The following is a 72089-nucleotide window of genomic DNA, read 5'->3' on the forward strand; positions in this document are numbered from 1 at the left end:
GGAGTTTTCCTCTCTTGTTCTCCCTCTCAAAAGGTTCGGCCAAGCCAAGGAAAGAAATGAGGAAAATATCAGCCAAAAGCAAGATAAGAACGTTGGAAAACAGCCGGTCAAACCTGGCTGCTGAGGTGCCACGTCACAATCCGGCCAAGATTTGGTTGGATTTCAGGCCGGATTGCTGGCTGGATTCGTGGCAGTGGCGAAATCCAATTTTTTTCCAAAACCCCTTCCAATCCGGCAAAGAACTTGCCGGATTTCCGGCCGGATTCTCACTGAATACTATTCACCAGAAATTTTTCCTTTCTCTTCTTTCGGGGCATTGCATGGATCATTGATATTGACATATTTTTAAATTCCTCTTAGAGTTTATAGTATGCAAATGTATTACTTCATTCCTCTTTTCAGCTGATCAGTACAAAGTTTAAGCCTTGCTGCTGAACAATTTGTATTCCTCATGAAGAAAATGTGCATATGAAAATAAAAAGAAAAACTCTGCAGCGTTTCATTTGACTGATGATTCTTTGACTTTTCAAATTATTGAATCTAATTTTTATTTGACTTTGTTCAGTTTAAATGTCGTAGTTAAATGTCTTGTCTCATTTACTCATGAATTTTTAAATGTCTTGTCTCATTTACTCATGAATTTTGGAACATTTTGAGTTCCTTTCATGGATTTACTTCATGTCAATATGCTGTTCTATATACTTATTTATCAATTTTGTATACCTTAGTGGCTATTCTTTTGTCATACAATATGCTTCAATGTGCTTTGATTAAAATTGGATCTGGGCAGCGCACGAGGTCCAAAACTATGAAATAATGAAAGCTAGCAGTTTTGACAAGTAACGCATGCAACATTAATCACATTTTTTTGTCATGTGATAAAGCCTCGAGTGAACTGAATTTCTAGCCTTAAAATGTTTTATGTTTCAGATTACATTAGCTGGAAACATTCATGCTTATTCATTACTAATTGACTAATTAAAATGATGCACAACATAATTGGTTGATACAAATGGTTGTTAAGGTTCAATTGGTCATTAAGGTTATAAGGTAAAATATGCTACATATTGCATGTCTCGAGATTACTGTAATTTGTTCGAATCCTTTTAAGTGAATTCTTGAAAAAATAAAAGAAAAAAAGGTTCATTGTCATCCATTAATGGTCTCTGGTTTTAATTTGTCTTTGCACAAAAAGAGAGATGCAAAACAATAAGAAAGAGAGATGATCATGATCTATGTACAACACCCAAAACTTGTTGCAAAGAGTGCAAGAAGTTTGAGAAAACATGTTCAATTTTGAAAGATTATTAAAAGAAACGGCACCTATCAGGACAACAATTTTGACTATGATTACTAGAAGCATATTTTTTCACCATAATACGAATAATTTTCAATTTCTTGATATTTTTTATTATGTAGAAATGTGATGATTGTTCTTTTCAAATTATTGACACCACCATTGTATATATTCATAATAGGTTTCAGGGAGGCTTTTACTTGTTTAAAGTTATTTCATTCTTAACTACGTACAGATAGCATGAGCATATTTTTAAAAGTTGGTAATATCACCATGATTCTTATATTTATATGTACTTATATATTTCAAATGAATGCATCATTTATTTATAGTATCAAGAATTTGCAAAGATCTTAAGCCCATTATTGACTATCTGGATAAAATTACAAACCAAATAAGTAAATGAATAAAAGTGGTATCCAAATCGCCTAAAATCAAATGTCCCACGCTTACTTAACAGCAATCATGTATTAAGTATATAAGCATTTTACACTAAATTACTTGCTTTTATTTGATCCTTGATTAACACAGATCTAGGGCATCCTTACGCATCGCGCGAGGCTGAAAAAACCTAGTGTATATAGAGAGTCAGAAAAAAAAGTTGGATTCTTTTATTTCTTTATAGACATAATAAACGTCTATTAGTAATATCCTCTGGTATGCAATGGCCAATTTTGTAATCAAGAAAATAATGGGGGGGCCTAAACCTAGAAGGTTATCAGTGGTACAACGATAGCATCAATTATCTAAGTTAGACTTTCGTCTGTCCTTTGTGGTAACACAGATTCTGGGAAGAGTGTATTCAATAGATTGGAATTGTATAATCATGAAAATATATGGTTGATTATAAAATTAGTAGTTTTTAAGCATAAATACAAAAGATAGAAAGCATTAAACAAAAAGGTTTCGATCTTATGACCTAAGCCACAATTTTTAAAAGTAAAACTGAATAATTGTAGTCAACTTTTTTGTTATAAATGAAACTAATTGCAAGTTTAAATTTTGTGGTTTAACTTCAGTATGATATACGTAAATGATTTTAAAAGACAGAATATGCTCCGTGTGAAATTTATATTTTTTCTTGTTTTGTGATATGGTTTTCAAATGGTAAAATCCATTAATTGTTTTGGTAAAAATTTTCTATTAACAAAACTACTATTGTAAAAATTATCCGAACAATGCTAACAGGCGTAATTGGAGGAAGTTTGAGTCGTGCTTAATAGTACTGTCCTAAGAAACTACTTTAGAAAGTTGAAATGTTTTCTCAAGATTAAACAAACCTTCTTCTTTTTAAGAAGGAATAGAACCAGCAAATATTGTACCAGCAGAGAGGAGAAAAGAAAATGGTGAGAAAGAGGAGAAGAGAGCTACCAGGAAAATTCAACTGGTGCTGTGAGTGAGAGTGTACCTTCCAAATAAGGAGCATCTGGTATTTATAGGTGTCAGAAAAGAGTTACGTTGGAGAAAGAGATAAGATATAATTCTGTAACAAAATAAAATGTGTGCTAATTTTGTGATTGTGAATGTTGGAGTGACTGATTTTATGCAACAATTCTATTCATAGACTGTTAAGATATAAAAGATAAAATCTTATCTGGAGATGAAGAGATAAAACTTTATCCTGGTAAACGTAAAAATAAATTTTACTTCAAGAAAAAAGATAAAATCTTCTGAAATACTGCATTATTTACAATAAAATCTTCTGAAATACTGCATTATTTACAACAATCTCCTTCCTATTTCAAAAGATTTTGGATAGAAGTTAAAATATGCTGGATTTATTTGGGTGTAATGTAATTAGTTTGGTTCATAGTCTAGTTAGGTGCCTTTTGGACTATGAACCAAATTTAGATTGACAAAACATGACTTACAAAATTATTGATGAAATATGAATTTCTATGAACCAATAACTCTTGATGTATAATAGAGATTTTATCAATCATATTGTAACCCACAATTTGCTGTTCAATGCGATGTTGTGCTTTTAGGTCGTGCGCCTGCCTAATTATTCATGAGAATTTTAAAGATTTGGCCAATAAATCTTATAAGAGCGGCTCCACTCCACTCTCATATAGGTGAATTCATCAAAGTGCATACTGTTTCAAATATGCCTCCATAATGGGATATGAATTCATTAAGAGTTTTAAATTCAACCTTACAATTACTAGTAGTCAAAACACTTATCTCGGGAGGGACTTAAATTTGAAGTGCTTTTTAGTCATTTCGACTTGTTATTACCTATATGGACCTATTTCATGGGATTGTTGGATCCTTAATCCAACATTGGATTTATATGTAAATAATTATGTGTTGCAAACTATCAATTAAGGTTAAACCCAATTAAAGTGATCAAATATAGTTTGGGCTTAATGTATCTAATAGGGTGTGAGCCTTTAATGTGTAGAGACTTAAGGGATCCTATTTCTATGATGGGCTGAAATCGGGTTCCAAAGGGTAACAAGAATATTACCTATAAATAAGGTTATGGTCCCCAGGTCACACGCATCATTCTATTTGTCGTATTTTCTAGTACCACAAAATATAGCTCTTCCCTGATATCCCATCGTCAGGAAAAATACCAGAGAGATACTAAAGGACTCTCTCAAGGATCGGCGAATACGTGTTGACCTGGAAGGCCACCCCAATACTCTTGGAAATTCATATATCAGTTTGACGAAATGAATCCAGGTACGCTTCCGCAATTTTTCTTGTTAATTTATTTCTTAATAATCGCCATATAGATTTTGGGTTTAATAGGTGATGGCTTTCACCAACGGTTAATATAAATTACCACCCTAACAAGTGGTATCAGAGCCTATATGGTTGATTATTAGGAAATAATTTGGATTTAGTAATTTTTTTTAAAGAACAATTATGTATGATATTTGTGAAGTATTGGCCTGCCTTGATTGTTTAACTTGTTCATATCGGCTATTAAACGAGAAAACTCGTGGTTAATGGCCAATTGTATTCGATTTTGACTATTAAACAATTGCATTCAATTTTGATTATGAATCTGTGGACCCGCTACATGATGCATAAGTCATGACGTGGTTTTGTAAATTATGTTCTCTAACTAGATGCAAAAGTCATGATAGGCCACACGGTACATGTTTTCTATAGTCATCGTTTTGGGTTTTCATGTTTCGGCTTCTGTTTTGGTTTCTCACATGGCAGACATGGGGTTTCTTTTAATTTCTCTATTTTTTAAGGATCAAAATTGATAAGAAAGAATGCATGAATCAATTCTGTGAAACTCTCCATTGGATAGCATAATGTTTGTGGGATCCGCATGCTTTTGATGATGTAAGCTAATTTGTTTTCTGGCTTCGGGAAGTCCTTTGTCCTTTTCTCCATTTTATGGACAGAAATTGAAACTGAGAATATTTTCTTGTCAATTTGATTAATACTTGAATTATTTGACCTATTTTCTTAGGTAATAGAGCTAATGTACATATATTTACGTTAAGAAAATTAGGGTTTCTTTAATTTGAATAAACCCTAATAAAGTTAAATAAGACATTCAAGCCTATAAAGTCCATATGTTTGGCCCACTAAATATATAGTTTTATAAGACATTATGGACATCAAGAAAATTTTGGGTTTGAATAATAAATTGGGTCAAATTATGGGTATGGACCTTTGGTCCAATAAGTCTTGATCCAATTGATCAGATGGTATCAGAACCATATCGAAGTTATTGATTGTTTTGAAAAATATCTTGTCTTAAATTTCTAATGTATGCATTCATGTTAAATATCTCATTTATAAATTTATCTTATCATTGGTAAGACCTAGAAGTCTTGTAAGTCGGTTGGTAAGTCCAGAATAGGATGTTCCACGTTTAGACTCCGTTGTTCCTGCTAAGAAAAAATTAAATAAGATATTTATCATGGCCGCATTAATTAGACAATTAAAGATAGAATCTAGTTCAAAACAACCAAGTATAGTTCAAAGTCATGAATATCATATGCCCGTAAACAATTCAGATTGGACTATTCCTGAAGAAAAAATAGAACATATTTACAGAATAGGACCCTTAGATTTCAAAACAGCTTTATCAGTTAAAACACATGAAGAAACAATTTCTATTCAAGAGGAATATCAATCCATTCCATTATTAAATCATAATACAATTCAAAAATATCTTAGTAAAGGATATAGATATATTCATATAGGCTTAATTCAAGTTGCGGTTAAACCCTTATTTCATTTAGGAGTAGATGCACCTATATATCTAGCTTTAAGAGATACTAGACTCAAAAGATATAAAACATCACTTTTGTCTATGATTCAAACAAATGTATGCAATGGACCCATTTATTTTAATTGTGCTCCAAATTTTTCAGTCGATTTAACAGATCCACATGTTTTAAATTCAGTCATATTAGATATTCATTTACAAGGTGATGAATTTGAAAAACATACAAAAAATTTTGCTGTAATTTATAAAATGTATTATAGACCTTTGTCTTCACAGTTAAATCCAAAATTTATTATGACTCCAACTTTAAAAGAAGAAACAACACTATTACAAGTAGATGCTGACAGACCGACTACCTACACTCCAAAACGATTGAAATGGAATGAAATTACTATACCAAGTGAATTTATAGTTCAAAATCCACAAGCACCAAGAAGTATAGAACAAACAAATCCAGAAGATATAATAGAAGAACCTGATGGAAAGGTTTTATTAAGATTTTCTTCATTTAGGGAAAGACCTTCAACTTCAAGTCATTCATGGATACCAGCTAGAAGATCTAGTTATGAATCAATTGATACAAATTTTCCTGTAGAAGGTACTTCAACATTCAAATTTAAAACTCCTGTTCCAGAAGTAATTAATCAAAATCAATCAGATTATTCTCCAACACATTCCCAGATGAAAGGAGAAATAAATGTAATAAGTAAGAAATATAAGATAAATCATAAGTACTTACAAGAAGATTTTGATGATGAAGAAAATATAGAAAAAAGAATTTGATTTTCTCAATTATCCTCTAAATGTAAAGAAAAATTAATATTAGAATGGAAAAATGAATTAGAAACAAGAAAGTTTGATTTTCCTTTCTTTATTTGGTTATCATTCTATATTTCAAAAATAGGAATAGAAGATGTATATAATACTCCTCAAATAAATGTTCAAACTAATTTATATAAAAAATGGAAATTAAAAGACAATCAAGTAATAACGTCAATTCATCCTCCATTACAAGAAGTTAAAATTAATATAGGACAAGGAGATATAATTGCATCCCCTTTCAAAAAAGGTAGAGAAGCAGAATCAAGCACTAATAGTACTGTAAATTTAGATGACATTAAGAAATTATATCAACAAAATAATTATACGAATCAAATTCTTCATACTATATCACAACATATGGAAGTAATAAGTACAAAGATAGATAGTATTCAGAAACCAGTAACAAAATTTCCTAATGATATTTCAGCACCTCATTTTCAACCTAGAAGTTTAACTAGAGAAAGAGAACAAGAATTAATTCAAAGTGTCAATACTCAAAGAATAAATAATACCGATAATATATTAAATAGAATATTTCAAACATTGCAAAGTTTAACAACAGAGGCCCAAACTCAGACTTCTAGAGTAAGTACATTAGATAGTGTAAAAAATAAAGAAATATCATCAGAAGAATCAAGTGAATCAGAAAGCGATGAAGATGTAATTTCACCAATAGAAGATCAATTTAAAGAAGAAGGAAATAATCAAATAAATAAAATAAGAAGAAGAAAACCTTTTAGGAGTAATAAAAAAGATTGGCAAATGGTAAGTACTAGAAATTATTATCCAAGACCAAGTCCTCCAGATATTCAATATGAGGAAAGATCAAAATTTCACACTATTAAATATGATGGCGATTCAATTTTTGAATGGAATATAGATGGAAGAGCCGAATATGAAGTATTAAACACTTTACAAGAAATGGGAATGGCTAGACTAGCTTATAAGCTTAAAAATATTCAAGAAAGAAATGTAGCAACCTTGTTAGTATCAGGATTCATAGGACAATTAAAAAATTGGTGGGATAATGCTTTAACACTTCAAGATAAATTATCAATATTAGACCATACTCAAGAAATTGAAGATGATCAAGGCAACATTCAAGTTCAATCAGATGCTGCAGAATTTCTAATTGTAACAATAGTAATGTATTTTGTAGGAAATCCAAAAGAAGAATAAAATGCTAATAAAACATTTATAACAAATTTAAGATGTCCAACTTTGTCAGATTTTAGATGGTATAAAGATATGTTTTTAACCAATGTATTAAGAAGACCAGATTGCAATGCTTCATTTTGGAAAGAAAGATTTATTACAGGATTACCAAGTTTATTTTCACAAAGAATAATGGATAATTTACAAAAAGAAATGGGAACAGATGTTATTTCATTTGAAAATATTACTTTTGGCCAATTATTTGCTTTTGTGAAAAAAGAAGGATTAATATTATGTTCAGAGTTAAAACTTCAAATCAAGTATGGGTCAAAAACAAAAGAAGTAGGATCATTTTGTGAAGCATTTGGTATAAAAAGAATAAAATCACCATCAGCATATAAAAAGAAAAATAAGAAGGATAAAAACTATATAAAATATAAAAGATCTAACAAAGATGAAAAATATGAGAAAAAGAAAAAATTTTATAAAAAGAAAATTGTTTGTTACAAATGTGGAAAAGTAGGACATAAAGCGAATAAATGCAAATTAAAAGAAAAATTAAATGAAATCTGTGCAGAAGATGAAGAAATAAAGAATAAATTAATAATAAGTCTATTAATAAATGAAAAAGAACAAAGTACAGAAGATGATTATTACAATGATGAAAATAGTTCAGAAAGTGGAGAAGATTGTAATTGTAATCCAAAATATATAAATGTAATCACAAAAAAGGAAGATAAAGAATTTTTATTAGATATGATAGAAAAAATTGAAGACCCTTTAGCTAAGAAAGAATATTTAGAGAGATTAAAAAGTTTAATTATACAAGAAGAAAAGATGCCAAAAATAATAGAACCCTTTAGCATTTCAAAATTACTAGATAAATATCCTAATATAAACAATATGAAAAAAGAAACTACTAAGGATCTTCAAACAGAGATTAATAATTTAAAAAGTCAAGTAAAACAATTACAAAAATAAATTATAGAATTAAAAACTAAAGATCTAGAAATAGAAGCTAAAATGACATTAATAGAGAATCAACCTTCTACTTCAAAAACATTAACCTCAGAAGAAATAATTATTTCAGAGAAACCAGTAGATGAGAGACAATATTTAAATACAATAGACAGAATAACATTTCAAAAATGGTATGCCTTAGTCACAATAACAGTAGAAGATTTCAAAGAAACTTATGTAGCTTTATTTGATAGTGGGGCAGATTCAAGTTGTATTAAAGAAGGAATTATTCCTACTAAGTATTGCGAAAGAACAAATGAAACTTTAATGGCAGCAAATGGAGAAAATCTAGATGTAAAATATAAATTTACAAAAGGATCAATATGTAATAATAACTATTGTATTAGACATAATTTTATAATTGTAAAAAATATAAGTAATGATATAATCTTAGGAACACCTTTTTTGATTCAAATATATCCATTCTCAGTAGGGCATGAAGGAATTTCTACTAATATTATGGGAAAAACTATTACTTTTAAATTTTTAACTCCAATAAAACAAAGAGAATTACAAATGTTACAATCATCCTCTATTTATAAAACAATAAATACTATTACTAAAGTAAAACAACATATAAATTATATAAAGGAAGAAAAATCTTATTTAAAAATTGAAGAACAATTAAAAGAAATAAAAATGCAAAAAATAATTTTAGAATTAGAAGAGTTAATTAAAAAAGAAGTTTGCGCAGACATTCCGAATGCCTTTTGGGATAGAAAACAACACATGATAAAATTACCATATGAAAAAGATTTTAATGAGAAAAATATTCCAACTAAAGCAAGACCTATACAAATGAATAGCGAATTATTAGAATTTTGTAAAAAAGAAATACAAGCATTAATAGATAAAGGATTAATAACACCCTCAAAATCACCTTGGATTATTAATCCTTTTAATATATTAGAACCTTTAAATTAGATTTATTGTAGAAAATCAATTTAGAAGATTATTAATATTTGAGAATGTGTTGGTGAATACTCTGATTTATTTTGATTTACAACTTCTGGAATAGGAGTTTTATATTTAAAATTTGAGGTACTTTCCATAGGGAAATTAATTTCAGATGACTCATAATTTGAACGTCTAGCTGGTAGCCATGAATAAGATGATTCTGGTCTTTCTCTTAATGATATAAATCTTATTAAGGTACTTCCATCTTCTTTTTCTATAATTTCTTCTGCAGTAGTCTGTTCTATATTTCTTGCTATTTGTGGATTTTTAATTTCAAATTCACTAGGTATAGTTATTTCAAATTCATTTCCTTGTAGATGAATGTCTAATATAACTGAGTTTAAAATATATGGGTCAGTTAAATCTATTGAAAAATTTGGAGCACAGTTAAAATATATGGGTCCGTTACATACATTTGTTTGAATCATAGAAAGTAAGGAAGTTTTATATCGTTTGAGTCTAGTATCTCTTAATGCTAAGTATATTGGAGCATCAACTCCTAAATGGAATAAGGGTTTTACAGCAATTTGTATTAATCCAATATGAATATAGCGATATCCTTTACTATTTAAAAAGTTTGATACCACTTCTAACCCAGGTGTGTTCATGAATATTGAAGCATAGAGTTGGAGCTTGCAATAAACATAAATTATGAGGACTTACAATGAATATTTGAGAGTTGCAATGAGTTCTACGGAAGCTTGCACAATTTCTTGAATCCTTGACTTTTATTAAGACTTTTGATACAAGAGTGATTGAGATATGTTGGAAAAGAGGCTTGAAACTAAGAATGGTATTTGAGAGTGTTTACAAAGGCTTTCAAATTTCTGAATGGCTAATTCACCGATGCCTATCTTCTAAAATCTAGTTCTATTTATAGAGGCTCGGGTTCCTTTGAATCTTCATTTCATCTGAATTTGAATTTCATCTTCTTTTGTTGAATGGCCGACATCTTTTATAAAAGTCGTTTGGATTTTGTCCACCGATGGGATCTTCAAAAGGATCAAAAGTTGAATCTGATGATCCTGCTGACTCATCAATTTTGTCTGTTTCTTCTCTTTTGACTGGCTTTTGCAAATAATTCAGATACTCTTTAAGCATCTCGGGATTCTGCATCATTTGCTTTATTAAAAAGTTACTGGCTATTTCTTCGGATGCCATTTCCGTCATCTTTTCTTTTTCTTTTTCTTTCTTTGGAGTTGGTGGAGTAGGTGTAGTGGTTGGAATACTTGTCTGCTGTCTTGTCTCCTTTTGAGTAGTGGTAGTTGTTGCAGTCCATTTTAATTTGTCTCCGGTAGTCAGAAATCTTATCACATTGGTTTGATCTCCATATTCTTGATTGAATCCGGTCCACCATTTTATTTTGAATTCTCTGACTAGTGACATTGGAAGAGGCTTTTCCAATTCTTGATGAATCTTGAAACTCCAACAAAATATCCATGGTATTTTGAATTCCATGTGAAATAAAATTGGTCTTGTATATTCTTCCCCCTTTGCTCTTTTTAGATAGGTTTGAAATCCCATAAGCACATTTGGAGGTAATATCTCTGGCTGTGGTCCAAACCATTTCCACCAGTGATTGAACCAAATTGGAAATTCTTTGCTACAATGTTCTTTGAAGGTGAAAAACCAAGAATGATTGAATGGTCTAAAAAGGAAAGCACGATACCATGTCATTTTGTAATCCTGATATGTAAATCCATCTGGAATAAAGTTTACTGAAAAGGATTTTTTGGAATAAAGAGAAGTCCATTCATTAGGAGAACAAACTTTCTTTATAATACACTTTGAATGACTAATAATATTTGGATTCTTTTTATCTGGAATAGGGTAAATCTCTACAGATTGAGTATCTGTAAGGATTAATTCATAATAATCTAAATTTTTTGAAGGATCATCTGGTTGCCAATGGCATTTGGGAGGAAAGATCCTTTGAGTAATTTGCTGAAGAGTAGAGTATATGGGTATTTCTTGGAATCTGGTTAAAGTAATATGTTGAGTAAATGGTTTTGTAAAATAAGTATTTCCTGGGGATTTGTCTGAGGATTTTGCTATTTGTTGAATTGGTCTTATTTGAGAAGCAATTGGAGTGGCAGCTTGACTATAAGTCAATGCTGGAAAATCTGATAATAATTGAAATCTATTTTGAGTAACAGGAGTTAGACTCATCTCATAATCTTGAGGAGTCTTTGGTCTGGAATTTCCTGCTTTTGAATCCATCTTCCTGCAAAATTTAATAAATAATATCTTTAAGTTGATCAGATAATTCTCTGTTCTGTTTTTGGTAATGTTGAATATATTGATTGTGAAGAAAATCTCCACTTCTGCTTAATCTCTGATGGGTAAGAAGTCTGATAGTGTTTTTCTGAATTTGTCTTTGTATAAGAAAGGCTTTTTCTTTTGGAGTAATAGTTGCATAGGGACTTTTGTGAACATAGATTTCATCGTATTTAGGAATTTGGTAAGATGGAATAAATTGTCTTCCATTTGAAGTCTGAATGGAATAGACATATCCTCTGGATTGGATTGATTTTTCTTTATTTTGAAGGCTGGGAGAATCTCGTTGAGTTCTCAAATAATTTGTATATTCACGATCATTTCTTTGAGCCATCATTGCTGGATCCATGTCCTTGTAAGAATTCTCTAGTAAGAAAATCTGGTAAGGAATTATTTTCTCCTTTGATAAATTCAATCTCAAAATCAAATACAGATAAAATAGCTTGCCATCTTGCAAATATTTGTTTTGAAACTATATTTTGAACATCTTTTTGTAAAATCTCTTTTGCAGATTTACAGTCTATTCTAATTAAAAATTTTTTATTATATAAATCATCTTGGAATTTTGATATGCATAGGACTATTGATAAAATTTCTTTTTTAATTGTTGAATAATTCTTTTGAGGGTCAGACCATGTTCCTGAATGAAATCTAACTAATTCTTCTTTTGAATTATCTATTCTTTGTTTTAATATTCCTCCATATCCTAATTCTGATGCATCTGTTTCAACTATCATGAATGCTTTAGGATGAGGTAGACATAAACATGGTAATGATTCTATTTTTGATTTTAAATATTTTATTTTTTGAGTATGTTCTTCTGTCCAAGGTTTTGGATTTTTCTTTAATCTATTAAATAATATGGAACATTCTTGTCTTAATTTAGGAAAGAAATCTGCTATATAATTTAAGCATCCTAAAAATCTTTGTAATTGATTTTTATCTTTTATCTCATTTGGAAATTTAGTAGCAAATTCTAAAGCTCTATTAATTGGTTTTATTGTTCCTTGATATATATTATGTCCTAAAAATCTTATTTTTGTTTGAAATAATTTCATTTTTGGAGCAGAAACAACTAATCCATTTTTCTTAACTATTTTTAAAAATATACTTAAATGTTTAAAATGTTGTTCTATTGATTCCGAAAATATTAATACATCATCTATATAAACTATACTGAATGAACTATAAGGATTGAAAATATCATTCATTATATTTTGAAATTCTGATGGTGCATTTTTTAATCCAAATGGCATAACTTTCCATTCATAATGTCCAAAAGGTGTTGTAAATGCTGTTTTGTATCTATCTTTTGGGTCTATTATTATTTGCCAATATCCTGATTTCATATCAAATTTTGAGAATATTTTTGCATTAAACAATCTATTGAGCAAATCTTTTTTATTTGGAATAGGATATCTAATCCATTGTAAAACTTTATTTAGAGGTTTATAATTTATTACTAATCTTGGAACTCCTCTTTCTTTTTCAGCTTGATTCATTACATAAAATGCAGCACAGCTCCAAGGTGATTTTGAAGGAGTTATTAATCCTTTATCTAGTAATATTTTTATTTCTTTTTTACAAAATTCTAATAACTCAGAATTCATTTGTATTGGTCTAGCTTTTGTTGGAATATTCTTTTCATCAAAGTCTTTTTCATAAGGTAATTCTATCATATGTTGCTTTCTATCCCAAAAAGCATTAGGAATATCTGCACAAATTTCTTTCTGTAGTAATTTTTCTAATTCAGATATTCTTTTTTGAATTTTAATATCATTTAATTGTTCTTCAATTTTTAGATAAGATTTTTCTTCTTTAATATAGCTTATTTGTTGTTGTACTTTGGTAATAGTGTTTATTGTTTTATATATCGAAGATGTTTGTAATGTATGTAATTCCTTTTGTTTAATTGGAGTTAAGAATTTAAATATAACAATTTTTCCCATTATATTTACTGAAATTCCTTCATTACTTACTAAAAAGGGATATATTTGAATTAAAAAGGGTGTTCCTAGTATTACATCATGATGTATATTCTTTACAATTATGAAATTATGTCTAATACAATATTCATTGTTACATACTGATCCTTTTGTAAATTTATAACTTACTTTCAAATCTTCTCCATTTGCTGCCATTAATTTTTCATTTGTTCTTTCACAATATTTTGTGGGAATTATTCCTTCTTTAATACAACTTGTGTCAGCTCCACTATCTATTAGAGCTACGAATGTTTCTTTGAAATCTTCTACTGTAATAGTTACTAAAGCAAACCATTTTTGAAATGTCATTCTTTCAATAGTATTTAAATATTGAGATTCTTCTACCAATTTTTCTGATATTAATATTTCTTCTGTTTTAGAATTAGAAGTTGAAGGTTGATTACTTATTAATTCTAATTTTGATTCTATCTCTAAATCTTTTAATTTTAATTCTATTATTTCTTGTTGTAATTGCTTTACTTGTATTTTAAGATTATTAATCTCTGTTTGAAGATCTTTAGTAGTTTCTTTCTTCATTACATTTATGTTAGGATATTTATCTATTAACTTTGAAATACTAAAAGGTTCTATAATTTTTGGCATTTTATCTTCTTGAATAATTAAACTTTTTAATCTTTCTAAATATTCTTTTTTAGCTATTGGATCATTAATCTTTTCTATTATATCTAATAAAAATTCTTTGTCTTCTTTTTTAGTTATTACATTTATATATTTTAGAGTACAATTACAATTTTCTTCACTATCTGAACTAGAAATATCATTGTAATAATCATCTTCAAAACTTTGTTCTTTTTCATTTATTAATAGGTTTATTAGTTTATTTTTAATCTCTTCTTCTTTAGAACAAATTTCTGTAATTTTCTCTTTTAATCTACATTTGTTTGCTTTATGTCCTATTTTTCCACATTTATAACAAACAATTTTCTTTTTAATAAATCTTTTCTTTTTAGTTGGTTCATTTTCCTTAGGTTTAATATATTTTGGTTTCTTAGAATATTTTTTAATTTTCTTTTTATATGCTGATGGTGATCTAATTCTTTTAATTCCAAATGCATCACAGAATGATCCTACTTCTTTTGTTTTTGAACCATATTTTATTTGTAATCTTAATTCTGAACATAATATTAATCCTTCTTTTTTCACAAAAGCAAATAACTGTCCAAAAGTAATATTTTCGAATGAAATTACATCTGTTCCCATTTCTTTTTGTAAATTATCCATTATTCTTTGTGAAAATAAACTTGGTAATCCAGTTATGAATCTTTCTTTCCAAAATGAAGCATTACAATCTGGTCTTCTTAATACATTTGTTAAAAACATATCTTTATACCATCTAAATCTGATAATGTTGGACATCTTAAATTTGTTAAAAATGTTTTATTAGAATTTAATTCTTCTTTTGGATTTCCTATGAAATACATTACTATAGTTACAATTAGAAATTCTGCAGCATCTGATTGTATTTGAATATTTCCTTGATCATCTTCTAATTCTTGTGTATGATCTAATATTGATAATTTATCTTGTAATGTTAAAGCATTATCCCACCAATTCTTTAATTGTCCAGTAAATCCTGAAACTAATAATGTTGCAATATTTCTTTCTTGAATATTTTTTATTTTATAAGCTAATCTTGCCATTCCCATTTCTTGCAAATTATTTAATACTTCATATTCAGCTTTGCCATCTATATTCCATTCATATATTGAATCTCCATCATATTTAGTAGTTCTAAATTTTGATCTTTCTTCATATTGAATGTCAGGAGGACTTGGTCTTGGATAATAATTTTTTGAACTTATCATTTTCCAATTGTTTTTATTATTATTATAGTTTTTTCTTTTTATTCTGTTTATTTGATTTCCTTCTGTTTCTTCAAATTGATTTTCTATGGGTAAAACTATATCTTCTTCTTGATCTGAATTTATTGATTCGTTACTTGAATTTTCTAATTCTTCAGTTGAATTTTCTTCTATAATCTGATCTAGAGTATTTATTTTAGGTGTTGAAGGTTTTGAATCTGTAGTTAGATTTTGTAATGCATTAGATATTTTATTTAATAAATTATCTGTATTACTTATCTTTTGATTACTAATACGTTGTACTAAATCTTGTTCTTTTTCTCTTGTCAAACTTCTAGGTTGAAAATGAGGTGCTGATATATCATTTGGGAATTTTAAATCTGGTTTCTTTAGTGTATCAATTTTGGTATTTAATACTTCCATATGTTGAGATATTGTATGAAGAATTTGATTTGTATAATTATTTTGTTGATAAACTTTTTTAATATCTTCCAGATTTATTGAATTATTTGTACTTGATTCAGCTTCCCTACCCTTCTTAAAAGGTGAGGCAATTACTTCTCCATGTCCGATATTAATTTTGACTTCTTGTAATGGAGGGTGTATTGATGTTAAGATTTGATCGTCTTTCAATTTCCATTTTTTATATAAATTAGTTTGAACATTTATTTGGGGAGTACTATATATATCATTTATTCCTAATTTTGAAGTATAGAATGATAACCATGTAAAGAAAGGAAAATCAAACTTTTGTTTTTCTAATTCATTTTTCCATTCTAAAATTAATTTTTCTTTATACTCTTTTTCTAATTTAAAAAACCAAATTCTTTTTTCTGTGTTTTCTTCATCTTCATAATCTTCTTGTAAATATTTATGATTTATTTTATATGGTCTATTTATAACATTTATTTCACCTTGCATTTGAGAATGTGTTGGGGAATAGTTAGATTTATTTTGATTTACAACTTCTGGAATAGGAGTTTTATATTTAAAATTTGATGTACCTTCCATAGGGAAATTAATTTCAGTTGACTCATAATTTGAACGTCTAGCTGGTAGCCATGAATAAGATGATTCTGGTCTTTCTCTTAATGATGTAAATCTTATTAAAGTACTTCCATCTTCTTTTTCTATAATATCTTCTGCAGTAGTTTGTTCTATATTTCTTGCTACTTGTGGATTTTTAATTTCAAATTCACTTGGTATAGTTATTTCATTCCACTTTAGTCTTTTTGGAATATATGTTGTAGGTCTATCTGCATCTATTTGTAATAAAGTTGTTTCATCTTTAAGAGTTGGAGTCATTATAAATTTTGGATTTAAATGTGAGGATAAAGGTCTGTAATATATTCTATATATTTCTTTGTATGTTTTTCAAATTCATTTCCTTGTAGATGAATGTCTAATATAACTGAGTTTAAAATATGTGGGTCAGTTAAATCTATTGAAAAATTTGTTTGAATCATAGAAAGTAAGGAAGTTTTATATCGTTTGAGTCTAGTATCTCTTAATGCTAAGTATATTGGAGCATCAACTCCTAAATGGAATAAGGGTTTTACAGCAATTTGTATTAATCCAATATGAATATAGCGATATCCTTTACTTAAATATTTTTGAATTGTACTATGATTTAATAATGGTATAGTTTGATATTCTTCTTGATATTTAATATTAGATTAATCTTCTACTGTACAAAGTCAAATATATAAGTTTATTTAGATTAATAAAGATAGTATTTCTTGAATAAAGTGTATACACTAAAGATCATATTAGAAGATCTTCTGATATGTATTTGATTTTACTCTTAGATCCACAAGGTTTAATAGTGAAGATGGATGGAACAATCACAATGTGACCCAGGTGCAACTTTTTCAAAGTTAAAATGTAATGGTGCAATCTCCTGTCAAACTAGTTCTTTAGGCATTGGGGTGGTTGTACTGGATGACAATTATGCATTTGGGGTGGTTTTTATATGAGATGTTGTAGATCTAATTTACTTTGATGCGTGACATATAAACTAGTATATGAATGCTTGATAACATGATCAAATTCACTAAACTAATCCATATAGAGGGATTTTTTTAAGTGTCTAAAGGATTAATCCTTATGTGAGGTGGTTATAAGTGATCCTTAGATTTAACATTATTATAGTATCTTGAATGTGAATTATTATACCTTAACTCTATTTGATTGCTTCTTATAAATGAATAGTAGAAATCATTAGTGGTTCGGTATGGTTTAGCATAGAAAAACAGTTAATAATCTATACAGGTATACCACCTCTTATTTTAGAAGAACTATTTTCTTATTAGCCATTTATAGAAATGTAACTGAAAATATCTTAGTTGTCGGTGAAATGGTCTTAGATAGGTGTTTCAAAATACTGCTTCATTGGAGTTGTATTTTTGTACAAAGGAATACTGTTTGCCTAAATAGCGTAGGGACATATTCCTTGCTCTAAAACTAATATGTGATAAGTATGGTAAGAGATATTAGTTACACGTAGGGATGGCACCCACCCCATGAGGGGCTAATGGGGTAAGGGGGAAATTTTTTCGATTAAGAAATGGGGTAGGGCCCCGCCACCCGTTAAAATATATATATATATGTATGTATATATATAATATTTAATTTAATTAGTTACAAATTTATAATAATGATATGATTACTTATAAGTATTATATAATATATATTAGTATATGTAATATAATTGATATTATCAATTATATTAATAATTATGCATGTCTACTAATAGAAATTATTAATTAGTTATCTAAATATACTAATACATTTATACTAAATTACTAATTATATTTTACACAATAACACTTTTTCTCAAAAAAAAATACAATATGACTTAGTGACTATATTTATTTCAAACGTGAAAACTTGATTACTTTAGTTGTATTTGTTTCATTACTTTGGATTGTATTCAAATAGTTTTTGTTTGATTGTTTTTATGGGTTTAAATTGTGAAATTACAATGAATAATAATTTGGCAATGTGTTTATATTTTAGTACTTAATTATTTGCTAAAATTTGACTACAATCAAATTATATAACAAATTTTTATTAACCGCGGGGGAAATGGGGCAGGGTTGGGGGAGCAGGGGACGGGGCGGGGGAAAGTAGTAGGCAGTGGGGCCCTGCCTCAAACCCGCAGCGTTACCATTCCTAGTTACACGGAGGATGTACACTTAAATGTGAAGCAATCTACTTGATTATTTTCATTCTTTGGATAGTCAAGATACAGTATTAGATATTAATCTTGATCTAAAAGAATAAGTTAATTGATTAATTTAATCAATACACTACAACAAAAATGACCTTTAAGGACATTTAAAGGTGTGAGTATAGATAATCTAAACTGACACTTTACTTTTCCTCAAACCTCGGACGAGTGTTGTTCCTTCCAATGTGGGGATAGGCTCGTAGCATTCAAATGTGTCAGGAAAACTATGCTATTATAGCATTCCATCTGCCAACAAAAATCCTTTTTCTTGACAATCGAAAGTGTCAGGATATTGTCAAACCTGTTGAACTATGCTGACACTTTTAACTGCCACGAATTTTTTTTCTTTTTTTTAAAATAAAGAAGAAACTTGGTTGTGCTCCCTGCTGTACATTCAGTCAATCAGATACTCAAAGGACTTGTAAAATTATGCCAAAGAATAGAATGCATGTAGTAATTTAAAAGCAAAATCAATACTCAAATATCCTTCAACAACAAAGGTAACTAAGTGAAAGGGTTCAAAAGAACTGCAAACTAACATGAAAAGCATTGCCATCTAATAGACAAAAGAAACTAAATGAGAGAATCAGCACTAAATCTACAAGAACTTGCAGTAAGAGTCAACAAGTAGCTGATACCCATCCATATCTTTCTAGCCTTCAAAATTTACTGCAACCTGTATGAATACAAACATGCATACATTAAAATGCAATTTCTGATTTCAAGAAAAATGATAGTAAGTCAATAACAAATATGGTAAGAAAGAATATTATGATATCAAAATTGAGATGTCATACCAAATGAAAAGGCCAAGTGATTGGTGCTCCAAGTGCATCTTGGATTGTTTGCTACGAGTCATATGGTCTAATAAACTGCTCACTAGGTTCCACCATGACTTGTACATTTATTTCATACCAATTTTATCCTAACACTTGTCCTCCAATCTCATCAGATGGATTCATACCATGCAGATATCCTTTTGCTACAACTTTTGTAGGATTAAACAAACTCTTGAATTGAACCATACTTCCCATCTAATAAAAGAATAGACCACTACATCATAATATTTCTATATTTTCTTAATTGTACTTGTAAACTGAATTTTAATCATATGTACATACTCATAATACTTGATTTGCTTGATTGCGGCCTGAAACACTAGTAGATGACGATGATGGATACCTTAGGCTGTCTGCTGAACTTTGACTCAATTATTGTTCTAATTTCTTCAGATCAGCAATTTCTACATCAGAAATTAAAAAAGTTACTGTAAATTAAGAAATCAATCTGTACCATTGTAGCATAAGAAATCTTAATTGCTGAAGTCAGATCTTTACCTTATGACCTTTACTATCATCAGTCTTCACGATCTTAAAAGGATGCCAGTTGGGATCTCGAAGGTGATCCTCCCATTGTGAACACAGCTCAACAGCTTTCACAGTTATTTCCTTCCGTCGAAACATTCTTTTAGCTGTATTTTTGAATGGGACATCATCCATTTCACCCATTCTCTTCACGCCAATTGAAGTCTGAGAAGTCCTCTCCATCAAGCACTGCAGGACAATCAGAATATATATTTATTAAGTAGCCCATAAAGAACCAATCCATATGGAGAATATCACATTTTACCCAGGTGACAACTTCAAACTTGTATTTTAGTTGTGTCTTAATAATGTCTTGTTTTGCCATTAACAGAGATTAGGGGTTTTTGTTTGGGGTGTGAAGGGGAGAAAGGAGAAAGTTGCATTTTCTCTTTGAGGAGACTCGAAAAGAGTTAATAAACGTAAGAATTGCATTATATTTCTCAACTGGTTCTCTAGTTGTCTTTACCACAATCTGCTACTCCTATGGGTTTAAGTATTTTCAATTGTCTAAGAAATGCAGCCATGTTTAATATTCAATTAAATTTTACTTAGACGGGAACAACCGAGCCTATGCCTGGAACATCCTATCCTGGACTTACCAACGGTCTAACAAAGCATCAAGTCTTACCAACGTTTTCAGTAAAAGTTTAATGAAATATGTAACATAAATGCATGAAATAGCCAAGTTAAAATAGAAACGTAATTCAAATAAAGTAAATGTAAATTCAAAGTTTAAATATGCGTATGCAATATAAACTGGTGTGTGGCTCTGATACCACTTCTAACCCAGGTGTGTTCATGAATATTGAAGCATAGAGTTGGAGCTTGCAATAAACATAAATTATGAGGACTTACAATGAATATTTGAGAGTTGCAATGAGTTCTACGGAAGCTTGCACAATTTCTTGAATCCTTGACTTTTATTAAGACTTTTGATACAAGAGTGATTGAGATATGTTGGAAAAGAGGCTTGAAACTAAGAATGGTATTTGAGAGTGTTTACAAAGGCTTTCAAATTTCTGAATGGCTAATTCACCGATGCCTATCTTCTAAAATCTAGTTCTATTTATAGAGGCTCGGGTTCCTTTGAATCTTCATTTCATCTGAATTTGAATTTCATCTTCTTTTGTTGAATGGCCGACATCTTTTATAAAAGTCGTTTGGATTTTGTCCACCGATGGGATCTTCAAAAGGATCAAAAGTTGAATCTGATGATCCTGCTGACTCATCAATTTTGTCTGTTTCTTCTCTTTTGACTGGCTTTTGCAAATAATTCAGATACTCTTTAAGCATCTCGGGATTCTGCATCATTTGCTTTATTAAAAAGTTACTGGCTATTTCTTCGGATGCCATTTCCGTCATCTTTTCTTTTTCTTTTTCTTTCTTTGGAGTTGGTGGAGTAGGTGTAGTGGTTGGAATACTTGTCTGCTGTCTTGTCTCCTTTTGAGTAGTGGTAGTTGTTGCAGTCCATTTTAATTTGTCTCCGGTAGTCAGAAATCTTATCACATTGGTTTGATCTCCATATTCTTGATTGAATCCGGTCCACCATTTTATTTTGAATTCTCTGACTAGTGACATTGGAAGAGGCTTTTCCAATTCTTGATTCAAAGTTAGGATATTTCTTGAATAAATATATCTTAGATTAATTTCATAAAGTATTTTAGAAATAATAAAAATACCAAGTTTATTGTATTATTTCTTGAATATTTAATCTCCATCATATTTAGTAGTTCTAAATTTTGATCTTTCTTCATATTGAATGTCAGGAGGACTTGGTCTTGGATAATAATTTTTTGAACTTATCATTTTCCAATTTTTTTTATTATTATAGTTTTTTCTTTTTATTCTATTTATTTGATTTCCTTTTGTTTCTTCAAATTGATTTTCTATGGGTAAAACTATATCTTCTTCTTGATCTGAATTTATTGATTCGTTACTTGAATTTTCTAATTCTTCAGTTGAATTTTCTTCTATAATCTGATCTAGAGTATTTATTTTAGGTGTTGAAGGTTTTGAATCTGTAGTTAGATTTTGTAATGCATTAGATATTTTATTTAATAAATTATCTGTATTACTTATCTTTTGATTACTAATACTTTGTACTAAATCTTGTTCTTTTTCTCTTGTCAGACTTCTAGGTTGAAAATGAGGTGCTGATATATCATTTGGGAATTTTAAATCTGGTTTCTTTAGTGTATCAATTTTGGTATTTAATACTTCCATATGTTGAGATATTGTATGAAGAATTTGATTTGTATAATTATTTTGTTGATAAACTTTTTTAATATCTTCCAGATTTATTGAATTATTTGTACTTGATTCAGCTTCCCTACCCTTCTTAAAAGGTGAGGCAATTACTTCTCCATGTCCGATATTAATTTTGACTTCTTGTAATGGAGGGTGTATTGATGTTAAGATTTGATCGTCTTTCAATTTCCATTTTTTATATAAATTAGTTTGAACATTTATTTGGGGAGTACTATATATATCATTTATTCCTAATTTTGAAGTATAGAATGATAACCATGTAAAGAAAGGAAAATCAAACTTTTGTTTTTCTAATTCATTTTTCCATTCTAAAATTAATTTTTCTTTATACTCTTTTTCTAATTTAAAAAACCAAATTCTTTTTTCTGTGTTTTCTTCATCTTCATAATCTTCTTGTAAATATTTATGATTTATTTTATATGGTCTATTTATAACATTTATTTCACCTTGCATTTGAGAATGTGTTGGGGAATAGTTAGATTTATTTTGATTTACAACTTCTGGAATAGGAGTTTTATATTTAAAATTTGATGTACCTTCCATAGGGAAATTAATTTCAGTTGACTCATAATTTGAACGTCTAGCTGGTAGCCATGAATAAGATGATTCTGGTCTTTCTCTTAATGATGTAAATCTTATTAAAGTACTTCCATCTTCTTTTTCTATAATATCTTCTGCAGTAGTTTGTTCTATATTTCTTGCTACTTGTGGATTTTTAATTTCAAATTCACTTGGTATAGTTATTTCATTCCATTTTAATCTTTTTGGAATATATGTTGTAGGTCTATCTGCATCTATTTGTAATAAAGTTGTTTCATCTTTAAGAGTTGGAGTCATTATAAATTTTGGATTTAAATGTGAAGATAGAGGTCTGTAATATATTCTATATATTATTGCAAAATTCTTTGTATGTTTTTCAAATTCATTTCCTTGTAGATGAATGTCTAATATAACTGAGTTTAAAATATGTGGGTCAGTTAAATCTATTGAAAAATTTGGAGCACAGTTAAAATATATGGGTCCGTTACATACATTTGTTTGAATCATAGAAAGTAAGGAAGTTTTATATCGTTTGAGTCTAGTATCTCTTAATGCTAAGTATATTGGAGCATCAACTCCTAAATGGAATAAGGGTTTTACAGCAATTTGTATTAATCCAATATGAATATAGCGATATCCTTTACTTAAATATTTTTGAATTGTACTATGATTTAATAATTGTATAGTTTGATATTCTTCTTGAATAGATATTGTTTCTTCATGAGTTTTAACTGATAAAGCTGTTTTGAAATCTAAAGGGCCAATTCTGTAAATGTGTTCAATTCTTTCTTCTGGGATTGTCCAATCTGAATTGTTTATAGGCATATGATATTCATGACTTTGTACTATATTATCTTGTTTTGAATTAGATCCTATTTTCAATTGTCTAAGAAATGCAGCCATGTTTAATATTCAATTAAATTTTACTTAGACGGGAACAACCGAGCCTATGCCTGGAACATCCTATCCTGGACTTACCAACGGTCTAACAAAGCATCAAGTCTTACCAACGTTTTCAGTAAAAGTTTAATGAAATATGTAACATAAATGCATGAAATAGCCAAGTTAAAATAGAAACGTAATTCAAATAAAGTAAATGTAAATTCAAAGTTTAAATATGCGTATGCAATATAATAAGTACTAGAAATTATTATCCAAGACCAAGTCCTCCAGATATTCAATATGAGGAAAGATCAAAATTTCACACTAATAAATATGATGGCGATTCAATTTTTGAATGGAATATAGATGGAAGAGCCGAATATGAAGTATTAAACACTTTACAAGAAATGGGAATGGCTAGACTAGCTTATAAGCTTAAAAATATTCAAGAAAGAAATGTAGCAACCTTGTTAGTATCAGGATTCATAGGACAATTAAAAAATTGGTGGGATAATGCTTTAACACTTCAAGATAAATTATCAATATTAGACCATACTCAAGAAATTGAAGATGATCAAGGCAACATTCAAGTTCAATCAGATGCTGCAGAATTTCTAATTGTAACAATAGTAATGTATTTTGTAGGAAATCCAAAAGAAGAATAAAATGCTAATAAAACATTTATAACAAATTTAAGATGTCCAACTTTGTCAGATTTTAGATGGTATAAAGATATGTTTTTAACCAATGTATTAAGAAGACCAGATTGCAATGCTTCATTTTGGAAAGAAAGATTTATTACAGGATTACCAAGTTTATTTTCACAAAGAATAATGGATAATTTACAAAAAGAAATGGGAACAGATGTTATTTCATTTGAAAATATTACTTTTGGCCAATTATTTGCTTTTGTGAAAAAAGAAGGATTAATATTATGTTCAGAGTTAAAATTTCAAATCAAGTATGGGTCAAAAACAAAAGAAGTAGGATCATTTTGTGAAGCATTTGGTATAAAAAGAATAAAATCACCATCAGCATATAAAAAGAAAAATAAGAAGGATAAAAACTATATAAAATATAAAAGATCTAACAAAGATGAAAAATATGAGAAAAAGAAAAAATTTTATAAAAAGAAAATTGTTTGTTACAAATGTGGAAAAGTAGGACATAAAGCGAATAAATGCAAATTAAAAGAAAAATTAAATGAAATCTGTGCAGAAGATGAAGAAATAAAGAATAAATTAATAATAAGTCTATTAATAAATGAAAAAGAACAAAGTACAGAAGATGATTATTACAATGATGAAAATAGTTCAGAAAGTGGAGAAGATTGTAATTGTAATCCAAAATATATAAATGTAATCACAAAAAAGGAAGATAAAGAATTTTTATTAGATATGATAGAAAAAATTGAAGACCCTTTAGCTAAGAAAGAATATTTAGAGAGATTAAAAAGTTTAATTATACAAGAAGAAAAGATGCCAAAAATAATAGAACCCTTTAGCATTTCAAAATTACTAGATAAATATCCTAATATAAACAATATGAAAAAAGAAACTACTAAGGATCTTCAAACAGAGATTAATAATTTAAAAAGTCAAGTAAAACAATTACAAAAATAAATTATAGAATTAAAAACTAAAGATCTAGAAATAGAAGCTAAAATGACATTAATAGAGAATCAACCTTCTACTTCAAAAACATTAACCTCAGAAGAAATAATTATTTCAGAGAAACCAGTAGATGAGAGACAATATTTAAATACAATAGACAGAATAACATTTCAAAAATGGTATGCCTTAGTCACAATAACAGTAGAAGATTTCAAAGAAACTTATGTAGCTTTATTTGATAGTGGGGCAGATTCAAGTTGTATTAAAGAAGGAATTATTCCTACTAAGTATTGCGAAAGAACAAATGAAACTTTAATGGCAGCAAATGGAGAAAATCTAGATGTAAAATATAAATTTACAAAAGGATCAATATGTAATAATAACTATTGTATTAGACATAATTTTATAATTGTAAAAAATATAAGTAATGATATAATCTTAGGAACACCTTTTTTGATTCAAATATATCCATTCTCAGTAGGGCATGAAGGAATTTCTACTAATATTATGGGAAAAACTATTACTTTTAAATTTTTAACTCCAATAAAACAAAGAGAATTACAAATGTTACAATCATCCTCTATTTATAAAATAATAAATACTATTACTAAAGTAAAACAACATATAAATTATATAAAGGAAGAAAAATCTTATTTAAAAATTGAAGAACAATTAAAAGAAATAAAAATGCAAAAAATAATTTTAGAATTAGAAGAGTTAATTAAAAAAGAAGTTTGCGCAGACATTCCGAATGCCTTTTGGGATAGAAAACAACACATGATAAAATTACCATATGAAAAAGATTTTAATGAGAAAAATATTCCAACTAAAGCAAGACCTATACAAATGAATAGCGAATTATTAGAATTTTGTAAAAAAGAAATACAAGCATTAATAGATAAAGGATTAATAACACCCTCAAAATCACCTTGGAGTTGTGCAGCTTTTTATGTAATGAATCAAGCTGAAAAAGAAAGAGGAGTTCCAAGATTAGTTATTAATTATAAACCATTAAATAAAGTATTACAATGGATTAGATATCCAATTCCAAATAAAAAAGATTTATTGAATAGACTATATAAGGCAAAGATATTTTCAAAATTCGATCTAAAATCAGGATATTGGCAGATAATAATATCCCCTGAAGATAGATATAAGACAGCATTTACAACACCTTTTGGTCATTATGAATGGAAGGTAATGCCATTTGGATTAAAAAATGCGCTTTCAGAATTTCAAAATATAATGAATGATAAATTTAATCCTTATAGTTCATTTAGTATAGTCTATATCGATGATGTATTAATATTTTCAGAATCATTAGAACAACATTTTAAACATTTAAATATATTCTTAAAAATAGTTAAGAAAAATGGATTAGTTGTTTCAGCATCTAAAATGAAACTATTTCAAACCAAAATAAGATTTTTAGGACATAATATAGATAAAGGAACAATAAAACTAATAAATAGAGCTTTAGAATTTGCAAATAAATTTCCAGATGAAATAAAAGAGAAAAATCAGTTACAAAGATTTTTAGGATGTTTAAATTATATTGCGGATTTCTTTCCTAAATTAAGACAAGAATGTTCTATACTGTTTGATAGATTAAAAAAGAATCCTAAATCATGGACAGAAGAACATACTCAAAAGGTTAGATATTTTTAAAAAAAAGATTGAATCATTACCATGTTTATGTTTACCTCATTCTAAAGCTTTTATGATAGTAGAAACAGATGCATCAGAATTAGGATATGGAGGAATCTTAAAACAAAGGATAGATGATTCAAAAGAAGAATTAGTTAGATTTCATTCAGGAACATGGTCAGGACCACAAAAGAATTATTCAACTATTAAAAAGGAAATTTTATCTATAGTATTATGTATATCAAAATTTCAAGATGATTTATACAATAAGAAATTTTTACTTAGAATAGATTGTAAATCAGCAAAAGAAGTTTTACAAAAAGATGTTCAAAATATAGTTTCAAAACAAATATTTGCTAGATAGCAAGCAATTTTATCAGTATTTGATTTTGAAATAGAGTTTATTAAAGGAGAAAATAATTCTCTTCCCGACTTCTTGACAAGAGAGTTTTTACAGGGAAATGGTACGTGAAACCCACAAAGAATACATTCGAAGATTACGAGCTGAAAGAGACAACCCTTCTCTTCAAAGAAAAGATTCAGATATTTCCCATAGACATTTCACTTACTATCTTAAACACTCTGAAAAAGAAATCCAGCCTATTCCTTATCATCAAATTCAAAACCATGATATAGTACATATTAGACATAGCTTTTGGTCTGCTACTACTCCAAAAGAACAAGCTTTTCTTCTCAAAAGACAAATCAATTCTAATATCATTTTCAAAGAAGTCCTCAAAAAAGCCGGTCACCCTAAAGAGGAGATTCAATATATTAACAGCCAAATCCAACAGCTTAGGGAGAAATTCAATAAAATTATTTGTTAATTTTGCAGGATCATGGATTCAAAAGCAGGAAACTCTAGACCAAAGACTCCTCAAGACTATGAGATGAGTCTTACTCCTGTAACTCAAAATAGATTCCAATTATTGCAAAATTTTCCAGCATTGACTTATAGTCAAGCTGCTCGTACTCCAACTTCTTCTCAAATAAGACCCATTCAACAGATTCCACACATTTATCCACTTCTACAGACGAGAATCTGTCTTTTATTAATACTTGATCAAATTTCTCATACCACTATGTAGGAGATTGTTTTAGACCATAAAGAGATTTAATTAATTTACGCAACTTATTTTTTTATCCAGCTATAACATATCTCTTAAGTTGAAACATATAAATTTCTTCTTTTAAATCATCATTTAAAAAACTATTTAAAATCTATTTGATGAACAACAAGTTTATTGATAGAAGCTAAAGCAAATAAAACACAAATAGAAGAAATTCTTATTACTGGTACAAATGTGTCAAAATAGTCAATATTTCGTTTTTGAAAAAATCTTTTTGCTACTAAACTAGTTTTGTATTTTTCTATAGAACCATCAGAATTATATTTTTTTAAAAAAAATTTATTTGCAACCAATAGGTTTTGCACCAAGGGGTAAATATACCAAAATTCAGGTTTTATTTTTCATAATAGAATCGATTTCAGACTTAATTGTTTCTTTCCAAAACTTGCAATCAGGAGAAGAAATAGCATCAGAATAAGTTAATGGATTATTATCAACAAGAAAAGTTTGAGAATCATTTCCATAAGAAAATTCTTTTTTCGGCCTTTTACTCCTTCTCAATTCCTCATTAGAGGTTATTTCTCTATTTATTTCAACAAGTGTATGAGAAATTTTATTGGACAGTGAAAAAATATGTTTAAAAAACTTAGCATTCTTTGTCTCAATAATTGTATTACAATCAAGTATATAACTTTTTAAAACAAGAAATCTATAGGCAGCACTATGTTCAGTATATCCAATAAACATACAATCAGAAATTTTAGAACATAATTTTCTTTTTTTAGATTCAAGTAATAACACTTTAGCAACACACCCCCATACTTTTAAATATTTTAAATTTAGTTTATACTTTTTTTATAACTCATAAGGTGTTTTGCCAGTTATTTTATATGGAATCCTATTTTGTAGGTGACATACAGATAATATAGCTTTTCCCCACAAATTATCAGGAACATGAGAACTTATTAACATAGAATTCATCATTTCTTTTAGTATCCTATTTTTCCTTTCAGCTATAGTTCACATCACTAACCAACCATTATGAAGAGAATAAGTCTAAAAGTTGTAATTTAAATCAATACATGACATGGATCCAAAATTTCGGAAGAAATATAGTTCTTGTTTATAATACTCTGCATGTGTGTAGGACTGATCATTAATGCTTGGATCAAAACAAATTTGGTCCCCAAAGTTTCAGATCTTAAGCATATAGGATAATTGATGAAAAAATGATGATTAAAGATCAAAGTCAATTTGCCACTACTCAATAGTTTTGACTTTCCATTTTTTATAGCAATGTTTTGAATTTGGATCATCATGGAATCTTAGATTTTAAATAGTGATATTAACGGTTTCAAAGAAAAAGAAATGTATATTAGATTGAAATTATATTCAAAATGTGCAAAAGTTGAGGAAACTTCTTTCTTTTATTTTTCATTTTGTGTATTCAGCCCACTTGTTTCTCATAGACTTTTATTCTTGCATAACTAGTCTCAAATGTAGCATAATATATGTATGTATGTTTTGCATTATGGAGAATTAATTGATAATGAATTCTATTATTTTTTTTGTTACTTGTATTGATATTTAAATGCTCAATTAGATATCCATTCAAACTATAAAGAATACAAACTATAAGTAAATCAGATTCATTTTTTTTTTCAATTTTAATAGATTATCAATTGAATTTAAGATGAAATTAATATTTTGTATAATTGTTTGAATCATTCAATAAAATTATTAAGGTAACGGGGGGAAGGGGTAGGGGAAAATATTAAGGTAAACAAATAGCAAAGTAACTATTTTAAAACATTCCATTGAAACTTTGGATTTAATAGATAGGAAAGTAAATAAATTGTGCCCCCCACTAAGAGAGCAATTTAGCATGAATTCAATGTATTTAAATGTCACTTGGTGATATGTAGTTGACCTACTATAGTCCTTTTTTTATGAAATATGTTTTGATTGTTTTACTTCTTTGGTTCTATAGATAAATAATTCAAATCAGATGACATAGTGTCGTTAACCACTATGTACTCTATATAGAATAATATAGGCACAACATTATCATTTAACCTAAAAAGTATATCTTCATTAAATAAGTTAAAATTGGATAATAATACACATTTGATATACAAAACAAAAATTAGGAGGTTGTAGTATAGGAAAAAATTGAAATAGGATTTTATTGCTAAAACGATTTTAACTGTTAGTCAATGTTAAGTTCCATCAATTGTTCTAAATGTGCTTAAAATAATAAATTTTGGAGACCAAATTTATTTTTATTGAAATATTATCATTTTGATACATAACTAAACGTTCACATTCATAACCTGCCCATCATGTGACCCCATTCTTTGCACACCTCTTTGTCAGGTTACTGGTAATCTTTTATTTCTTTTCTCTTATTTTGTGCTTCATTTTCAAGATGAAGTCAGCCTTGTCAGTTGTTGTCCTTTGGTTCCTGTTGACTTGATGTGCGGCAAAATACCATTTACAATTGTGTTAGTCTAATACCAATGAAATGGTAGAAACCACTATACCATTTTGAAGAAGCTTCGAACATACTATATAACCAAAGCTTCTTCAAAATGGTATAGCAATTTCTACCATTTCATTGATATTAGACTGACACGATTGCACAAGGTATTCTGCTACACGTCAAGTCAAAATGGACCGAAGGACAACAACTAACAAGGCTAACTTCACCTTGAAATGAAGCACAAAATAAGAGAAAAGAAATAAAAAATTACTGATAACTTGATAAAGAGGTGTGCTGAGAATGGATTCATGTGATAGGCAGGTTATGAATGTGAATGTTTAGTTATGTAGTATAATGATCCATAATATTTCAATAAAAATAAATTTGATCTCCAAATTTTATAATTTTAAGCACATTTAGAACAATCGATGGAACTTAACATTGACTAATAGTCAAAATCGTTTCAACAATAAAATCCTATTTCCATTTTCCCTATACTACAACCTGCTAATTTTTGTTCTGTATATCAAATGTGTATTATTATCCAATTTTAACTTATTTAATGATGATATACTTTTTAGTTTAAACGATAATGTTGTGCCTATATTATTCTATATAGAGTGGTTAATGATACTATGCCATCTAATTTGAATTATTTATCTATAGAACCAAAGAAGTAAAACATTCAAAATATACTTCATAAAAAAAAGAACATAGTAGGTCAACTACATATAATCAGGAGACATTTAAATACTTTGAACTCGTGTTAAATTGCTCTCTTAGTAGGGGCACAATTCATTTACTTTCCTATCTATTAAATCCAAAGTTTCTGTGAGGATCTCAAAATTTCATTAATTTCTAAAAATTAAAATAAATATTATTTAAACTTTGAAAATTATTAAATAATATGAATTTATATTTAAAAATGTGTATTTATATTATTAATGATGTTTTCACTTATATAAATGTTATATTTTAATTTACATGAATTTTTAAAATTTATTTGACGGTTCGCGTTCGGCTAAACATTAAGTTGAATTTTCGCACTCCCATACGCAATATAGCTCTAAGTTGAACTATATGATATGTAGATGTTATAAAAATGTATAATTCAGTTGAGAAAATGCTAGATGAGGAATTTCTACCAGTAGATAAAATTCTCGCGCGTAAACGCGATTCAATTCAAAATTTTTCCACCATTAATGGCATGCCCAAAAAGTCTTCAAACCTATACTCTAGCTTACCTTCATTTTCAACCCATCTTATCACCAACTACCAGCCGTTTCTCTTCTCTTCAAGCTCGATCATCTGTTGCAAGAAGAGCTAAGAGCCACGGCCATTCCCAGCTTCCAACAGCCCTCCATCTTCAACCATTCCCAAACCCAACGTTCACCTTCCATTTCCAGTTTCCACCTCCATTCTTGGCTGCTGTCTCGACCGAGCAAGGAGGAGGAAGATCGCTGCTGCTGCTGCCGGCGTTGTGTTGGACCAGGGGAGAAGGAGAAACCAGCTGCCATTTTTCTTTCCTCCAACCACAGAACCTTCCAAGCTGACTCAAAACCCCAGACCCAAGCTTCTCTTCACCTTAACGTTTGCTGCTGGGTTGTTGCTGTGGGTGGTCTGACCGAGAGAAAAACAGAGTGCAAGGGGTGCGGACTGACCTCAGTGATTGTAGGAGCGAACTTGGGGAACTAGGCACTTCATTTAGCTAGTAAACAACCACCAAAGGTAACCCAAAAACTTCCGCTTCACCCCTTAGCCAAAATTTCAGATTTATTGCAGCTTTTGGTTCTTGAAGTTTTAGCTTGTCTTGGTGAAACATGTTGGGTTGCTGATCCTCTAAGCTAATGATTGATGAAGCTAGAGGTGTTTTATGTGTTTATATGTATGTTTTGAGGTGGTTATATGTTGGGAAAATTTTTTTTGAATGAAGCTGGGGTGCTGCCGAGAGAAGGGAAAATTTTCCAGATTTGTACCTGTTGATATTTTGCAAATTTCGCTTAGTTAATGAACTGGATTGTTTATTTGGGGGCTAGACTAGTTAGTAGTGATTGTTAGGGACTTAAAGTATGAATTATAAGTTGGAAATGGTTGATCAAAAAGAAGAGAAAATTTCTGCTCTGCAACCGAACCAGCAGGCCTGTTTTTCTTCCAACTTTGCCCAGCTTTTTGAACTGGATTTTGTGAAGTTATTGAGCTATTTAAATCATGTATATGTTCACCTATATGTGTAGAGTAGTTTTGGTGAAAATGCAGCTTTGGTACAATGGGAAATTTCATTGAAAAATCAAAGAGAAAAATGCCCTTTGAGCTACCCGAAAATTCTGGAAATTTTCCAGATTTTGGTCGAATTTTTGGGGGTTGATTTCGACAAATTTGTGAACTATTTGGGCTGTATACATGTTTACCAATATGTGTAGTATTGTTTGGGGGAAAATGTAGCTTTTGGGTAGTTGAAAAGTTTTGGACAAATTGAAGAGAAAATGGACTTCTTGTACCAAATGCACTTGGAAATTTTTCCAGCTTTGCATGAGACATGTTAAATGATTTTCACGTTAACATGAACCCAATTTGACTTGTGTTTAGTTAAGGGGTGTGTATAGCTCAATTTGGGACAGAAATCTAGTAGAGTTTACGTTCAAAAAGTGGACCAAAATTTTATTCTTTACGACGCTACCCAAAACAGAAATTTTGTTTGAAATTAGAAATGATTTTGACGTTTGGATTTCGTTTTGGTTAAATGTGGATTAAATTGTCCCGAAAATGTTTTCTAGCATTAACCTTCGTTACTAGGTCCACTTCGAGTCAATAACCTTAAATTTTATTAGACCAAATGTCCTATTTCGAGAAATATGCCAAATTTGGAAATTTTCTTGAAAACTCAAGTTTTTGCCTTCAAGAAAATCCTTGAACCAAGTTGGTCAATGGAATTTGGCAAACTTAAGGAGTTTCTATTTTATAGAAATTCCAACGGCTAGTTTTACTTGGTTTATATGATTTCCTCTTAAAAGAATTTTCCAAGATATTTTTGGGGAAAATTAGAGGGGAAAAATTCTTCTAAATGGTTAAATGTGATTTTTCTCAACTTGTGACACCAAAGGGGTGTTAATTGCTTATACGACTCTAGAACTTGGTTATTGGAACATTTGACGAATTTAGCAAATTTTTGGTTTTAAAGAAACCTCAAAATTTAATTTCACTTGAAAATTTGTGGATTTCACTTTGAGAATACGATTAATGCTAGTTTGGGATTTTTGAGTGAAATTAAATGCTAGAAGACTTGAGTAAACTCGCCAACTCAAAAGTAGAAATTTACGTGAATTATTTGTATGTTTTTAGGAGTCGGTGAAGGGCACAACCTCGGTCAAAGTTTGGAATTCTAGACACTTCACTTAAGGTGAGTGTCTCTTGCATGAATCGTGTTTAACTGCTAGTTGAACTACTTGTTAAAAGTACTTGCTAGAGATATCATGAAATGTTATATGCTATGTGATTTCGTGAAATATCACAAGTACAAGTGTTGCAATGTCGATTGGAGCGGGGTCTCGTCGACTAAATAAACCAAACGGATGTACGTACCACGCTCTATTAGAGTGGGAGGTACCTCTCTGCCGTCTTGGTAAAAGTGCTTGCAAAAAAATTCGTGTTGGAGTCGGGCCCGAAAATAAGGGGAAAGTCGTTGCTAGGAGACGTGTAGATTAGGGAAAATGTCTACATGGAGATTAGGTAGTGAAAGTTGACGGAGTGTCAACTACTATATATTACCTGATCAAGTGCGAGGACTTTGGCTCCTGAGAGCCTCGTATCCTTTTCTTGTCATGTTACTTCGTTTTTCCTAAATTGTTAATTGCTTACTCGTCCATTTGTACTTGTTAAATTGCCCTATGTGAATTGCATGTCTCGAGGCGCCACTGAGCTATTGGCTCATCCCTTCCAATTTGTTTTCCTTGACAGGTTCTGAAATGCATGAAGTCTTGGAGAACTAGAAAAGAAATGTTATATTTTGAATGCCCACTTTTGTAATTGTACTTTGAAGGATACTTTAATATCTTTTGGATGATTTTCTTGTGCCTTTGGGAAAATGTGAATCCTATGATGCTTCTGTGCCCTGGATTAGGAACTTTAAATTGTAAATTAAGTATTTTTAAACTCGACGTATTCGTTGGTACTTGGAATTGTATTTTTGGGCTATATAAGTTGAATTGTATGATTTATTTAAGTACTTAGCTTGCTCGAGGAGTAATGTTTATTTTCGATTTATGTTTGGTAATATTAGTTGCTAGAGTGAGTGAGTCCTGACGAGAGCTAGGCAGGCGACCTGCAAACCCTTTGGTTCGCCTTAGGGGGAAGTGGGGCCGTCACAGTTTCACTGGAAAGTTTTAAAATAGTTACTTTGCTACCCCTACCCACTTTCCCCCGGGTTACCTTAATAATTTTATTTAATGATTCAAACAATTATACAAAATATTAATTTCATCTTAAATTCAATTGATAATCTATTAAAATTGAAAAAAAGAAAGACGAATCTGATTTACTTATGGTTCATATTCTTTATAGTTTGAATGGATATCTAATTGAGCATTTAAATATCAATACAAGTAACAAAAAATAATATAACTCATTATCAAGTAATTCTTCATAAGGCAAAACCATACATACCTATAGTGTGCTACATTTGAGACTAGTTATCAAGATTAAAGTCTATCAGAAACAAGTGGGATGAATACACAAAATAAAAAAATAAAAGAAAGAAGTTCCTGAACTTTTGCACATTTTTCAACACAATTTTAATCTAATTTGCATTTCTTTTCCTTTAAAACCGTTAATATTGCTATTTAAAAACTATTAAGTAGTGGCAATTTGACTTTGATCTTTAGTCATCATTGAGTTTTTGACAATTATCCTAAATATGCTTAAGATTTGAAAATCTGGGCACCAAATTTGTTTTGGTAAAAGCATTGATGATTGGTCCCATACACATGCCGAGTATTTTAAAAAAGAACTGTATTTCTTCCAAAATTTTGGACCTATGTCATGTATTGATTTAAATTACAACTTTTATTCTTATTTTCTTCATAATGGTTGGTTAGTGATGATTTAGTTTTAATATTATTGTGATATCATTTTCTTATAAAGTAGAGGTGATTTTGTCACTTAATCATAAAATTTTATCTCTTTTTGCCTAAAAAATGTTCAAGTTTGGGAGTAACAACTATAAAATGTTTTTTATGTTATTCGAAAGAAAATTATTCATTCATTAGTAAATTCAGGTATGTCATCTTGTATTATATTATCCATGAAAATATATGGAATACTTTTAATGTGAAGATTGTTTGTTGTCCTACTTTTAGAATAGACAATGAGTAGTTATATTTTTGTATTTAAACCTATTAAAAAATATTCTTAACTGCATCACCACATGCAAAATATTTAGGATCGCCTCTGGTCATAGGTAGATTAAAAAACTCAGATCCTTAAGTTCATTAGAGAGAAAGTGGGGGAAAAAATCACTAGATGGAAAGGAAGGATGCTTAGTATAACTGGAAAGGAAGTCCTGCTAAAATCTATGGTGTTGGCACTGCCTTCCTATGCAATGTCAATTTTCGAACTTCCTAAAGGTCTGTGCAAGGAATTATGTTTAGCAATGACAAAATTTTGGTGGGGATCAGAACCAGGAAAGTAGAAAATGCACTAGATGAAATGGCAAAAAATGTCAAAGACAAAGGAGAAAGGAGAACTACGATTTAAAGATTTGCAATAGTTCAATATGGCCTTACTAGAAAAGCAAGTTTGGAGATTCATCACTAAACCAAACTTGTTTTTTAGTAAGGTCATGAAAGCAAAATATTTTCCCAAAACCTCCATCTTTGATGCAAAGAACTCTCCATGAGATTCGTGGATCTAGCATAGCCTCCAAAGTGTAGTCAACCTAATAGAAAAAGGCTCCAAGAAGATAGATGGATCAACCATTGATGTATGGGAAGATAGATGGATTCACAACCTACGAGATGAAAAGGTGCTAACAACTAGAAACCCAGGATGTGAATTCACAAAAGTACAGTAGTTAATGTGTGGCCTGCAATGGAATTCAACAATCATAAATTCACTATTCTCTAAGGGGGAGCGTAGAGCAATTCTAAGCATACCACTAAGTTTATATGGAGGGAAAGATAAACTGAGATGGAATTGGACAAAGTCTGGTCAATATACAATAAAGTCGGGATATATCCTTCTCAAGATTCTAGATATAATCATGAGGGCTCTACTACTGATCCAAATAGCTCAAAAGGATGGAAGAAGTCATGGAATCTCAACTTGAAGCACAAAATAAAACATTTCATATGGAAGTGCCTAAATCACAATCTTCCTACAAATGAAGCAATACATCACAGGACTAGAAAAGGAAGCCCACTGTGCAACAAGTGTGGAGAAGAAACTGAAACAGTGAAACATTTGTTCTTTTTCTACAGTACAGTCCCAAGAGGCTTGGAAAGCATTCTGATACAAAGGGATGGCTTGTTGGAGCAAAGATGGAACTTCTAGCATTGGTGGAGCAAACTACAAGAAGTCTCAACTAGAGTAAAAGTTCAGGAACACAAAGCTCTGATTGCAAATCTATTGCGGCACACATGGAAAAGCATGAATGAAATGAACTTCAATTCAAGACAGCAACAAGGATATCAGATTGCATGTAGAGCTATACAAGAGTTGCAGGAGTATATAGAGGCTATGAGGATAGAGGAGAATGAAAATAAGATGGAACAAATAGTAGAGAAAATAACTGGACCGACTAGAATAAATTTTGATGTAATGAAAATCTTTACAAGTGGAGCGACTGACAGAATAAGGAAAAGAGATGGCATCAGAATAGTTGTGAGAGATAAGAGAAAGAAGTTGACGGCAACATGGGCAGCTCCTAGTGTCCAGAACAAAGACAACACTATCATAGAGGCATTGGTAATTAGGACATCACTAACTTTTGCCAAAGAAAAGAATTAGGCATCTATAAACATTCTGTCAGATTGCAAAACTGACAGGTACCGAACCTGTGCAATAATACTAAATATACCTAACTACCACCTGAAGCAGTCAATAATCAATTCTAGTACTGGAGCAGGGACTCTAGGTGTGCAATGGGTTACTTGATTCACCCTGTTCCCGAAAAGTTTGCTTAATCCGATATACTTGAATTAATTATTCAACCGGATTCACTAACTAGTAGACAATGGCAAGCAGGGTCGTCTCCTCAGGGACTAGCGAGAAATTCATTTCTTTTCAAATAGAGCTTAATGGGGGGTTTGTGGAATCAATTGCCAACAAAGTGCAGAAAGAAAGTAATTGAAATAAATAATTAAAAGAACTCTAGCCAAGGATACACTTCAGAAATGGTTCATACACTGATCATCGATTTACAGATAATTCCACATTTATTGATAGATTAGTTATAGTTGTCATGCACGCGATAAACAACCAACCATTCCTTAATTTCTCGATAGTTAAGGTACGACCGTTAACTATTTCTCTAACCCAGAAACAACCCTAGGTACGACCGTATGATTTAATTTCTAGATTGCATTATTAATTAGAAAGGCCCAATCCTAGCTAACAAACACGCTACGAGGGTTTATTTAAATTAGATCATATGTTCCCCTGACATAAATCCAATTACGCCAGTTGCTACTAAGATAGAGATAACGAACAATTACGGATTCAATTACCCCTATATAGCAAAATAGCCTATATGAATAATTAATTATTGCGCACTAATCAATCATACACAAGGCCATAGCAATTAAAAGCAAGGAACATATAAATATCAATAAATGAAGAAAATAATTAAAAACGGTTTAGATCTCACAGTAATTACTGAACCAATTCGTCAGTTGCCCCCTTGACTAGAATTAGGGGCTTAGTTCCCCATAATTAGAGAACAGGTCATGCGTGGTAAGTTTGGAAAAATTGTTGGATTTGCTCGTTCGATTTCGGCCAACGGAATGAAGAACGGAATGAAAGGAATCACCACTCTCTATTGCTTCAAATCACAGCCTTGCGATGGAAACCTGATGCTATCTGCTAATTCGGTTCCTGCTGCGGGAAATGCAAAGATCCACAAGTCCACAATTGCGGCTGGACTTCAATTCGCTACCAAAGAAAGGAAAAGTCAACACAGCAGCCCTTCCTCTCAATGGTTTACAATAGCCTACGAGAATGTCTTTCTCTTACTCCATCCATTCGGTCAACAATAAAGACAAGCAATTCCCAAGGTCACAAGCAATGGCCTTTTTGTCTCCTGATTTCTTACAAACATACGAGAAAAATGTTTCCAATTGCTTGATTTCTCCATTCCGGTCAAGACTAATGAAAAGCTAAAAGAAGTACAAAGTCAACAATAATGGCTTTGTCTTCTCCTGGTCCACAAGCCACGGCCCGCCTCCAATTCAAAAGCAAGAAGGGAAGAAAACCTAAGCTAAGCGAAAAATTCACTCTCCCCAAAAAGCCTACCTACTGGAGTCTAATACTTTCCCCTTTCTGTTTTGGCCACCGAAATTCAAGGAGGGGATTTCCCCTTATTGGAAATTTGTCTTCCAAAATTAAAACAAGACGCTCTCTAATAAAAATAAAATAAAGTCTATTACAATTAAGTTTCTTCAGCTTCTCAAGCGGACCCCATTGCTTGAAGTACCCCACGTGCGACAAATCTTCTGGATTTTGATTTTAAACCCTTTTCAGCCTCAATACCTGCAATTAGCACCAAAATCATATCTGAGTAGAATCCATCCAATTAATGAAAATATTTAGTCAAATAATAGTGCGATAATGCCCAAAATATTCCACTAAAATGCACCTTATCAATCTCCCCCACACCTGAACTATGTTTGCCCTCAAGCATAATTAACTCAGAAGTGCAATCGAGATACCAAGCAATTTACAGCAGTTCGAACCAAAAATGGCATTCCAAATTCCCCAATAACCTCATCGAAATCAGAATATACCAAATCAACAATTTTTGCAGTTTAAAGTGCACTCATTCACTCCAAAGTGTAGGTGATAGGTATATAAGAAGGCTCTCAAATCAACACAATAGAATGACATTACCATAGGCTTGCTCATATATCATATCGCCACCACTTACTTATGAATTTAAATGCAGCAATCAAGGGACTTTACAAGGTTGTAATGGGGCTGGGGTGAGAAGGTAGAATGAAAAGGGTTCAAAGAGTGTAAAAATATAAAGAGAATGCTCAGAAATTCATTACACAGATTCTTGCACATTTGAAGCTTCACGGCACCTCAACAACCGTACAAGTGAAGTAAAAATTGGCCCTCGCCACAACCTTCGCCTTTTTTTTTTCTTCTTCTTATTCATCTATTGCTCCTCTCTTTTTCTTTCTCTTTTTTTTTCTTCTTTTCTTTTTTTCTTCAATAAGTTCCAACACCATAAAAATCAACTCCACTTGTTGATTTCTTGCACTTCTTTTTTTCTTCTTTTCACATTTTTCATTTTTTCTCTTTTTTTTCTATTTTTTTCTCATATATACACGTAATGCCTCTCGAATAATACTCCAAATTTCTATGTAATGAAATCAAAGCACTTCTTTACACGAGGTTCAAAAAGAAAGTCTAAAAAGAGGTTTTACGGTTAAAATCTAGGGTCTCAAGTGAAGAATAAGGGTTAAGGCTCAACTTGGCTCCCTAATGGTAAATAAACTAAGGGTTGGTTTTTAAGAAAGTCCAAAAATGGCTCAATCCTAGGTGCCCTATCATTTTAATGCATTAAACTCATTTAAATGTGGTCTTGATATGCATAACCGAGCAAGTTCTAGAATGACAAACCATGTGCAATAACCACTCAAACAAATGAAAAAGTAGGCCCAAAAATCACACAAAAGGTCAAATTTATGTCAAGTCCAGCATATTCATCAATCAATTCATCATCAAGGAAAATGAAAAGTCCAATGGAATGAACTTACTACTCATGCCCATATCTCAATTGCATTCATCACTGTTGAAAGAAAAGAACTACTAAGGCAAAGGAAATGCACATCAAACAACTAAAAACTCCATTAAAAGCATAGTTAACCCTCCCCACACCTAAACCTTACATTGCCCCCAATGTAAGCAAATAAAGAGAAAAACCGAGATAAAAGGGCAACGACACTTTCCTAAACGGAGGAGGGCATAAGTGAACTAAGGCCGTGGAGGGAATGGCGGCTGGAAACCCACGTGGTGGAGGTACTACGCCAAATTCTGGGCCATTCCGGCCATTTGAAGCTCCATCCGCTCCATACGAGTGTCCATGTGCTGCATCTGCAACCGAAGGGCTGCAAATTGGCTATCGGCGGAGGAAGACGGTGGTGGGGCCGAAGAGGATGGTCCAGGGGCATCCGTGGAAGGACCACCGGCCTCCGAAGCGGTGGATTTGGAAGCTTTGCGCTTCGGAGCAACATAAATTGGCCCCGGGGGGGCGAACTGAAAAATGCCATTCACCTGTTGCACAAGACCCATTTTTTCCAAGCAAACTAAATCTAGGGGTTCCATAGTACATACCTGATGCAAATTATGATTATTCAAGTCCAAAACCCCAAGATTTACAGCCAATTGAGTGATAAATGAGTCCAAGATTAATGGTTTATGCTTCTTACTTAGGACAGTTCGGAGGTGGAGGGCAAACCAGCAACCCAAATTGACCTTAGTCCGAGTAACCATGCACCAAATGAAATAGAATTCAGGTTTGGTCAAAGTACCCAAACTATCCTTTCTACCAGAGAAACTGTAAACCATAAACCTATGTAAATAACGGTAAGTGGGGTTCTTAAGAAAAGATGCCTTAGACTGGCTGGGGTCATAGTTCTGTCGGTCAACCGACAATTCTCTCCAATAACCAATGTTATGAGAGAAAAATGGCTCCGTGTATTCGCACGGACTGTGCATATACTCCTCACTCTGGGAGTGGGGAATGTCAATGAACCCAAGGGCCAAATTAAATTCAGTGATAGATTGGGTGAACTCTCTACCCATTAACCTAAACCGCACTATCCCAGGAGTGGTAACAGAGAATTCGTCAGGGATATTAAATTCAAAAGTGGCATAAAATTTCCAAGTTAACTCAGTAAAGGCAGGCAAAATGATAGCAGCATAGCGGGTCCAACCTATGTCGGCTAGATGCTTTGTGACCTCATCCCTAAGATTCAGTTGATCAAGTTTAGGGCCGTGGATATATTTACAAGGAATTATCTTCCTTGTGCAAGCCGAGGCGTACCGCTCCTTGTCGGCAACCCGGATAAAGGTCAAGTGACCGCCAAAGTGGGCCGGAGAGGAGATATGAACCTCCCTATTCCGTCCAAGGCGGGTCCGGGGCCCTCCCGGACCAGTTGATGGAGCAGGTCCACCCAAAGGGACCGTAGGCCGTGGGGTAGAGGTGGATGGTTTATTCTTGCCTTTATTCTTGGGTTTGGTTATTTGGTCTGTTGGGCAGGGGAAATGTGCTAGAAATATGTGAACAGGCAGCCAACAAGGTAGGGTTCACCAATTACAGCTCCCAAACACCAACAATCAGGGAAATAAGCAACAAACTCCCAAAAACAAATTAACAAATGAAAACAGCAAAAACTCCCCGAAAAACTAATTAAACATGCAATCTGAGTGAAAACTTCCCCCAAATGCCACTGGTTGAGCACCAAATTTAGCAGATAGTCAACAATCAACCACAGATATACCACAGCACCCAAACAAGCACAAAATTTCTGTCCTCAGCTAGCAAGTCAACAATCTGGCCTCAGCAAAGAAATTCAAATCTGGCATCAGCTAATAAAAGTTAGTAATCTGGCCTCAGCTAACTAATGACAGAAAATTAAAGAAGAGATCACCGGAGGGGTTTTGGCAACAACAGCAGGTACAGTGGAAGAGGCAGAAGCGACGCGCGTGGGCTAAGACGCAGAAGGGCGCTCGACTGCTGCTGCTACTTGCTGGGCTTGTCTGGTGAAGTCGTTGAGGAAGCGCAGAGGAGATCGCGCGCCTGATGGGCTCGGCTAGAGGCCCGAGCTACTGGCTTGGAGTGCGCGGAGGGCGCCTGGGGCGCGCGGGCTGGGCTTGGGCTCGTGCTGTCCTGGTGCTGGGATGGCAGGCGCGCAGGTGCGTCTGCATTGCTACTCAGCTCGTACGGGGCAGTGGTGGATGACGCGCGAGGTGGGCGCGAGCTCGCCTGGGCGCTGAGGCGCTGGCGCGCGCTGGTCGTGCTGGCTGAAGGAGGTGCTCTGCTGGCGGCTGTGGGCTCGGCTAGAGGCGCGCGTTGGGCTGGAGCTCGAGGAGGGCGCGCTAGCAGGAGCTGTACTCGGTGGTCTTGGAGCTGCGGCGTGCGCCGGCTGCGAGGAGTGGCAGCAGCGAAGGGCGGCGGGCAGGATGCTGCGACGGCCAAAAGAAAGAAGAAGGAGAAAGAAAAGAAAGAAGAAAGGAAGAAGAAAGAGGAAAAGAAAAAGAAAAGAGAGAAGAAGGGAACAAGTAGGGCTTCGAGGCCCTTGCCAACGTTTTTTTTTTAATTAATATTTATTATATTTTTTTTTGTTTTAAAAAAATTTTTTTTATTTTTTTTATTTTTTTATATACTTTTTTTTTTATATAAATATAGACAACAAAGAACCTGTGTCTTAGGCGTAGGCACGCCTAACTGCTCTCTAGTCTTCTGACCAATTTCCGGAAATTGAGTTCCTTAGGCTTGACCACCTGGCGTGGGCACGCCTAACTACTGTAGAGTCTTCTGACCGCAGACTGGAATTGTCTTCCCTTAAGCGTGACCACCTGGCATGGGCACGATTAACTGTTATAGAGTCTTCTGACCATCGCCTTTCAACTCTTTTCCTTAGACGTGACTACTTAGCGTGGGCACGTCTAACTGCCAACCTCCTGCCACAAAACAACAAACTATGAAATGACACCAAAACTTAACAAAAACTTCATAAATGTATGAAAACTAAAACAAATAGCCTTGGGTTGCCTCCCAAGTAGCGCCTTTCTTTAACGTCTTTGGCTAGACATGACCGAAACCCTCAAGCAAGACAAATTGGATTCTTGAGGTGTACAACTTCTATTTCTTCAACAGAGAATCCTTCATAATAAGGTTTGAGACGATGACCGTTTACCACGAACTTCTTCTCCATCTTTAAACTTTGGATCTCCACTGCACCACAATGAAATACATTAGAAACGACAAATGGACCAATCCAACGAGAACGCAACTTACCGGAAAAAAGTTTAAGTCTCGAGTGATACAAGAGGACTTTTTGCCCCACTACAAAATATTTCCTTGAAACTTGCTGATCATGGAAGATTTTACTCTTTTCTTTGTAGATTGTGGCGTTCTCGTACGCCTCATTCCTAATCTCTTCCAGTTCTTGGAGCTGCAATTTCCTTTGGACCCCTGCTTCTTCTAAGTCCATGTTACACTGCTTCACTGCTCAAAACGCCTTGTGTTCGAACTCCACAGGAAGATGACAAGCCTTTCCAAAGACTAATCTATACGGGGACATCCCAATCGGCATCTTATACGCGGTGCGGTATGCCCATAATGTATCTTCTAACCTCAAACTCCAATCTTTCCTATCGGGCCGCACCATCTTCTCCAATATTGATTTAATCTCCCTATTTGACACTTCGGCTTGGCCATTTGTCTGCGGGTGATACAGTGCGGATACCTTGTGAAGTACGTCGTATTTTCGGAATAGGGCAGTGATAGTCTTATTGCAAAAGTGTGTCCCCCTATCACTTACCACAGCTCTTGGCATTCCAAAGCGGACAAAAATATTAGATTTTAAAAACTCTGCAACCACTCTAGAATCGTTAGTACGGGTAGTTTTCGCTTCCACCCACTTAGAGACATAATCAACCGCAAGTAAGATATATAAGAAACCAAAAGATGATGGAAAAGGACTCATAAAATCTATTCCCCATACATCAAAAATTTCAACAAACAACATAGGGGTTTGAAGCATTTGGTCCTTACTAAAAATATTTCCCACCCTTTGACACCTATCACAGGATTTGCAAAATAAGTTTGCATCTTTAAAAAAAGTGGGCCAGTAAAAGCCACTCTCCAACACTTTGCGAGCGGTTCACTTGGGCCCAAAATGCCCTCCACATGCAAACGAATGACAGAAATTTAAAATGGAATGGAATTCACCTGCACTTACACACCTTCTTAGCACTTGATCTGAACATTGTCTCCAAAGGTAGGGGTCATCCCAAATGTAGTATTTGGCATCACTCTTTAACTTGTCTCTCCTAACCTTTGGCAAACCTACAGGCAATTGATTAGTCACTAAGAAATTTACTATATCAGCATACCAGGGTGCCGGCGAATTAACGACAAGTAATTGTTCCTCTGGGAACGTCTCTCTCAATGGTTGCTCCTCCTTATGCGCAAGCAAGCGGCTCAAGTGATCAGCAACTAAGTTCTCTGCCCCACTTTTATCTTTTATCTCCAAGTTGAACTCTTGGAGGAGCAGGATCCATTTGATGAGTCTTGGTTTTGCATCCTTCTTCGTCATCAAGTACCTTAAGGCTGCATGGTCAGAGAAAACTGTTACTTTTGCACCTAACAAATAAGGTCTAAAATTTTCTAATGCAAAGGTTACAGCTAGCAATTCTTTCTCTGTTGTAGAGTAATTGAGCTGAGCTCCATTCAACGCCTTTGATGCATAGTAGATTGCATGTGCCACCCTGCCAATTCTTTGTCCCAACACAGCTCCCACTGCGTAGTCACTTGCGTCACACATTATTTCGCATGGGAGGCTCCAGTCTGGAGGTTGAATGACAGGTGGTGAGGTTAATGATTCCCTCAATTTGTCAAATGCTATCTTGCACTCCTCGATAAAGTCAAATGCTACATCCTTTTGCAACAGTTTGAACAGGGGTGCTCCAATTTTGGAGAATTCTTTGATGAATCTCCTATAGAACCCTACATGACCCAAAAAGGAGCGCACTTCCCGTACACTTACGGGGTAAGGTAAAGCAGAAATAATATCGACCTTTGCTTTATCTACTTCTATTTTCCTAGCCGACACTTCATGTCCTAAGACAATACCATACTCTACCATAAAATGGCATTTCTCCCAATTAAGAACTAAATTCGTTTCTATGCATCTTTTCAAAATTAAAGATAAATTATCAAGGCATTCATCAAAACTATCCCCATACACACTAAAATCATCCATGAACACCTCAATAATCTTTTCTACATATTCGGAAAAGATACTCACCATGCACCTTTGAAAAGTCGCTGGAGCATTGCAGAGGCCGAAAGGCATCCTCCGGTAGGCAAACGTACCAAAAGGGCAGGTAAAAATAGTTTTCTCCTGGTCCTCCGGTGCTATCGCGATCTGAAAATAATCAGAGAAACCATCAAGAAAGCAGTAATAGACACGACCAGCTAACCTCTCTATCATCTGATCAATGAAAGGTAGAGGGAAGTGGTCCTTCTTCGTCACGGCATTCAGACGCCGGTAGTCAATGCACTGACGCCATCCCGTGGGTTTTCTCACTGGGACCATCTCGCCTCCCTGGTTCTCTTCTACGGTTACTCCCGTCTTTTTCGGGACTACCTGGACCGGGCTAACTCATGGACTGTCTGAGATGGCGAAAATGATTCCTACTTCCAGTAGTTTAAGTATATCCTTCTTTACCACTTCCATCATTAGTAGGTTCAATATCTGTTGCGCCTGTCTTACCGGCTTTGCATCATCCTCAAGCCGGATCCGATGCATGCACAAGGAGGGGCTAATTCCCTTGATGTCTGCTATGCTCCACCCAATCGCCTCCTTATGATCTCGAAGAAGACGAATAAGGTTGTCTTCTTGCCTTGGTGACAGGTGAGAAGATATGATGACTGGTAGCGTCTCATTGTCTCCGAGAAATGCATACTTCAAGTGCTTTGGGAGAGGCTTGAGCTCCAACTCAGGTGCCTGCACAACAGAAGGCAACAATTTCGCCTGAGTTTCCGATATAAAGAGAAAAGTAAGCTCATACCTTGGAGAAAGTGATGGGAGCGAATGCAGTGCTTCAACTGCTCGGTATAACTCATCACTTATTTCTACATCAAGAGTTGCTCCCATCTCAAGATGTCTGGCCAATGCCACTGCCAGTGCATCATCCCCATCCAATTCAAATGTGTCCTGTATAAGGGGTTCAATAACACTCAAAGCAAAAACAGAGTTAGCCTCATCCGGGTATTTCATCGCATCAAAGATATTGAAATTTACAATTTCACCATCAAACTCCATCGACAAAGTACCCTCATTCACATCTATTTTTGTCCTAGCAGTGCTTAAAAATGGTCTACCTAGCAAAATAGGTGACGGATTTAATGACCTCTCATCCCCCATATCTAGGACATAAAAATTTGTAGGAAAGACTAACTCATTGACCTGTACCAAAGCATCTTCAACTAACCCCTCTGGGTAAGCGTTGGTACGGTCTGCTAGTTGGATTATAATATCCGTGCCTTTTAATGGCCCAAGATTAAAGGAGACATAAATTGTCTTAGGCATAACATTAATTGACGCCCCCAAATCCAACATCGCTTTCCTAATTGGGGTACCTCCTATTTTGTAGGGAATGGTGAACATACCTAGGTCTCCACAATTTGGTGGGAGTTTCTTTTGGAGTATAGATGACACGTTTTCTCCCACCGCTACTCTTTCGTCACCCCTTAGCTTCCTTTTGTGGGTGCACAAATCTTTCAAAAACTTGGCGTACTTCGATATCTGCTTGATTGCATCCAGCAAGGGGATGTTGATCTCCACTTTTCGAAACACATCCAAAACCTCTTTTTCCTTCTCTACCTTCTTTGTCTTTTCCAACCTGCAAGGAAAGGGAGGTAAGTTAGATTTAATAAGGGGTGGAGGAGTGAATGGTACCTTAGGATCCTCGCGAATGCGTCCTTCCTCTTCAATTTCTTTTTCTATTTCCTCCTCGCTTTTGCTTTTCGCATTCTCCACTTTAGATTCCTCCAATTCCTTGCCACTCCTCAGTGTCATGGCACTCACATTCCTGGGATTTACCTCGGGTTGCGATGGCAATTTCCCATGAGCATGGGATTCCAGGCGATTGATGGCAGTTGCCATTTGGCTTATTCGAACCTCCATATCTTTCATGTCTGCTCTGGTGTCCTGCTGGAACTGAGCCATATTCGCGGTCAATAATCTGGTCTCCTGCTGGAGCTGTCTAGTCTCTTACTGGATCTGAGTGGTAGTCGTGGCTAGACTCTTGACAATATCCTCCAAAGAACTTCCTGAGTTGGAGGATGAAGGTTGAGGCTTTGGTTGCCATGACTGCTGAAACCCTGGTGGACGATTTGAGAGTGAATTTTGCGGCCTATTCCCATAATTGAGATTGGGATGGTCTCTCCAACCGGGGTTGTATGTATTGGAGTACGGATCATACTGCCTGCGGGGCGTGGGCACGCCTCCGGCCATATTTACCTGTTCCGCCCCATCCTCTTGCAAAAGAGGGCATGTGTCCGTGCAGTGGTCCATACTTGTGCAGATTCCACGTACTTTCGCTCGCTGCATATTCCCCATGGCTAATTGCCTAACAACCGACGTCAATTCTGACAGTTGCTGCTGTATGGATGAAGTCTCTACCTCGTTGACTCTGCGGGTGGGGTTGCTCTCACGGTAGCCAAATTGCTGTGAATTTTCTGCCATGGCTTCGATAAGCTCCCACGCTTCCTTCGGTGTCTTGTTTGCCAGTGCTCCTCCACTTGCAGCGTCAATAATATTCCTGTCAGTTGACTGGAGCCCTTCGTAGAAGTACTGAATCAACAGCTGTTCACTAATTTGATGCTGCGGGCATCTAGTGCACAATTTGTTGAACTTTTTCTAATAGTCATACAAGAACTCCCCGGGGTACTGCTTGATGCTGCATATTTCCTTTCTCAAAACTCGCAGCCCGAGATGCAGGGAAGAATTTTTCTAAAAACTTCTTTTTCAACTACGCCCATGTGGTGATACTACCTGCGGGTAGATAGTATAGCCAATCTTTAGCGGCATCCTTGAGAGAGAAAGGGAAGGCTTTTAATCTAATCTGCTCCTCAGTGACCCCAGGAGGTTTCATGCTGGAGCAAACCACTTCAAATTCATTGACGTGTTTGTGGGGTTCTTCACTAGAGAGGCCATGGAACGAGGGTAGAAGGTGAATCAATCCTGACTTCAGCTCAAAAGAGGTATTCTCAGCCAGGGTTGGGAATGTAATGCACAAGGGCTGGTGAGTCAACTCCGAGGTAGCCAACTCCCTTAATGTTTGGGTGTTGGCCATGCTAAATTCGTCTTCCACTGACTCGTTTGCAGTAAGTAATTGCCCTTCTCTTCGTCTCTTGGTCTCTTGCCTTCGCCTACGTGCTGCCTTCTCAACGTCAGGGTCGTATATCAATTCACCTGTGCGAGAGGAACGGGGCATAAACTAGGAAAAATACCAAGAAAAATAAAAAAAAAAAAGAACTGAATTCAAAAAGAAACAAATAATTCAAACGCTACTCCCCGGCAACGGCGCCAAAAATTGACAGGTGCCGAACCTGTGCAATAATACTAAATATACCTAACTACCACCTGAAGCAGTCAATAATCAATTCTAGTACTGGAGTAGGGACTCTAGGTGTGCAATGGGTTACTTGATTCACCCTGTTCTCGAAGAGTTTGCTTAATCCGATATACTTGAATTAATTATTCAACCGGATTCACTAACTAGTAGACAGTGGCAAGCAGGGTCGTCTCCTCAGAGACTAGCGAGAAATTCGTTTCTTTTCAAATAGAGCTTAATGGGGGGTTTGTGGAATCAATTGCCAACTAAATAAATAAAGTGCAGAAAGAAAGTAATTGAAATAAATAATTAAAAGAACTCTAGCCAAGGGTACACTTCAGAAATGGTTCATGCACTGATCATCGATTTACAGATAATTTCACATTTATTGATAGATTAGTTATAGTTGTCATGCACGCAATAAACAACCAACCTTTCCTTAATTTCTCGATAGTTAAGGTACGACCGTTAACTATTTCTCTAACCCGGAAACAACCCTAGATACGACCGTAGGATTTAATTTCTAGATTGCATTATTAATTAGAAAGGTCCAATCCTAACTAACAAACACGCTACGATGGTTTATTTAAGTTAGATCATATGTTCCCCTGACATAAATCCAATTACGCCAGTTGCTACTAAGATAGAGATAACGAATAATTACGGATTCAATTATCCCTATATAGCAAAATAGCCTATATGAATAATTAATTATTGCGCACTAATCAATCATACACAAGGCCATAGCAATTAAAAGCAAGGAACATATAAATATCAATAAATGAAGAAAATAATTAAAAACGGTTTAGATCTCACAGTAATTGCTGAACCAATTCGTCAGTTGCCCCCTTGACTAGAATTAGGGGCTTAGTTCCCCATAATTAGAGAACAGGTCATGCGTGGTAAGTTTGGAAAAATTGTTGGATTTGCTCGTTCGATTTCGGCCAACGGAATGCAGAACGGAATGAAAGGAATCACCACTCTCTATTGCTTCAAATCACAGCCTTGCGATGGAAACCTGATGCTCTCTGCTAATTCGGTTCCTGCTGCGGGAAATGCAAAGATCCACAAGTCCACAATTGCGGCTGGACTTCAATTCGCTACCAAAGAAAGGAAAAGTCAACACAGCAGCCCTTCCTCTCAATGGTTTACAATAGCCTACGAGAATGTCTTTCTCTTACTCCATCCATTCGGTCAACAATAAAGACAAGCAATTCCCAAGGTCACAAGCAATGGCCTTTTTGTCTCCTGATTTCTTACAAACATACGAGAAAAAGGTTTCCAATTGCTTGATTTCTCCATTCCGGTCAAGACTAATGAAAAGCTAAAAGAAGTACAAAGTCAACAATAATGGCTTTGTCTTCTCCTGGTCCACAAGCCACGGCCCGCCTCCAATTCAAAAGCAAGAAGGGAAGAAAACCTAAGCTAAGTGAAAAATTCACTCTCCCCAAAAAGCCTACCTACTGGAGTCTAATACTTTCCCCTTTCTGTTTTGGCCATCGAAATTCAAGGAGGGGATTTCCCCTTATCGGAAATTTGTCTTCCAAAATTAAAACAAGACTCTCTCTAATAAAAATAAAATAAAGTCTATTACAATTAAGTTTCTTCAGCTTCTCAAACGGACCCAACTGCTTGAAGTGCCCCACGTGCGACAAATCTTCTGGATTTTGATTTTAAACCCTTTTCAGCCTCAATACCTGCAATTAGCACCAAAATCATATCTGAGTAGATTCCACCCAATTAATTAAAATATTTAGTCAAATAATAGTGCGATAATGCCCAAAATATTCCACTAAAATGCACCCTATCAAAAACACTAATAGACAGGCTGAACAAAGAAGAAGAGGATGAATCCTAGCTAAACATAGTAGTTAAGGACATTATATAGTTAAAAAAAATCCTTTTGGAAGTGTACATTCATTTTCAACAGGCAGTGTTTTGACAAAGTAAGTAGTAGTTTGGCCAAATTTGCTGTCAAGTGGAAAAGAAATTTGCCCCTGTAGCTTAATAGAAGTCCATTATTTTGATAGAGTAGTTGCTCTGTTTATACCAAATGTAAAGTTTAACAAAGTATTAATGAAAGTGAAATTTGACAAAAACAAAAAAAATGGTCCTAATAGCCCATTTTTTGTTAATTTTTTTTTATTTTCCTTTCCTTTTTGTCTATTTTCTTTCCTTTTCTTTTTGCCTTTTCTTTTCTATTTTTTCTTCACTTTCTTTTTTCCTCCATTACCATACAACCACCACTGCTACACCACCACTACCACCTCCATCTACCTCCTGCCACCACAACCCGTCACTACCATCTCCTTCTGTCTCCTCCTCTTCTCATTTCCCCTTCCTCCTCCTCTTTCTCTTTCCCCTCCCTCCTTCTCTCACCCTCTTCTCTACTCTTCTCCCCTCTCCCTCCCCGCATTTTCACCCCTATCCCTCTATCCCACTCTTTCTGGTTGCTAAGGAAGAGATTTGGTTCACAAAAATCGGATGAAAAAGCTTGAACCCAATACTGAGTTTTCAATTGGGATCACTCAGCTTTGTGGAAAATAGGGAATTATGAACCAATCTTGCTAGGTTTTGTGAGAGAGGGAGAAAATGAAATAATCAGGAATTTATGTCACTACTGCATAGTTAAGATCCTGAGATTTTCTTTTAGTAAAAAAAAAATAACACAGTTGTAGTCATCGTCTTTCCCAACTAAAATCCTATCCAATAGCTCCATTGGCATCTCGGGAGGCAATGATGAGGAAACCTCCGAAGCTGATGTCGTATTCATTGATGATGACGATCTGATTCTGGTGTTGTTCTCCAAGATAGCTTCCTAACATGGTCGTCAAATCTCTTTTCTGGCAACCAAATAAAGAGTGGGATGGAGGGAGAAGGATGGGAAAGGAGGGAGAGGAGAGGAGAGAAGAAGGGGAGAGAATAAAGAGAAGAGAGAAAGAAGTGGGGAGGGAGGGAGAGAGAAGGAGAAAATGGAGGCAAATGGAGACTGGAGAGAAAAGAAGAAAATGATGAATAATTTTTAAAAATTTTGAAAGCATCTTAAAAGTTTTGAAATTTATAAAAACATTCATGATAGTTAACTCAAAATTTTTTTAAATTTGTAAAAACACTCATGATAGTTAAGTCAAAGGAATTTGAGAACTAAAAATAAAAGAAAATATAAAATGAAAAGAAAATTATTAAATAATAATGATAAGGATAACTTAAACATATTAAATAATAATGATAAGAATAACCTTTTTATGCATTGTTAGTATATAATTTTTTTATACTAATAGGTTTAGATCATTGTCACAGAGCATGAATTCAAATTTAAACTTGAAATCGTGCATGCGACATACATCTGAAGTTGATAGTGTAAAAAAATTTACACTGACAGTACATACAAAGTTAATCTATAAGGATAATACATCACTTGCATGTTACATTGAAATTTCACATCAGTTTAAAGTATAAGAGGATATAAGAGGGAGGGTGTTATGTGAACATTTCAAAATCATAAGTTGCCCGATTGATTTTCAATAAAACCACAAGGGGGTTTTATGTATTTAACCCTTGAAATTTTAGGATACAAGTATTCTTACTATTTTTTTTCCTTTATTCATTCCCTTATTTTTTTTCTTTTACACTACTTTCTTTTTTATTTTTTATAATTTTTCCATTTTTCTCATGCCACTATTTTTTTTCATTTTTCTATTAATGTTACTAATTTTTGTGCTTATTATAATATTGTAATTATCTTTTACTATTAGAAAATTCAAGATAAACTGTATAATGTAAAAAATTGATATATGCATGTCTTCACAATTTGACTATTTAAAAAGATGTTAACAAACTAGAAGATAAATTATTTAATATTTCAAAGTACATCCAAAAAAATAATGTAACTAATATTTTTGTTTACTTCTTTTTATGTATAGTTGATTAACCAGTATTTATTATGATTTGAATTTTTATTACTCTTGTCATTAAAAATTAATTTATTCCAAATTCTAGATGTAGTGATTTAAGTAATCTATAAAATAGCCTTTGCATACAGATAACGTATACCTTGTTATAGTATAGACTTTATGATCATTATTACTTTCAATAATAAAAAGTAAAAAAAGATATAAATAAATGAAGAATAAGTTTAAATATATATATATATATATATATATATTAGCAAAGAGAAGAATGTGGTTGATCACATGAGAGAAGAGAAAAAATAAAAAAAAAAACAAAAGGGACAAGTAGAAAAAAGGCAAAAGAGAAAAAATAAATAAAATATTAATTAATATTGAAGGGATATTTTTGTTCTGAAACATAAAGTAAGGGAGCAATTTGCCTATTTATTGAGTTGAAAGGGGTAGTGTACAACTAACAGTAAAGTTTAGAGGATGCTTTTGTACTTCTACAATGCTTTTGAACTTATACTTCTACATTGGATGCTTCTAACATCTTTGTAAATCTAATATTTATTGCATATTTTCACACTAAGAGCAAATTTTTTTAAATGGAACTAGGTCTAACTTGGCTCATTCATATATCTAACAATCTAGGAGTATTTGTTGGTATTAAATGGATGACTATATAGGCTTCAATGGATGAAAAAAATACAACCATATCTGTGTTAGCATTTTGAAAAATTTCTTTTGCTATCGTTGATAATAAATATGAACAAATTATTTTAAGTACGTCAATAAAGGATTTAAAATACTATCATGTATATACTGATTGATATGTTTTTCTTTGGGAATTGAAAAAAAATCATATACATGACAACTAAGGAACTTTAATTATCGTATCAAATCATTTGTTAAGTCAATTGAAAACAATTTCTTGGGCAATGATGTGGCCAGACCTTAATAGAAAGGAATAAAACAAACAACATGACACCAAACATAAGACAGATCTGAGATAATGTCATTTGTCCCTTTTGTGGTTTTAAAATATCAAATTTATAGCCTCCTCTGTTTATTCTATGAAAATGGGTCAGCAATTTCAATCAAGGCAAAAGGATACCGAACCAATAGGAAATAGAGTAGTTCCTTTGTATATCTTTCCCACAAGGCCAAAGTGACCCGATTCTTGACCAAATGGACTGCCAAATGCCAATTTGCCATGAGGTTGCTAAATAGATAACCACTAGGAGGAGAATCACCGCGCGATGCGCTGTGGATGAATGCATTATGCCCAGTAATGCCCAATTTAATTGTAATTTACTGGCGATATTAGCTAATTCAAAAGGAAACTAATATAACAAGAGTTACACAATATGCAAATGCTAATCAATTGTATGTTTTATTTGTTAAGATTGATCAGTGAACAACGACCATTGGCATCGAGTATGCAATATGTGACTAATTTGGTAATGGATAATTGTAAAAATAGGTGAAGGAATTTTTTTTATGTTACCATTACCGTTGTTTAAATAATTTATTTTTCATAGGAAGAAGACATGGGATATAATTGTTTTTTAAAAAAATGAGACACAAGAATATATATATTTTTTATATTATTGTTTTTCCGATCAATGAAAATAAAGCTTGCAGTTGATGCAAAATAGCAAATTGCTTTTATTTAATTAATGATAAGCAGACTACATCATATATTGTAGCTAGATTTCTAGACATCTGAATAAATATTAAACGTGTGATACCATGGAAAAAAATTTTCAACACCGGTATCATCAAAGATTAAAACTGTGAAGACAGTTTCTTATTCTGGAATCAACACAAGGATTTCATTATGCTGCAGCTGGTGCTCAAGAATGAAAGTTCTCCAATTTCATTGAAGGCGGTCATGCTTGACACCAATCTGAGTGGTTCTATATCCAGTTTTGATAAGCAACATGGGAGTTCTTTCGCGATTTATGAAATGATCAACAAAGTGTGGAATATGCTAGTAGTAATAGATTAAAATTAGAATGTATGTAGAAAGAGAAGGAGGTTTCTTGGAAAGAGATTAAAAGAATGAAGGTTAGGACAGAATAGTTTACCAAGCTGTTTGGAGTTGCTGAATGGAAATTTTGGTAAAAGCACACAGAATCGGATAAATTCTGATAGAGATCCAGCTGCATTGAGGAAGCTACATGTTGTTGCCTAGAGCCTGAATAGTTATTAGCAATAATAATGAAGTTTGTACTGAATTAGAAGTAATATATTGCATATATTAGAATATATGATAGGTAGAACGGTGCTGGAACCTTGCAAAGTAGAATAGCTTGACTGCAAAAGATTTAGCAGGGGAGCTGTCCAACGCATGTAAACCTGTGTCTGTAGTTCAGAAAAATGAATAACGTCAAATATTAGACTTCCAGCATGGCGAAGTAATAGAGTGTCATATTTTTTAATGCTGTTGTGTTTGCAGAAATCATCCCAGCCATCTCCAAACGAATGGTCAGTGACCATTATAGGCCATTGTTGCAGTCCAATTCTGAGAATGATTGTGCTGGACCGGTGTTGAGTAAGTAATAATTCAAATTGAGAAGGAAATATCTGGAGAACATGAAGAATATAAATAATGTTGATAAAGTCTTTGTCATAAACATTTAAATTAGATAATTTAGATGTGCATAAAGAAAGGCCGAACCTATCCTCTATGGATGCACTTGAGAAGAAAACAACAAGCTGTTAAATTGTTATATGTGAGATGAAGGTATGGTGCTGTTGTGCAGCTTGTTTCTGACATTGAACTAATAGAAGAAAGGTTCAAGAAGCGGAGAAAAAAAAGGCATCAATTCAAGGAAGCATGCGAGTGCAAGGCAGCTTCATCTTATGAAGATTTAAAAGCACAGACTTGCTTTTGCTGGTGCTCTTAATGTCGAGTGCAGACCTGTTTTGTACCATAAGCGAAGAAATTTATTGGTTGCAGTAGAGGATGGTAAAGAACAGTTAATAGAAAAGACCATTCAATGTTATTTATTAGGTGCGAGGTGTCATTTGACCACAATATAAAGTTAACATCCACCCTGTACTGGCAATGTTTAATTGGCTGAAGGGAACTCATAAATAGCCATGCGTTTGTCATGCCTGTCATATATGCAGCCAAGGAATCAGTCCACAAAGGAGCAACAAGAGCTGAATGTATAATGTTTATGTACCAAAGAAGTTGGTAGGTGCAATAACTAAAGAAGTGTACATACATAACTAGAGGCTTAAAGAATCAATGGCAATGTTTGAATAAAAAAAGATGAAAAGAAATAGAAAAGCACTCCAACTTATATAAATTTTAAAGTTGACATGATGCACAAATTAAGTTTCTTGCCAGGAATCCAAAGATTTCTGCGAAAATCTCCACGATATCCAGGATTGAAGATTGCAATTCATCTTTGGAGGGCTGGTAGGAACACTGATACAAAAGTAATCATCAATGCTAAATGATGATGCAAAAGCTGATTAACAGATGACCATGCACAGAAGCCAAAAGGTTTACAGTTATAGCAGTAGCATATTCAAAAGTAACAAACAATCTGCTGGTTTGCATATAGAAGTGCAGATGAAAAGAGTAAAAAATATCCAAATTCCAGCGGTCCAAGAGGGGATAAAGCTGATTCATCCCAATTTTGTCCTCTTGTTGGAATTCTTAGCAGCAGTTTGAAAGTCATCACCAGCAGCAGTTTCTGCTTCATCAAACTTATCAGTGAGTCGGAGGAGAGCTTTTGAACTAGAGCTGCTTTCTCCTACAAGAATAAAGGTTGGCTGAATACGCTAGTAAGATATGAAGTTATTTGATAAAATTTTAGCTATGTCGACCAACCTGGAGTCAGCAGCTGAGCAGTCTCATTTCTGTGCTCAGCTGAGATAGGCAAAGCATTTGGTTGTTCTATTAGTTGAGCAGAATCAATCTCTTGTTTAAGTTCAGAATAATGCAAAATCGTATAACGCTGCCTGGCATCTGCTAATTGAGTCTGGACTGGTTTAATATGAAGCAGAAATGTCTTTGTTTTCAGGCTATTGTGAACAAACTCAAGCGGAAGTTCGTGATTCTACAGGTAACACAATAAAGGAATGAGAATTGGGAATAGAATGCTGCTTTCATTAACAATGATAGGAAGCTAAAATAACCTGGTTAAAATGATCCATTGCTTCTAGGGCGGTGAATATGAGAAGCTTCTCTGCCAGGTCTCCAAAGACGGAGGCTGGTATAACTCCACTGCCATCACTTAAATCAACGTCGAACTGGCATCTGAAAAGTAAACATATAGTATATTAGGTAATAGATTGAAGCATGGAAAAATCATGTACAATTTACAAGTAACTTTAATGCCGATGATTTAATAATATAGCATCTGGGCACAGCAGGGCTCTTCTCTTTGCATGAATTGCAGATAAACACAACGCCGTAGTCTGCTATAGTAGCACGGTTGCATTTTCCACAGCTCATGCACCAATATTTCTGGAAAATGTTTTCAAAAGAGATGTTTGCCTTGACCAATGCAGTCCAAAAGGTAACCAGATATAAGACCAGAAGTCAAATATGCACGAGTAATTTTAAGAAAAGTAGATAAATAGCAAAAGAGTCTTAGCACCTTCTGCGATAGAGAAACGTTACAAATTAAAGTAGTCTTTTGGTCCGCTTTCAGAAAGAGTTCAGGATTGTATTTAATGTAAGCCTTTGTTTCAATCAGGTTCGCAATTAATTTAGTATTTCTCATTGCCCTACACAAAGAACGATGAAATGAGAGAATAAGGAAAAAGAAATTAGAACAGCTTATATTGTATGTTTGTGAAATAAGCAAAGGAAAAGTCATTGAACCAATTCTTCAACTCTCTTGCTTCCTGTATGGGAGGGTCAACAAGGAGCGCAGAATCAAACCAGCTAGAGAGTGAAACTCCTACAAGATAAACAGCAGTGAAAGATTTCAGGCACCATTTGCAAGCATTAAAATAAATAAATAAACACTATTATACAGAAGGGCAGTATTTCAACGAACCATTATAGTTGTTAACTTTTAATCTCCGTCCGATAACAACAGGATAGGTCTGAATGTCATTCAATAAAATCTGTCCTTCATTGTTTAAGAAGTCATCCCACAAAGATAGCATCACTGTTTGAGACCTAGTATTGACATTGATATACAAGTCAGCATTTAAAGAAACAAAGAGCATGACAAAAATAACAAGATAGAGCTAGCAAAAAGCAGCGATAGGATTATAAAAAGACGACGCCTACTCTTCATTAAGGAGGACAAATATTTGAACACTTGACTATTTGGAGCTCCTAGTTATCATTTTCTTCTCTAACGAACAGATCACAACTCCCAGAACGTCTATGAAACAGTAAAGGTAGCTCGGAAAAGTAATAATCAGTTTGATTAGGCCAAACTTGTACTTCAAAGGTAGATAAAACTTACCCACAGACTTGCTTTTGTCATCCATGTATTGAGCTAAATCTGCAAACTCTGTGAAGGTAAATTTAACAGGCATGATGTCTTCTTCCCTACTAACTTCTTCAATAATAGTCCTAGCAGTGATCACCCATTGCATAGTCAAGTCAGACGTCTGAAATTTTGGTGGAATATTTCTGACATCAGCATTTGAGATCCTGTACTTTCTGTAAACTTGAAGAATAGGACTCATCTTAGGAATGTCAGCATTGAAAATGATGCCTTCTACTCTAGAACCCTGTTAAGAAGATCAATTGAAATAGTCTATTAAAACGAGTGTAAGATTGAAGAAGTGCTATGCTTGGAAAAGGTGTTCTAAAACATAACCTCCGAGTCATAGAAGATCAATTTTTTTTCTTGGTTGGTGTTCCCATTGAATTAGTAACTTGTTGCTTTTCTTGAACAATTACAAGACAACACCAATTTTTCATATCAGGAACGATATTTCTGATTGATAACACGTTAGCCATCCTGCAAAAAAAAGAAGGCAAAAGATTTATAATCTGGAAAGTTGTCTATGGATGAAATCACATTAACAAGTAAACTAAGAGATGGAGTTATCCAGATATACCTGAATGCAAGAGAGATATACAGTTAACTGAACTAAAAAACTTCATTGAATACAACATTTCTAGTTTTGCAGTCTATTTTTGTACCATCAAAGGTCCCTGGAACAATGAGAATTTTAAGTGCAGATGAAGTTTTGACCCTGGACAGAGCTACATAGAGCTGTCCATGAGAAAAAACAGGTTCACCTAAATGAATACCAACATAGTCGAGAGTTTGTCCTTGGGACTTGTTGATGGTCAATGCAAAGCAAAGGCGGACTGGAAATTGTGTTCTTATGAATGCAACGCCATTCCTTTCATTATCAAGAGTCTGTAGAGGCATCTTTGGAATTAGGATTATCTTGCCTTGATGCTGGCCGAAAAGAATCTCAGCAGAAATAGTATGATGGCCAAGCTCTCTACATATGAGTCTAGTACCATTACAGAGGCCTTCTAGAGGGTTAAGATTCCTCATCAATATAATTGGATAGTTTTCCTTTAGCATTAACTTGTGAGGAGGAAGTCCTTTTGGATTTTGAGAGTTAAGAAAATCCTCATAATCACCTTGGTGCCGCTGATCAACAGTTTTGTCCGTGCTAGTTTAAGTATAAAGCTTTCCAGGAAATCTCCTAATTAGGATATCATTTAGCTCATCAACTGAACTATTTTTAGGAGTAAGAATACACCTACAGATCATACTATAAGGATCCCGAGTATAGAGAGTTAAATCTGGGAAAACACAACTTATTAACCTGTTAATAGAGGAACTAAGTTAGAAATTATATAGGTATAAGGCAGACATATAAGGAAGCATAAAAGCGAATTATCTAACCTGTTTAGGGACTCTTCTTTATCATAATAAGGAATGACTAAATCTGTGGAGAGAGTTATTGTGAGGACCCAAAAATTGTGTTTATCTTATTTATTCTACTGGCTAAAATAAGTATTCACTCACCCGATTTCTCCGATTATTAATTTCTAATTTTTTTAGGCCTAACTAAATGTAACCATAGCTTCGTTATATTTTTAAAGCGATTCGTTGCGAAATTTAATTTCTTAAAGCTCGTTAAGTGAAAATAGTAAATACGCGACTGGAGCAAATAATCGATTCGAAAAATTACATATAACGAATAAGTGGTTAAATTAAAAGCCTAATTGAATTTTTATAAAAATCAAGAATTTAGAAATATCCTGATTTACCTAAGAATAACCGCAAGAATTTCGAGTGAGAGCTTGAAAATTTTATTCCTTACCTAAAATTTGATACATGATCCACTTTCTTTTATTTATTAAAATACATGTCTAATTATTTCTGTTCGTTAACAAATAAACTAGTAATACCTTTGGAATTTGTATCACCTACCCCATTAAATATTAGTACTAGTTAGAATTTACTGTTATAAAAATAAATAATAAAATAAACATGGAAAAACACTCGTTTGGAAGCATGTAGATGCCTAACATGTACAAAGATTAAATGTTGATTTTCCATGTTAGTTAGAAACCAATAGAAAACTATCTTTACCTTCTTAAACAATTTTTTTTAATGCGATAAATAATATTATAGAGCAACAATATTAAACCACTTGGTTTTCTGTTAAGATAAAAGTATTTCTAAGGTAGATTATTTCATTGACCTAACAATTAATTCGTTAAATGCCGACAGTTAGTTTTAATCGTTAAAAATGTCAAAATGTTAATAGGAATTTCCGCGTTAAGATGAAAACCAATGAGTTTTAGATAAACATGATACTAATATACTAAACATACTTAAGGCGTGAAAATTACAGTCTTGTAAGATTAGTGTATGATTAGGCGTTCAAATCACAATTGGGGATAATTTTTAGAATTAAGTTAGAACCAAGGACTTATGTGGAGGTCAAGAGGACAAGTGAAATGACTAAACTACCCTCCACTATCTCACAAATTATCATGCAGCCAAAACCATTTGCGGACAACATCATAGCCAACCTCCTCATTCGGCCAATGCAAATCTTCTCCAATCCAACACGCAAGCCTTTCAAACACTCAACCTCTTATCTGCCATTCATCTCCATTTCCTCTCCATTTTTACCTCAGCCCCAAACCACAACAACATTTCCTCACCTTGTAATCATCGACCGAGGGGAAGGAGAGAGCGGCATTCTGCATATGAGAGCAAGGAAAGAAAACTGCGAGCTGCCACATTTTCTGTTCTGTCTGCGAGCTTGAGGGAAGAAAGAAAGAGACACCGCGTGAGTTCAATCCTTTTCTGCACCTTCACCTCCACCAGCTGTGACCATTTTCTTCACCTCAACCAGCTGCACCCGTTTCCAACAACTCCACCGCAACTGCAACATCCAACCAGGACCACCACCTCCAGTTCGCGTGTGAGCAAGAGAGGGAGAGCTAGTGAGCTGCGGTTCTGCAACAACCAAACCCCAAGAGCGATAGCAAGCCGAGAGGAAAATTTCTGCAGCTCATTGTCGCGTGAGCTAAGCCTCAAACCGAGGTAACCTCTGGCCCTAGACTAGCTAATATTAGGTAGATGATGCTGATTACAAGCTTGCCTGTAACGGTTAGCCACTTGGATGATGGGTTAAGGCACCAGAAATTCTGATTATGAAAAGAAAATGGAATTGCCGTGAGCTTGAATCAGAAATGCAGACTTGATCATTGCTTAATTGAAGTAATCTGAGCTTATAGCTGTGATTAATTAGCTAATTACAAGATGTTTAAGAGATTGCATGTGATGATTAAGCACTCGGATGATGCAATCAAAGCATGAGAAAATCTGATTAGGAAGGAATTGGAATTGTCGTGAGACTGTTTTGGGAAATGCAGCTTCAATTCTGTCTCTTTGTAGTAGTCTGAGCTGATAAATGCGTTTATCTAACTAAGAACAAGATGATTAAGCTTTGCATGCAGCTCCTTGGCTCGGTTAAGCAAGAAAAAATAAAAATGAAATGGATCAGCTTACATGCAAGCTTAGCCGAGGAAAAACTGAATAAATTTCTGGAATTTTGGATGATTCTTGTTGCTGACCGAATCGGATTTTTGAACTAGAAATGTTAATCGACTAGTTAAGTAATTGCATGCCGAAATTGAGTACTTAATATCATGTTTTAGCCAAGTAAAAAGTTGGATTTATGACCAATTAACTGCTGGAATTCTGTTTAGCCGATGACAGATTTATTGTGGTGGAATTATTTGCCAAAATTACATGTTATTTGTTTTATTTCATGTCGGAAAATTTTGATGGTGGGCTCTATGAACTCCCACCCTTGGATTAATGATTGATGATGGATATAATGCTAGTTTAGTGCTTAAATGGGTAGATTAATGATACCTAGCTAGTCTCGACTTCAAGGGATGTGTAGTTCAAAAATGTTCAGGGTTGCCCTGTTTCAATCGCACCCCTTTTTGCAGAATTTTAAGGGTTTCATGACTTATATATCATGTTTATATGTTGAATATATGGTGTATAAAGTTTCATTTAAAAATATTGAGGTTTGGTTGGTCAATGGGATCAATTTCGTGAAGCTAGTAAATCTGGAAAACTGTTTTCGTAATGCTCTGACCCGCTTTCGTATTTCGGCCATAACTCTGTGCTCCGATATCGAAATCGAGTGCCGTCAGCGGTATTTGAAACTAGATATCCCAACCTTTCCAACGGTATAAAATGTATGTTCTGTTTCCATGTGTGTGAGCCGAACCAACCATTTAAAGATGACTACTCTGTTTCTCTGTTTTACAAAGAACGAAATGCTGAGGCTGCAACTTGTGGCTCGAATTCGAGCTAGTTGTGTGCCGAATTTCAAAATGATGTTTTCTGTGAAATCAAAGCTCTATGAATGTGTTTGCCAACGCCTTAAACCATGTCCAATTCCGAGTTAATTTGAGTGATCTGTGATCAAAATATGAAACCTGCTTTGTTTGTGAAAACCCTGATTTTTGGGACAGATTTGATGCAAGGCTCAGTGTAGACTTGTAAATTTAATCTCTTGGTGTTAACCACCACAAATGTTGTTCTAGGATAACCCTTAAACCTTTTCTATGTAAATGAACCATGTTTAGAGGATTTTCCTTGGTCAAAAGTTTAGAAAAGGAAATTTTTATACACAAGGCAGCTTTGCCTTAAAATTTTGGAAACATGGGTGATTTTGTTAAGTGACTTTCCATGCATATTTTTCTATGAAATTTGGTAGAGGGACAACCCTTATATAGTAGTATTATACTGCTAATTATGGTGTTATTCTGAGACCCTTTCATGAGTCAAATAAATTACCAAAGTTCATGACTCGAGTTTGAAAAACCCTTGCTTAACAAGAAAATTTTAGGAACTTTGAGCTACCGTATTTTGGTGCTCAAAACTCCGTTTCACGTTCTGTTTGTTTTGTTATACTCTTGGATTACAACACTAATAGAGTTGCAAATTTCAAAAGCTAGTTCCAAACAAGTGAATTTTTCCGAATTTTCAAAGTTGACAAAAAAAATCAACTTAAATCTGCCTTATGAACTTGATTCCATGAAGGAAATTATTTTTTTCCTTGTGTTAATAAAACCTCACTTTTGAACCTTTACTTTGAGTGGCTAAGGTTCTTGATTTGAGGTATTGACAAGTCTAGATGAGTGTAACTCCTTTCTTGATTAATGCGTGATTATAAGTGAAAAATACTTGTCAAATTGCTTCAGGTGCCAAGTTAGTCTTGAAGAGAATCTCGGAGGGGACAATTAAAGATTTTCTCGCTCAATTACTTTGGAAATTTGTGAGTGTCCCTGCTTGTTCTATGCTTACTTGATTAAAGTACTTTCTTGACTTGATATGTGATAATTGGAAAATGGTTTCTGATCCATCGAAGTGAGCAGTGTGTACTTTATCACACTAGCCGTTCGAGTGGTGACTTGCTTGAAGTATTTTTCGTGAATATCTTGCTTGCGCTTACTAAGCACTAAGTAGGGGAATGTACCACACCTTAGGGTGGGAGGGCCTCTTATCCTATCTCACGTGCTAAGTACTGAGTAGGGGAATGTACCACACCTGCGGGTGGGAGGGCCTCTTATCCTATCTCAAGTACTAAATCACCAGGCAGGGGAATGTACCACACCTTAGGGTGGGAGGGCCTCTTATCCTGACCTGGTAATTAAATGTAGTTGCGTCGTTGGGTGAATCCCTCGACTTCTGAATCCAACTACGGAAATGTCGCTGGGTGAATCCCTCGACCAATTTCCTGAGGGTATACTCAAGTATACTGCTCCCAAATTCTCTACGGGTATATCTCGAGTATACTGCGTCATTAGTCGGTGTTCGGGCCCGGGACAGGGGTAAGTACGGTGACGGGTTAGGATTAAAATGAGTGGATCTACATGGACTATAAGTAGTGAGAGTTGACGGAGGGTCAACTACGATGAATGGTGATCAAGCGAGGAAAATGGCTCCTGAGAGCCCCTGTATCCTACCTTGTGCTGTTATACGCTTTCCTAACTGTTCAATTTGGTTAAGCTATTACTCGCTGTTTGATTTACGTGACTGCATGTTTTGGGGCACCACTGAGCTTTAGCTCACCCCACGTTTATTTGTTTTCCTTGACAGGTTCTAGCAATTGAAAGCCTTGACACTTACTTATGTTTCTTTCTGGGGTGTAAATAGACACTGTGACTTCCTGTGTGGATTGAATTGTATTTCCACTTGAATAATGTATTTCTTATTTTGGATTGCCGCTTGAAACTGGAAAAGTGTAAACCCTAATTCGAATGTTTGGCTTGTATGTTTGTAATTGTGATGTATGAAATCTTATGTTTTTGGGATAGTAAGACTTTACTTCTTGTAAGTAGCGTGTGAGGTTTAAGAGCTGTTGAATGGCTATCTTAGAATGCTATTATCTCTGAAGTTAATGTGGTTGTAATTATTAGTCTATTCTGGAAGTATTGACGTTGTAATAGCTTAGGTTATTCTTCGGAAGAATTTGGGTTAGATTGTTTGCGTGAGTCCTGGCGAGAGCTTGGCAGACGGCCCGCCAACCCTCTGGTTCGCCTTAGGGGGAAGTGGGGTCGCCACAGTTATCTCACCATTCAGGTCAACAGGTTCCTTTCCCTCACCCACACTCAACAAGAATTCTGAAAACTGAGGATCTAATATAGCTCGCATATTTCCCGACAGCTTTAACTTATGAAGTTCAGGCCAAAACGGAGAATTAAGAAAGCGTGACTGCAAAAGGACTTCTTTTGTTGACTGCTCAATTACAGGCAGTGTTTGTCGGAAATCCCCACTAAAGACGACAACTTTGCCTCCAAAAGGCAGGCTAGATTCCATAATATCTTTCAATAAATCATCAAATGCTTCAACAGTTTCTCGTCTGGCCATTGAAGCCTCATCCCACAGGATCAATTTGGATTCAGAGAGCAACTTCGCAACGCTACCCTGCTTGCTAAGTTGGCAAGTTTTGCTCTTTGAAAAATCAAGGGGTATTTTAAATCTTGAATATGCAATTCTTCCTCCAGGTAGGATAGCCGCTGCAATTTCAGATGTCGCCACTGCAATGGTGATATGACCCTGTGATCTCAAAGTAACGAGGAGCAACCGGTATAAAAATGTTTTACCGGTACCTCCCAGGCCATCAATAAAGAAAGAATGGCCATGAGAAGAGAAACATGCTTTTAAGATTAAATCATAAGCACATTTTTGCTCAGAATTTAATTTGGAAGACAGCAATATATCCTCCGGCAGTACGCTGATGTTTCTCTCATACTCAACCTCCTTTGTCAGGCACGTGCTATATGCATTCATAAGATCACGTGGCACCAACTGGTAGTCAGTAATATTTTTACCCATCTGCCCAAACAATCTGTTAATATCAGTGAGAACAAGTCCCCTAATTTCATCGGGAGAGCATGGATGATATTGCTGTTGTCTTTCATAATCTCTAGAGAAATCTGATTCAAACTTTTCCCATAACATTTTGGGATTAGTTGGAGAACAATATACCAGAAGAGTGGCAAATAAAAGCCTGAGTGAAGACGGCATCTGAAATGCAATAGCTTCTTCAAGTGTCTCTTCTATAAACGAATCAGATTGTAACAGACCAAGTGCAAAAGCAGCATCTCTAAACGAGCACATTTTTTTGTTGTTCACAGTTAAGAGATCATCGAACGATGTTGGTCCAGGAACATGAGTTAAGAGAAGGCGTAGATAATACCGCTCTCCCTCAGTTGGACTAACACTGACAAGTCTACCTATCACTTTTCGACGTTTCCTTTCCGTCCAGTGTTTATACTTAGCAGTCCAAACGAAATGCTGTGGGAAATCTCTATAAAAACATTTAAGATTTTCAGCCGATGCATTCGTTGCATTCTTTTTGAAAAAGTCAGTTAACATAGTTTTTGAAAAATCAGTCTTAGCTAATAACAGCAAGAGATCTGAGTTTTTATCAAAGGAAACAAACTGCTGATTTGGAAGGTGAACCTGGAGTGTATAAACAGACGGAATCATCTCATTTAGATGAAATTCATAGATGCGCCAAAAAGTTTCGGGAGGCGAAATATATCTACCCTTTTGAAACTCATTAATTTCATCAATATCAGGAGGACCGCCATCAGTTACAACCTTAAAGGAGACCAGATCATGACCTTTAAACACATACTTGTACAAGTATTTCACCAGCTTTATAGTAGAACAGATCTCGACATTTATGTGGCAATCAAACAAAGCAAGAAGATACGGGTTGTAAGGCACAACCCACCTATTATCGAGAGTAAACCTTCGGACCTTTATTTTTCTACCATCATCCCTTTTTCTATAATGTGAGTAACCATCCTCAACATGAGTTGTATATGGACAAAAATCTTTGGGATAATGACTTTTGCAGGTACCGTCTCTCATACAAGGACAAGTTTTATCCATAGATTCGCAAGGGCCGTGGATCATATGCTTGACAACAAGATTGTATAAGTGAGGGTAGCGAGCACGATCAGGTAACTCCGCACACACCACCTTATCATATTCCGGATTAAGCAGCTTGGACTAAGGTTTTAAGATCAGGAGTAAATGAGCATGGGGAAATCCACGTTTTTGAAACTCAATAACATAGACACATGCTGCGACCTCACCAAAAATTTGCTTATTCAAAATTTCTGATTTAAGCATCTCAAATTTAGCTCTAAAAATCCTGGCTAGAAGATTTGGTCTATCCTGCGGCTTCTCATGATACTTTAGATTGTCCTGAATTTCTTTACATGCTGGATTGCAGGTCATGGTAAGATAAATATCAGGTTTACCATATTTCTGAACGAGCGCCATTGCATCAAGATATCGGCGTCTCATGTCTCTCGGACCACCTATAAAAGAGGATGGGAGAACAATCTTACAACCAACTTTAGACCCTTCGGACTGCCCAATAGAAACACTGTCCAAGACTCCTTGGAGGATCTCCAATCTTATTACATTTTGTCGATGCCTATGGAAGTCCAACCTTGAAGTCTCTATCTTCACATAAGAATCAACAGAAAATTGCTGTAGAAGCCTAAGGCAGTGCAATAACATCGATTCATCATCATCTCTTATTTGAAATCTGTAGCAATAATACTCTCTAGCCGATACCGTATCTCCCTCGCTGTTCCCTCGATCAATAGCTATATAAGACACAAATATTCTATCGATGAAGAAGATGTTATAAGTTTAATATTTAATAGTGTAGAAGTAGTAAGTGATTTACTTGCCTCTGCGCTATAAGTCCATTAAGTGCGAAGGTTCATTAACAGAAGAAGGATCAACGCTAGAATCATCCTCACAGGAGTCCCCATTTCTTTTCCTCTTATATAGTCTTTTAATACCATGGTGCCATCCACATTCACCCCGAGGAAAAAGAATAGGATACTGTAGAGGGTCATAACCGCCATAGTAATGATTAATCCTATGGCTGGTATGTGAGTGAGTATAAACCTGAATATGAGCACTATAGCTGGAATAACTAAGGCATTGCTGGAATAACTAATGAGATCTCTCCGCCAGAGCAACAAAAGCTAGGAGGTTCCAAATAGAACCTCTTAGCTCCACAATGTTCACAATTAGGAACATCTGGAAGGGTGGTGGCTTCATGAGGGATCTCATCAAACTGCAAAAGACCCCATTGACGATCTCTGCGAGGCCTCGCTGCATTTAATTCCAAACTATAGCTGAGAAGGGCACTAAGTCGCACCTTTATTAATCCAGTTAATAACATAATCTGGTGAGCTATAGAAAGTGAAAGAGAATTAAAAAGTCAACCCGGAGCCTGCTTCCTGACACGTCTATGACAACCATGATTTTGACCAGAAGGCTGATCTTTAGATAGGAGAACAGAAGAACTACGACGGTGACCCTTTTTCCTTTGAACACGGTTTTTTTTGGCAGACTTGTTAGACTCTCTATCTTGAACAGAAGAGATTTCTGTAACTATATAAAGAAATGAGCTGAATAAAAAAGTTCAGAGTCATTTGACTGGGTACAGTCAACAGAGCGGGCAAATTATGAAAGTTCCAGCCAAATAGAACTGAAAAATACATTTTTTTTTGTAGAGGATCTAAGTGGACAGGGCAGCCAAAGAAGTATCGACAATCACATGGAAAAAGGCAAAGGAATATATCCCTTGAGAAGTAGAAGCTGGTGCAGAAGATTGTTTCTCAGAGATAGATGTTTCTTTTTGCAGATATAATTCTCTATGGATATCATTCAAGACAAGTTGATTTTTTCCAAAGTCCATGTAAGGATCAGGCAAAGGAGAGAACTTAACAATATTTTCAAAAAGTTCATTATCAAGTAAGACATGTTTGTCAGTATAAAAGAGGTGCATGGTTCCGTCAAACAGAAGAGGAAAGCTGCTTGTTTGGTGAGGTAACATAAGAGGTTCAGAGCAAGCAGTGTTTGTTCCAGAACTTTGGTGCTCATGAAGAGGAGAAGACAGTTTTTTAGAATACATCGAAAATCAGTAAAAGGACAATATTGAATCACATTTTCAAAAAGATTGTTCATAGGCAAGATCTCTTTGTCACAGTAAGGAGTTTCCAGAGAATTTGTTAGTTCATCAATTACTGATACAGAGGCAGAGCTTCTATTCTTTTTGTTAAATAGACGAAGATCAGGCATAGCCGTAAAAGAACGGGAGCCTAAGCTTTTCCTTTTTCCATGGAGGGATGTAGGTTGACAGTTCCTAAGATTAGGCGTACCAACGAGTGGATGTTCTGCAGGTCGCAAAATAAGGTTTATTTACTTGCACAGAACAACAATACGGAAGGATCAATCCATGGAGAAGAGAGCAAAGATGCTTTCAAAAGTAAGAACTGGACATGAAGAAAAAGGTCAGGAATGGGTAACACGGAAAGTACCTCCTAGTACACCTGTTGCTAGTGCAGAATGCATTTCCCTAGAAGGGGAAGCAGAATGACTATGAAGACTAAAGGAAGCAAATTCATGAGATGACATTATTGTAACGCTTCAGCAATGACACCGGCGCTATCATGGCCGTCCTTAAAACCCCCACTTTCTAGCATTTGGCCATGCATAAGAGGTTGCTTTCCACTATCGCATGGGACAGCGAGTGTTTCGGGGAAAGAAACACCTGTTTCCACATAACCAAGTGGAACCTTGCCAATACGCAAGGGAAAACTCTTTTCTTTTTCTTGGCGGCCCTAGCTTCTCTTCGATGACGCAGAAGGTCATTTTTTTCTATGTCCGGCATTTCTGCGTACCTTTTGCGGTGAGTAGAACTTCTACCCATTCACTTTAATTGGCTAAAGTGTACAACGTCAAAGGACTATATATAGAAAGGCAAAATTTAACCGATTAACAAAAAAAAAAGGAACAAGTTTGTAAAATACTAAGCTAAAATTAATAAGCAAGCAATGAGCAGGAAGATAAGAAATTTAATAGCTAACAAATAATCAGAAAAAGCGAAATAGATGCATAAAATAAGTAACAAAAGGTAGTTCAGTATGCAATGCAAGGGTGCCTGTAATTTTTATCCATCAGGTGTAATAGTATAGGAACAGGAGCTGAATAACTCCTTGTTAAATAGTCATTCAAAAGTCTGGGGAAGAAGTAATTAAGTTCCGGCAATTCAAAAGTTAAAGAAGCGAGACGCAAACAAGATGCAGCCTACGACATAGCAGAAAATACAAGTAATGGAGACGGAATCTAAATTGCAAAATATAAAAGAAAGATGGAACAGAGGAGAACCAGAAGCACTAACCTGTTTGGCTGCAGAAAATCGACAGGGCAGAATCAAAGAAGAGCAGGCGGTACCACACTAAAATTGAGCATACAAAAGCTAATAGGGAAAAGAAAGAGAACAAGGGAAAAATAAACCTGTGTTAATAGGTCGAAGAGCAATGAAAGAATTAAAGGGATTAAACTGGTGCGTGAGAAAAGAAAGAAACTGATAAAGAAGAAAAATAACAAGGTAATAAGCTAATTATTTCTGAGAAAAAACTCAACCAATGCAGAGAGAATAAGTAAAATGAGCTTGGAGCAAGACACTCACCAGCAACACAGCAACAATAACAGCTCTGCAAGTTGAAACAAATTCAGGGAATTAAACTGGTGCGCGAGAAAAGAAAGAAACGGATAAAGAAGAAAAATAACAAGGTAATAAGCTAATTATTTTAAAAAAAAAAACTCAACAAATGCAGTTGGAGCAAGACACTCACCAGCAACACAGCAGCAATAGTAGCTCTGCAAGCTGAAACAAATTCAGAAAATTAGCAACGGAAAAGTCTAAAAGAAGCAAGAGCAAGAGAAGAAACAAGTTGATAGCCAACCTTTTTTTTCTGTCAAGCGAAAAAGCAACAGAAAGGGATCAGAAGAAACAGTGCAGCAGCTGCACATCTACCACCGATCATGATGGTAAGCCGCCGAGCTTTTGCTAGGGCAAGTCAGGTAATGTTAACAACCACTGTACAAAGGGAAAGCCCCGGATGATCCTTGAAGAGAGCAAGGGTGAAAGGTGATGGTTGGCAAGACTCCACAGCGAGGCCACTCCATTTTTACAAACATGACCATGATTAAGAAATAAAAAAAGAGGAACCGCAACGAGAGAGAGAGCAAATTGAAAGATAATGGGTGCGTAATATTGTAAAATAGACGTCCCAACTTTCCCATCAAATACAACTCTCACCAAATGAAAGTAATCGGAAGTGATGGCTGAAGCAGAAAATAGATTCTAAAATCGATGCAAGTAACGGGAAAGTGCAACTTTCCAGGCAAATATACGAATGAAGATTTTTCTTAGAAAAATATTAATAGAGAGGCATTTTTTTATTTTAATAGGTAAAAACGCAGGACAACTAATTAAGTAACTATTAAACATAATTTTGTTGGACAATAGAATAAATGGAATGAGCAATTATTAACTGCTGACAATTAACAGCGAGAAATTAGTAGGTAAATATGAGTGCTAGCACAAAAAAAAAGAAAAAGAACCTTTTTTGTTAACCCAACATACTAGCACTAATCAGGCAATAACTAATTGTTAACAATCAATTGTAAAAATTGATAATCATTATTTGTTTTCGGAGAAAGCCCTTTTTTTTTTTGCTAACAACTGCAAGAAATCATTAATTATACACGATCCATTTGATGACAAAAAAGAAAGGCATTATTAAGTAGCTACTAACAATTAATTGCAAAGTATTGGTAAATAGATGCAGTTTGGTGAAAGAGAAAAAGGGCAATTTTTTTGTTAACATGATCCATTGGAGCAAGAAAAAAAAAAAAAAGAGGCGGACAAATAACCAAGAAAAAAAAATGAAATTATTAATTAACCAACGAAGCATTAATGGCAAAACAGGGCATTTTTTCAATAACATCTATAAAAAAATTATAATTATATTTTTTTTTGGGACAAGAAAAAGACTTTTTTTTTGGCTAACAACCGCAAGGAATCGCTAATTAAACACGATCTATTGGATGACCCAAAAAAAGAATAATTAAGTAGCTATTAACAATTAATCGCA

General features: G+C 33.9%; 2 protein-coding genes and 1 long non-coding RNA gene across 4 annotated transcripts; all 3 read right to left on the reverse strand.

The window, feature by feature from the left end:
• Positions 1-19256: 19256 nt before the first annotated feature.
• Positions 19257-21162, reverse strand: LOC140005784 (uncharacterized). 2 transcript variants are annotated; one of them, XR_011813352.1, is made up of 4 exons: positions 20992-21162; positions 20110-20325; positions 19955-20015; positions 19257-19448 (listed from the first exon to the last, which is right to left on the reverse strand). It is a non-coding gene; the product is annotated as an uncharacterized lncRNA (long non-coding RNA). The 2 variants fall into 2 exon arrangements; XR_011813351.1 differs by having other exon boundaries at positions 19570-20015.
• Positions 21163-46246: 25084 nt separating this feature from the next.
• On the reverse strand, positions 46247-47815 carry LOC113740981 (uncharacterized). Its single transcript, XM_027268484.1, has one exon. It carries the CDS (start codon positions 47813-47815, stop codon positions 46247-46249), a length of 1569 nt encoding a protein of 522 aa, XP_027124285.1.
• Positions 47816-59727: 11912 nt separating this feature from the next.
• On the reverse strand, positions 59728-69561 carry LOC113740982 (uncharacterized). The gene is made up of 8 exons (XM_027268485.1): positions 69465-69561; positions 69091-69320; positions 68673-68866; positions 68368-68552; positions 68145-68253; positions 67207-67753; positions 65175-67125; positions 59728-59855 (listed from the first exon to the last, which is right to left on the reverse strand). The coding sequence occupies exons 1-8, from the start codon at positions 69559-69561 to the stop codon at positions 59728-59730; spliced, it is 3441 nt and encodes a 1146-aa protein (XP_027124286.1).
• Between the last annotated feature and the right edge of the window lie 2528 nt (positions 69562-72089).

The sequence above is a fragment of the Coffea arabica genome, chromosome 4e (assembly GCF_036785885.1).
Source record: "Coffea arabica cultivar ET-39 chromosome 4e, Coffea Arabica ET-39 HiFi, whole genome shotgun sequence".
NCBI classification, from domain to species: Eukaryota; Viridiplantae; Streptophyta; class Magnoliopsida; order Gentianales; family Rubiaceae; genus Coffea; species Coffea arabica.

Bases quoted from the DNA above. Each gene is read 5' to 3' on its own strand.
- LOC113740981 (XM_027268484.1), bottom strand. From the start codon at position 47,815: ATGGCTCAGTTCCAGCAGGACACCAGAGCAGACATGAAAGATATGGAG.
- LOC113740982 (XM_027268485.1), bottom strand. From the start codon at position 69,561: ATGTCATCTCATGAATTTGCTTCCTTTAGTCTTCATAGTCATTCTGCT. The intron at 68,254-68,367 runs GTTGACTTTTTA...AATTAAATGCAG, and splicing joins TGTCAGGAAGCAGGCTCCGG to CGAGGCCTCGCAGAGATCGT. The intron at 59,856-65,174 runs GTGAGATAACTG...GTGTTTTCCCAG, and splicing joins GGAACCTGTTGACCTGAATG to ATTTAACTCTCTATACTCGG.